The 61542-nt window shown below is 39.8% G+C and overlaps 2 protein-coding genes and 2 long non-coding RNA genes across 4 annotated transcripts; 2 read left to right on the top strand and 2 right to left on the bottom strand.

Annotated features, from left to right (window-relative positions):
* The first annotated feature begins 1220 nt into the window (after positions 1 to 1220).
* Positions 1221 to 49667, top strand: oatx (organic anion transporter X). Its single transcript, XM_082141312.1, has 10 exons — positions 1221 to 1688; positions 17726 to 17829; positions 20171 to 20325; positions 22814 to 22982; positions 34582 to 34705; positions 35209 to 35324; positions 35475 to 35689; positions 38933 to 39041; positions 48647 to 48853; positions 48966 to 49667. The coding sequence occupies exons 1-10, from the start codon at positions 1308 to 1310 to the stop codon at positions 49108 to 49110; spliced, it is 1725 nt and encodes a 574-aa protein (XP_081997438.1). The 5' UTR covers positions 1221 to 1307; the 3' UTR covers positions 49111 to 49667.
* LOC309478050 lies at positions 2352 to 11171 on the bottom strand. The gene is made up of 2 exons (XR_014198787.1): positions 9111 to 11171; positions 2352 to 5135 (listed from the first exon to the last, which is right to left on the bottom strand). It is a non-coding gene; the product is annotated as an uncharacterized lncRNA (long non-coding RNA).
* Positions 29432 to 34308, top strand: LOC309478070. The gene is made up of 2 exons (XR_014198806.1): positions 29432 to 31021; positions 31106 to 34308. It is a non-coding gene; the product is annotated as an uncharacterized lncRNA (long non-coding RNA).
* Positions 49668 to 50798: 1131 nt separating the features above from the next.
* Positions 50799 to 56139, bottom strand: LOC309476827 (uncharacterized protein). The gene is made up of 10 exons (XM_082139966.1): positions 56088 to 56139; positions 55596 to 55772; positions 54094 to 54228; positions 53806 to 53940; positions 53649 to 53717; positions 53060 to 53151; positions 52234 to 52360; positions 51872 to 51992; positions 51584 to 51657; positions 50799 to 51199 (listed from the first exon to the last, which is right to left on the bottom strand). Exons 3-10 carry the CDS (start codon positions 54130 to 54132, stop codon positions 51089 to 51091), a joined length of 768 nt encoding a protein of 255 aa, XP_081996092.1. The 5' UTR covers positions 54133 to 54228; positions 55596 to 55772; positions 56088 to 56139; the 3' UTR covers positions 50799 to 51088.
* Positions 56140 to 61542: the final 5403 nt, after the last annotated feature.

Raw genomic sequence — 61542 nt, 5'->3', positions numbered from 1 at the left:
CAGTTGTATCCTTCCCTCACATCCTAAGTTGAGCTAAGATACGAGAAAAGTAAACAAGGACGCACAAATAAGAAATGTGAAGCACCCACTGATCTTGTCCTGCAGAGGTAGTCTTTTGTCGCACTATGACACAATAATGTGACATAATACGTAATGAGTTGTTTTTTTGAGCTTGGTTTCCATAAAAGCTGTTTTAGTACAATGAATTAAGTCAAAAGATCAAGGAAAATTTGATTTCTCAATTCATGACCCCTTTAAAATGTTTGTGAATACAGGTCTAGTTTAGGATGAACATGATCCTTTCATATTTTGTAAAACGTGAAATCAGAGTTCAGATTCCAAAGGTTAGATTCCCAGCGAACACAAATGTTTAAAATATTTTGCTAACCTTCCAATTAAGTTATGAAAGCGTTATTTCTGAATGTCCTCTGAATGTTTAAAACTTTTAAAGACGTTTAACTTGTGGGAACATTCCATTCTATAATTTTGAAAACTATGGGAATGTTACTTGTGAATGTTCTAAACATTCTGAAAGAAGAGTTAACATTTAAAAAATGTTTGGCGAACATCCAATTAAAACGTTTTAGAAAAAAATAAAAAATTAATCCATTGATGATATTGTCACGCTTTAGCAAAGCATGATGTTGGAAGACGATTAACAGACTTTATTAACAAAAGCAAAACATAAACTCAACATAAACGTTAACAAGAACTGACAGATGAGAACTGAAACAGGCAAATAAATACTAAGTGCAAACAAAGATGATTGAATGAACACGTTTCTGGAACATGTTCATTACTTTGAGAGAAAGTTGTCAAAACCTTGGCCAAATTTCTGAGAACATTCCCTTGTTAGCTTGGTTTAATTTTTTGGTTACCAATTTATATTTGACAAACTTTTTTTTAAAGTGAACTTTACAAAACCATCGTTTTCTTATTCATATAAAAAGACAAAGTAAAGAAAGAGACTTATCTTACTTTCTCAACGGGTTTCCTCAAGGTCACTTGTTCTGCACAAGCTCTTTATGAAAATTCCAGTGCAGGGGATTTTAATCAGATTAAAACTTATTGCACTCTGTGTGTGTCATGGAGGGGGTGACTTTTAATTCACTTCAGCTCTGTGTTTGGAAGAATGCTTTGTGTTCAGAAATCAGAAACTCCTTTGGCAACCATTAACCCCAAAATTAATCATTCATAGCTTTTGTTTTTTGCGTAATTTTCATTGAAGGTAAAGAGTTCAGTCGTGGTGAGTTGTGTCAATCTGCGGAGGGAAACTCTAGAAATATTACGGGGAGTCTCGGATCAGTATGGGCTTTGCAGATCTCCTGGATGAAGTTGGCGGGTTTGGACGCTTTCAGTTGATTCATGTCATGCTTCTGTCCATCCCGGGCCTTCTGATGGCTTGCCAGAATTTACTAAATAACTTTACAGCTGGTGTGCCGGAGCATCACTGTCGCATACCGAATATAACGGCTGCACTGAATGAGAGCACCTCATCCCTCCTGCGCGCGTTTATCCCACTGGATTCATCACTGGCACTGTCCAAATGCACTCGGTACACTGAAACTCAGTGGCATTTAATCACAGACAAACTGAGTCACAGAAACGCGACTGAACTGCAGACAGAGAGTTGTGCTGATGGCTGGACATATGACAAGACTGAATTCAGCTCATCTATAGTATCAGAAGTAAGTTGTTTCATTAGCTCTGACACATAACATGTAGGCCTATTTATCAACATTATAGGTCGAAATTTATACAGTGGTGTACAAATGTTTTAGGATTTTTTAAAAAGCTCTAAATAGGCTAAATATTGCAAATTCTGCACTTCTAGGTTTATGCAAATTAGTGGCAATGAGATATGTCGACAAATTGTAGACATTGAGTCAGGTCAGATTAAAAAAAAAATTCTATCGCAGCACAAGATGCTCTTTTCAAATCATGCTGGATAACATGGATCATGGTTTAGTCCATGCCATCATACAAACGGCTGAAAGCAAAAGAAAACACACCAAATACTGAGACATTTCCAAAATGAACATGAATTCAACTTTTTTAACATTTCAATTGTTACTTACAGCGATAAGCGAATTTGCAATTTTATTAAATATATGAATAAAATAATATTAAATGAGAAAAGTGGGAAAAGTATTACTAGGGTCATTCTGTATCAACTCAACCAGAGGTCACCGGCTCAAATGTTTGACTTTGATTTTTCTTTCTTTTTTTCTGTTGAAAGGCAAACATAAATAGTGATGATAATCAAAATATTAAATGTCACAGATGAATATGTACTTGCGCAATCCACTGTTTTGTAGAGGGCGGTCAAAATTTCAAGATTTGGAGCCAAATTAGAGGGGTTTAAAAATGACTTTAGAAAGATGTCTGCATCATTATTATATTTTTACACAGTGATTGGTAGGTGTATTAGTTAAATCTGTTTACTTTAGAAATCTTTGTTTAATTAAATGCTAACGGTGACCGTTCAAAAATGGAAAAAAGTCTTCTTGTGTTTTTTTTGCCTCAAGTTTGAATGCCTGTAACTCAAGAAGTATTAAAGATATCTTAATATCTTTTTAGATTCCGGTTCTTAACAAACTTTTCACTTAGTATCTTCATTTTAAAGGCCCTCGATGGATCAGTCCCAGAGATATGGAGATATTAATGCAGCGCCATGAGTAAATTGGTCATTTGCACACATTTTCAGTGGTCAAACCCCAAATGTGGGTCACTTTGCATACAGTTTCTTTCTTTTAAAGAGGAATATCTGAAGAACAAATAATGTTGAAACTTGAAATTGTTGTGGCAAAAATTTATTAAACAATCATCAACTGCGTAAGAGACACTCTGAAAATCAAATGATCATTAAAAGCATTTTATTCCTGCAAGAAGGCCCAGTTGAGACACAGAAGTCACAAGTACAGTCTGTGAAACAAGTGCGACGACGAGAGGGAGGGCAGAGGAGCCTTTATACTGCTTTCAAGGTCTTCTGCTTACAGGCCCTTATCTAAACAAGGGAAGGTTTCTCTGCTAGTGATCTAATCCTGCTGAGTTTATTCTTACAAACTCACAAGTTCTAGGGGTCAGAGGTCCCTTTTCAATCTGCCTCCTCCTGACGTCTCACCTGTTTCCCAGTGTTTAAAAACACACACACATTAGTCATATGTTGGCAGACCACGTACAGTCCAGCAAGGATCATTTCAATGTCTTACTGAAATAAATGAAAATCAATACTGTAAATCAATGAAAATCAAAAATTCCCATTACAAAATGTATCTCGTGTTTTTCTATCAAAACCAGTAATTTTTTAACAGGTCCTAACTATGGTCTGCAGATTATTCATAAATAATCTTACATAACTATTCTTAAATTATTGTAAAACCTGCACCGGATCCTGTGAGCAACGATTCAAAGCCACCTCCAACCCTGGAGATTGATGGATCTCCTGCTGATCTTGTCCGGGAGATCCTAGATTCACACAGGAGGGGTAATGGGATGCAGTAGGCCTACCTGGTGGACTGGGAGGGATACGGATCAGAGGAAAGGTCTTGGGTCGCAGCCGTAGACATTATAGATCCATCAGGGCGTGCACCTGAGACCCGCAGTGACGGATTAATTGACAGCTGCTGTCAGACTCTAAAATGGAGAGTGACTGGAGTGACGCAAGTAGCTTTGCAACAGAGCTGTCATTTGAAGTCGAGGACTTTTCTCCCCCACCTTCACCTGAAGTGGAGGAGGGTGAATTGTCTGTGGACACAGGGCCAGAGCCATATCAATTCGAGCCGCTGGCTCAAACTGCGGTCTTAACTCCCGCATCGCGATCGGCATCCGACGATGCTAGCGAAGCAGCCGCGCAAGGGAGAATGGGGCCAGTGTAAAACATTAGCATTATGGTTAAATTAGGCTAATGCTCATAGCAAATGCTAACGGAACTATCAAAAAATTTAAAACCCATGCATTTAGGTTAATTTTGGTATGATTTAGTGTTAGTAATTAAGCGAAAAACATATTTCAAGTTTCCCTCTACAATTACAAATGATTCTGTCTCAACAGGTGCACCTGTGGGCACTGCAGCTCACTGTCCCTGGTAGAGAACATCTGTTGTAGGGAGATACCCAAAGGTATAGCTATGAAATACGACAAGACCAGAGTGTTAAAGGAATAGTTCACTTTAAAATTAAAATTCTGTCATCATATACTCACCCTCATGTTGTTTCAAACCTGTATGAATTTGTTTCTTCTGCTGAACACAAAGGAAGATATTTAGAAGAATGTAATATTTAGTAACCAGGCAGTTTCTGGGTCCCATTGACTTCCATAGTAGGAAAAAAATATACTATGGAAGTCAATGGGACCCAGAAACTGCCTGGTTACTCACATTCTTCTAAATATCTTCCTTTGTGTTCAGCAGAAGAAACAAATTCATACAGGTTTGAAACAACATGAGGGTGAGTATATGATGACAGAATTTTAATTTTAAAGTGAACTATTCCTTTAAGTCCAGTTAATTCATTTAATAAGTAGTACTATACACAAAACCAGGGTTCATACAGATAAATAGGTAAACAAAACGCAAACATAACTTCATGCGCTGTTTCACGATTAGAGATTATCACAGACCTCATGTGTTTTTAAAGAACTTTGACCTGTGTCTGCTCACTGCCTCCTCCTCGTTGGGCCGAATAAACTGAGCACACTGTTTTTCTGGTACAGCCATTTGTCCAGAGAAGTCTAAAAAGTTCCAGCAGTTTATCTTCATAAACAATGTACTTAGTCACTTTGTGGGGTAATACTTCATTGGAAAAGAAGTATTCTATGAAGACTCTATGTAAAAGAAAAAAAAGTTAAAACAAAATTAAATAAAAGCATAAATAATCATAATTTGGTTATGTTGGTTATATTCAAAATCACCTTTGCTTCTCCTCATGGGCTTCATGTTAGCCTGCACACCTGCAGATCTGGAGCTGACTGGTTCAGTCTGGCACCCAATGTCTCTGGTCATTAGCCTGGTTAAAACCAGACCATTCTCAGTAGTAACTGAGTTATGGTCTGGCAAAGCTTCATTAATAACTCATTTCCAAAGGGGCGTCACCAACGGACGTCGCTCAAATGCCTCTGGGCGCAATTGGATGGACCTAAAACTCCGGGAAATCAAATCAAAACTTCTTATTGAATCAAAAACTGCCTCAGCACTTACCTGGACCTTTTTGCCTGCACGTCTCTGCTACCGAGGGACCCGACCCAGTTTGGTCCGGCTGCGTTTTGGGACTACGGACTGTATAGTTGGCAACGCCGCTGGATCGATCGGGTTAACACCCGCGCTTTCGGGCGGCAACGCTAACTTCTCCTGCCCAAGACGACTCAATCTTCCCTCCCGGACGATGCAGTACCTGGTCCTAGTTCTTTTTCTGCTCTCCACTCTGCTTCCTTGGTTGCAAAACTTCACTAACAACGTCATGGCTCTCCGGTACTCAGCTAAACAGCTACTCCAGCTAAACCGCTATCCATCGGCTACTCCGGAGCTGACCGCTGAAATAAAAACCTTTGGACTACTTCAACGCCACCGTTACATCCACAGAGGTTCCCATAGAAACTTAATACACATATCCACCGGGAACGACAGCTTCAGCACAACACTTCCTCATTTCTTCTCTTCCGCGTCCCGGCATCTAAACAGCAACGCACAACGTCATCAGAGCCAACGTCACGTGAACCATTTCAACCTCCGGTCAGTTCCCATTTCCGCTTCATCCCCTTCAAAACAAGAGTCTCTCAAACTTGGACTATTGAACACAAGATCCCTTAACAATAAAAGCACCATTCTCAACGAATTCATCCTGGACTCACAATTAGATTTAATCTGTTTAACTGAAACCTGGCAAATACCCCATGACTATTTCTCCCTCAACCAAGCCACCCCCACTGGATTCTCATACATGGACCAACCTCGTCCTGAAGGCAGGGGTGGTGGTATTGCTGCCATCTACAGATAAACTCTCAAGCTTCGCCCTCTCCCCATCCCATCTGTTCCCTCTTTTGAACACCTCTCCTTTAAACTCTTAGGCCCCACTCCTCTGACTATTTCAACAATTTATCGCCCTCCCAAACCCAATCCTTCCTTTCTGTCAGATTTCTCAGAATTTATAACTCAACTCTGCACAACTTCATCAACCATATTACTCGTAGGTGACTTCAATATCCACATCGATTCTTCCACCTCCAAACCCACCACGGATTTCTTGGACTTTATACACAGTTTTAATTTCATACAACATGTCAATTTCCCTACCCACACCCGTGGACACACTTTGGACTTGGTCTGCTCTACTGGACTTAATATCGACACTCTCTCACACACAGACCTGGCCATATCTGATCATCTCGCCATAACATTTCACATCAACCTCCCCAGCCCTCATTTCAAGCAGACACGCACCATATCTTACCGAAATCTAAAGTCCCTCTGTCTCACCTCCCTTTCCTCCCATATCGCAAACAAAATTTCCATACCCAGCATCCCTGAAAACTCAACCACCGCCGACCTAGTAGTTCACTACAATTGCACACTCTCATCCAGCCTCAATACTCTCGCACCAGTTAAAACTGCAACAGTTACATTCTCCCGCTCTGCTCCCTGGTTTACCCCTGAACTGCACAAACTCAAAAAAGAACGCAGACAACTGGAACGCCTACATAAGAAAACTGGACTCACTGTACACCTACAAGCCTACAAGGATCACAGCCACCATTATAGATCAGCGCTTACATCAGCCCGCACAGCTTTTTATTCTGGTATCATTCACTCTGGATCCTCCAACCCCCGGACCCTGTTTGCCACAGTTAATAAACTACTCAAACCCATTGACAATATCACTCACTTATTCACCATGGACAAATGCAATAATTTCATCGACTTCTTTAAATACAAAATTGACAGCATTCACCAAGAACTTTCTGTGAACATCTCTCCCAGCACAGACCCTCAACCTGTTTCATCCCTTCCATTTCACATCACACTCCCCTCCCTATCAGTCATTACAGAAACCGATCTCACTAACCATTTCAGCAAAATCCACCTCACAACCTGCCCACTGGACCCCATTCCATCTGCACTGGTCAAGCATTGCCTTCCCTGCCTCAGCCCACTCATCATGGTCATCATCAACTCCTCTCTCACCTCTGGAACAGTTCCCTCTTCCCTCAAAGTTGCCGCCATCACACCAATACTTAAAAAACCTGGCCTGGATCCTGACATCCCCAACAACTTCCGCCCCATCTCCAACCTACCTTTCCTGTCTAAACTCCTGGAACGCTCGGTCGCCTCTCAACTAAAACATCACCTCCTCTCCAATCAGCTCTACGAAACCTTTCAGTCCGGATTCCGCACTCATCACTCTACTGAAACTGCACTACTCAAAGTAACAAATGACCTCCTACTCGCCTCTGACTCTGGTTCCCTCTCCATTCTCCTCCTACTTGACCTCTCTGCCGCCTTCGACACCATTGACCACTCCATCCTTCTACAACGACTACAACATCTTGGCATCTCTGGCTCAGCTCTCTCCTGGTTCACCTCTTACCTCACCAACAGATCTCAATTCATATCCATCAACAACTGTACGTCTCACACCACACCTGTCAGTCACGGAGTCCCTCAAGGCTCGGTGATAGGTCCCCTTCTGTTTATCCTGTATATGCTTCCCCTTGGACTTATCATTCAAAATCACGGACTAAAATTCCACAGTTACGCTGACGACACACAACTGTACCTCAGCACCAGATCCATCACTCCTGCCACAGTATTAACCATCACAAACTGCCTCTCTGCAATAAAATCCTGGATGAACGCAAACTTCCTTAAACTCAACTGCAATAAATCGGAAATCATCATCATTGGTCCTAAATCACTCCTCCCCTCCTCCCAAGACTTCACTCTTTCCGTCGATGGCCATACAGTTACCACCTCTCCCCAGATCCGAAATCTTGGTTTCATTTTTGACCCTACACTCACATTTAAGCCCCAAATCCGTCATATCACCAAAACTGCCTTTTTCCATCTACGTAACATTGCTCGCCTACGCCCCACCCTCTCCACATCTGCTGCTGAAACTCTAATCCATGCATTCATTACATCAAGACTCGACTACTGCAATAGCCTCCTATACGGTCTTCCTTCCTCTGTTTTACAAAAACTGCAATACGTTCAAAACTCTGCTGCACGCCTCCTCACCTACACCCGATCCAGAGACCACATCACCCCCGTCCTCCAACAGCTTCACTGGCTCCCTGTACTACAGCGCATCCATTACAAAGTTCTGCTCATCACCTACAAAGCCCTCAATAACTTGGACCCTCCATACCTCACAGACCTCTTACAGCACCACTGCCCCTCCCGACGCCTCCGCTCTGCCGACTTAAACCTTCTCAAACCCATCACCAAATCAACGCACCGAACTTTGGGGGACCGAGCCTTCGCCATCGCTGCCCCCACCCTTTGGAACTCACTCCCCATCCACATCAGAAACTCGGACTCACTGACCACCTACAAAAAACTGCTCAAAACTCACCTGTTTCAGCTCGCCTACAATCTATAATAGCACTCTCGTCTTTGTTTGTTTGTTTTCATTTGTAAAGCGTCTTTGAGTTCCTTGAAAAGCGCTATATAAGACCTATGTATTATTATTATTATTATTATTAAAACCAATTAGAGCGATCGTCATTGTGTAAAGCCATATGCTGCGTCCCAGTTCGACTAAGTTACACTACGCCATAAAAGTATGTACTCTTTTTGTGAAGAAAAGGTATTTACTTTTGAATGTGTAGCAAAAAAGTAGGCAAGCTTTGGGACATACTGCTTCGTCATCTTTATCGGACGGACCTGTCGCGTGCATCCTGTCACGTAAACTGCCCTGTCAATCATCTTGTCACAGTTAAAATCCTCTATTAAATCTAATTTAAGAGAGAAATGTAGTAGCACATTCATCTGCCAGTGGGTCTTTCATGGAGACTGTCCTCATGTGTTTGCAATTTGAATATAATAATGCATTTAAAAGTTGCTGCGCTTCACCAACGGACATCGCTCAAATGCCTCTGGGCGCAATTGGATAGACCTAAAACCAATCAGAGCGATCGTCATTGTGTAAAGCCCGCCTCAATGTTTCTGATTGGTTTCTAGAAATGGGCTTGAATGGGCTCTTTGCCAGACTACTTGCAGAGCAAATCTAAATTTGCCGGAAGTTGTCTGGGTTTTCCCAGGCTATCTGGTCATAGTAGGCTAAAAAAAATAAAAAATTGTGTTATGGTTTACAATTACAGTCTTATATTCAGTCATTTTAGAGATTTTAAAATGTTTATAAATACTATTAATTAATTAACTCACAAACTTCTGAGGTAATTTTCTCCAGGATTATTATTACTATTACGTAATTATTATTCCTCACAGGGTCGCAAGACGACGTAAAGTACATGCATCTGATGAGTTTTATCGAGTTGATGTCAATAGCGCGCGCTCTCTGTAGGCATATTCATATTTTGCCGCTATGTGAAAAAATCCAGCAAAATGCACCGGCGCGTTTGTCGACCCCCGAGGATTAACTTTAGCCTAACCATGAATTGTGATTAAAATATATATGATCACTCACCTCAAGACGCTGCTGCGGTGATGGAGTCCATGCAGGAGGAGCAGCGAAATGCTATGCTAAATAGATGCAAAAATAATCTATCCTGATCGTTTTCAATACTCGCAATTCCAACTCCTGACTCGCTAGTCTCTACAGTGATTTTGATGAAACAAGATGGTTTTTATACCTCCAAGGGCGTGGTGAGCTCGTACCAAGGGTGTGGTGAGCTGGAACCTGCTTACGTCACGTGCCACGGCTTACGTCACGTGCCACCGCAAACATCCAATAGAAAAATTCAACTGCAGTAGCCACCGTTCAACCTGAAGAGGGCAGCACTCAGACGTTTTTACACCATATATTGTAGAATTAAAACACTTTATACCCAAATGTCAAAAAAGTTACTCGAATCAATGAACAGCACTAATAAAGCCCCATTCTTACAGATCATTAACTAAAAAAAAGTTGGTTTAGTTACCCTTTAAAGGCCCCGAGAAATCAAAATGTACGTTTTTTTTTTATATGTCTTACATATCTTTTAATATGGATTTGTTAGCCTTAAGGTTATGAATAAGCTGGTGCTCCAAAACAATGACAAAATTTGCATTTAGGAGAAATAAGCATTCAAACTTACAGTCTCTCACTTCTAAAAATGGATCACGGATTTTTATGACATCACCGCGGACTCCAGCTTCTCATCACATCTTCTGTCCAATCAAATGCTCTCTAGAATCTAAAGCTCCAAACCCTATGCTATAAATCCCACCTGGCCAAAGCCACCGTTGACACGTCACGGAGAAATATGGGTTGGAGATGTGTGTTTGATTGCACAAACACTCCAGTTTTATTCAGCTTTCCAACTGTATGTTGGTTAAGAATGAAATGGCTAGAATTTATTCACCTCTACTATTGAATCCAGCGTATCATCAGCGCTCGGATCCACATCCATGGTGCTCTCAAGTACGACTTGCAGTCTGTGAGGTAAACTAAACGCTATTGGCTATTTGAAAAGAGGGAGGAGCCATTCAATATGTCCCGCCTTAACTTCCTGTTTCAGTGGAAATTACGTCAACGCATCATAGAAAGCTGCGTGATCCAAAGCACTTCAGTGGGACTTTAACCCCTTTATGTTCAAAGATCACCAACAGCTCCAGAGATTATTGTTGTTCAACATTCACTGCATGTTAAAACATCTTACTTGATCTGGACAAACTGAGCATCCTTAGCCCGATACGGTGTTGCCATATTATGTCAACAATTAATTTCTACTAATTTCCTTGTTATTCAGAAAAATGGAAATTAAAAGGGCAGGCCTTAAGGTAGCCAATGATGTGCTTTCTTTAAGTCACATGACATTTGAATGTCCCTTCAAAACTCTCTTTCCTACGGTCACATGGAAGACACAAGTTGAGGAGCTCCAGAAATTGCTCTATTAACCTAATTTCTAAACATCTCTTCTCAAGGGGGAATTTTTTTGCATTATCTTTGATTATATCTTTGATTATTGCATTATCTTTTTATTCACAAATCAACTTTGTCTAACATAGTTTTACTGTAGATAGTAGCGTCAACAATTTGTTCTTTATTTATTTGAAGTGTTTTTGTAGTATAGTTGTATTTATGTATAAATAACTAATTGATTTCTTCATTTCAGAAAATAAATACAGCAAAATTTTACAGAAAGGGCATTAGGAAGATTGCAGAGTTAGCTCTTCCATGTGATGAGAGTGCGGATGAGTTAGCCAAATGATTGGGAATGATAGTGATTAAATGATAGGGATCTACTTATTTTTGGTTTGCATGAGTTCAAAGTATATAAATCTACCAATTTCTAAAAGAAATGTGCAATTAAATAGAAAAGAAAATCATAATTGAATAGGAAAAACTTATTTTATGACCATTTTCCATTGTGGTACAGCGTTGCCATGGCAACATTTCCCTTAGTATCAAAAAAAGTATCTTTTTTTTTTTCAAAAATCTTTTTTGATTTGTATAATTGAACCTATTTAATGTCATAAAAACGTATTTGAAAAAATATTTCATGGTTAGAACATAATGAGAGGGTTAAAAAGATTAAAGATTCCAGCTTTGATATTTGACCACTGTTTATGATAAAACTGGTTTCAGTGACATTCATTTCTTAATTTATGTCAGGAGTGCAAAATAATCTATCTGTAATGTTTGATATTTAGAATTTTGAAATATATTCCATCAATCAGATCTAAAGATATTCCTCATGGCGTTCTAACACAAAAAAATACCACAGACGCACGTCGCCAAGTATATACTCATGAAGCACTCGCGTTTGGTTCTCGCTTATAACTTCATGAAGCATGCACAGACCGTAGAAAATTGAAAAACTCACCAAACTCAGCATAATCCATAACTCAGATCTGAAGATATTCCTAATGGAGTTGTAACACACGAACCCCCACAGGCGCAAACAGAGACTTGTATATAGATGGAGCTATGATGTCGCGTTTTCATTCATAACTCAACGAAGCATGCGTAAATTGTGGAAAATGGCACATCATTATTTACAGCAGATTGTTAAGATTAAAAAGAGCCCAAACTCACCATAATCCATCACTCAGATCTAAAGATATTCCTCATGGACTTCTAACACATGAAGTTGCACAGGCGCACATCCAATGAAGTAGCAGTAGCAGTGATGAGATGTTTTGATGTGACGTTTCAGCTCATATATCCATGAAACATGCATGGATTGTGAAAAATCTTATCTAACAGCAGATTCTCACGATTACAAAGAGCCCAAACACAACATAATCCATTGCATTGATCACGAGATATTCCTCACAAAGTGATGCATACTTGGCTAAAAAACAAGTCTCTCATCTTTCTGGGGTGCAATGTGTTTTCCAATTTTCCCGGAACCGTCTGTGTTTGTTTTCAAACGTGGAATAACAAATATATGTATCATCTTAAAGCTTAGAATCTCAGCTTTTTAAAGCATCTAGCCACTTCGATCAACTCTGAACGAGAGCTGACTAGTCGCTCTAAACAGGAGTGTACCGCCTGCGGGCGCCACCTAGCTGCGTAAATATTAATTATCATATTTTTCAAAATTATTGCCTTGATTAACACAAAATTGATGTCATTTGAAAGCTTAGAGTCTAAACTTTTCAAGTGAATGTAGCCAATTCGAAAAACTCATAAGTATTGGTGAGTTATTGGCTGATAAGTAAAATTTCTTTTTTTCATAATCTATAAAATACTTTTTTGTACTATATACTGCAATGTGTCATCAAACATCATACAGCTCATGAAACATTCACAGATCGTTGAAAATGGCACATCATTTTTTACAGCATATTATTACAGTTAAAATGAGCCCAAAATGAATATAATCTATTGCATTGATGACAAGATATTCCTCATGGAGGAACAATTTTAAAAATGCCCATTAGGGGGCGTCAAGGACTGAACAAAAAGGCTATCTTGGTTCCAAATGCTGTAACTTTTGATTCCTTTATCCAATCACCACACAATTGTGTCCAGATGCAGCTTACACGTAGAGGGACTTCACCAAAAAGAATTTTCCTCTTACCTTATTTCCTTCCTGATATGCAAAATCATGATAAAAATTATATATATATTTTTTTGTCTTTTATCAGCAGTTTCTCGGCAGGAGAATGTCCAAATGTAATGTATATTTATATTTGTTAGTGTTCTATCAAACGATATCTACCTTTTGACTTTCCTTGCTTTAGTTTTGGAGTCATGAGTCTTTAGTTTTGTGTTTGTCACTCAGACAAAACATCTCTAAAAATGCCTTCAGGGCTTAAGGGGATAATTGCTGAATAAAAACAAAAGAATAATGAATATTAAGTCTCATACAGTCAGAAGTGCTAACATTCGTTGAGAGAAGACAATAGAGTTGTGAATGGGCAGTTCTCCGCTCCAGACATTAGAGTGCAAGGGAGTTTTAGGGACCATAAATAATTTCATTAGCATTTTTATTAGCCTTCTCTAAAAACACACATAACATGATCTTATGAAATGATTAATAAAATGCATAGTTTTAGAGATATCATCCTCAGATTTGAAATGAAGCATGACCACACATGAGGCTTCACTGTAATTGTGGTTATAAGTTGTTATACCACATATATATATATAATATTTTTATACATTTAAAAATTATATTCTTAATATTTTTGATTTTATGTTTGAGCTTATATATCTCCATATTAAAGCTGCAGTCCGTAACTTTTGGCACTTTAGCGGTTAATAAACTGCATGCGTCTTGTGGAAAAGCATTGTAGCCGGAGCTACTTCTCTCTGTTTGTGTCTATGACGAGTCACGCATGTACTGGGCTACTCCGCAATGGTACGACCCGACCAGTCTAATATAGTCTGAATATAAACACTTATTATAGGTGTACCGTAGTGATTCAGGATAAGACAAACAAAACAAAAAAACGCTTTGGAAAATGGATTCATGATGTACGCTCTTATTATATACATTTTACAAAAATATGTTACACACTGCAGCTTTAATAAGAGCAGAGTCCTGGACGGGTCCATTTTTGGAGACCCGCCCCCGCCCGTACCCGCAAAGTTCAGCTCCAGATCCGACCCGTCACCCGTGATAATATTAAAATTAAATCCGCACCCGCCCAGCCCCGTTAATATTTGGCCCGTTACCCGACCCGTGCCCGCGATAAATCACACACAAGCTAAAATCATTCCAATTAAAGTGCTTTATTTTTTTATCTCGCACCTCTCTCAACATCACAATAGCCTCATGAATGGGCTAATGAAACAGGCTAAAGTGCGCTTTGTTTGTAACCTGATAACATTAGCCTATACGCAAATAGACCTATTAATGAAAAAAAAAAAGAACAAGAAAAAATACAACCTGAGCCTGTCGCTCACAAACAATAGGCTATAGGCCTATGCCTATGCATTTACTTTCCCTTAAGGTTACTGTGCAGGAAAAGGACATCGTCCACAGTCCCAGGTTTAAGTTGCGTTCTCTGTTCTTGAATTACAAATCCAGCTGTGGAAAAGTCTCTCTCACTCGCAGCGCTCGATGCTGGGATGGTGAGAACATTCCGCGTAATCATTGCCAGGTTGGGAAATGTTTTCGCATGCTCTTTCCACCACAACAAAACATCGAAAGGATCCCCCTTGGGTGGCTTGAACTCGATGTATGCAGAGACCTCGTCCTCGGGCAGCACAGTGTCAGCGCTGGAGTCCTCTACGTCTGACAAACAATCCACTGTTGAAACCAAACAAACTCTCTTCGCAGCTGGACCCGCCGACATGCTGCGGCCTGGTAGCAGATCTTCGCGTTTCTCCTCGAGTTCTATTTAAAAGAAATAGACACATGGATGTATATATTTCACTAAATTATTAATTTGCCCATTAACAATAATTGTTAATTATTAAAGACAAGTAGCATATATTAGTTTGTGATTGAATAGCTTACCTTTCACAAGATGCCGTGCTTCGCTATGAACTCCCATAATTTCACCATGGTCTGCCAGCAGCTTCAGGCTTTTCAACTTTGGATGCAAGAACATTGCCAGCTTGTGCAAGAGATGCAGCTCAAATTTCTCAGTTAAAATCTTGAGGTATTTTTCTTTAAGCGATGACAATGTCAGACTGTCGGTAGAAGACAGCTGAAGGGGACGTCTGAGGCGCTCCAACCACACAGCTGTCAAGTGAATGGTCGGAGTTTTGGATGCTTTCAGGGCTTTGGTGGCTTCTTTGAATCGTGCCAAAAAATTCACAATGTCATGCAAAGTCTCCTTGCTCATGCAGTTTAAACGGTGTTCTTCGTCACGTTCCTCCAGAAGAGCACGGATGGCCTCGTACTGGCTGCTAATGGAGTCCAGCATCGTGTGAAGCGAGTTCCATCGCGTCTCCACGGATGCTTTCAGTGTTTTTTGCAGACGATTCTGGAGATGTGACTGCTTAAAGTAAGCCACAAGCGACTTAGCGGACTCAATGACACCAGATACCTCTTTGCCAAACAAATCGTCCCCAGCAGGTTTCCCAAGTGTGGTATGCAATACTGTGTTCAGGATATGTGCTGCGCAACTCAATCTCGTGGCTGTGCGGAGGGTCGCAACAATGTTTGCACCTCTGTCAGTTACGTACACTAGTTTGGGAAAGAACTCATCCAGTCCAAATTTGCGGAGTGCTTGGACGATGGCTGGCCTGAGGTTGTCAGCTGTTTTACGTAAATTGCTGTCCCATTCAGCTGTGCAGAGCACTCGCTCCTGCAGTTCCCAATTGCTTTTAATGTAATGTATTGTCACACAGAGATATCCAATTTTTCGGAAATCATCCGTCCACAAATCCAGCGTCACAGCCCCGTTGCTCTCGATCAATTGTTCCCTCAGCTCCGGAATTATGCCTTGTCTGTTATCCTCGGCATATTTAGTGATCCTACGGGAGACAGTAGTTGGATCGGGCAGAAGCTGACACGTGTCCACAAGGCCAGCTCGTGCCCCAGTGTCAATTAAGCCCTGTGCCAGTTCCAAAAATCCATCGCCGCACACAGTCTCAAATGATCTAATGTCTCGGCACACAAATTGCACAGCCAATTGTGTCATCGCCTCCTTGTCTTCCCCTCTTGGAGGTTTGTAGCCTTTGGCAAAGTACCTGTCAGTTGTCGCACTGGCAACCCCTGTGCTCCTGCAAGTCTCGACATGCTTACTAAGAGAAGACGTGCCCAGCTTCCGGCTATCAAACGGCAAAACTTTATGGCATGTTTTGCAAGCCGCAAAGCCGCTTATGATGTTATTTTCCTGATCTTGTATTACACCACACTTTCTCCACACATCCGATTTTGCCTTTAAAGACTCGTTGTCAACAATTTTATTTACTCCACTCGCCAACTTTACTTTTACTTCATCCATAGCTACTCCTGCAACGCTCCAACTAGGCTACGAGAAGCATCAACGAAAGTCGCACTGTTGCAGTGGTGACATGATGGGTCAAAAGGTCATATCTAAAACACATATTTGCCAATGTGTAATGGTAATTTAGACATACAAATATTGCACATATTTTTCATCCGCTACCCACCCGCAAGGAGTTCATTATCCGCCCACATCCCCGCCCGCGAATTTTAGGAATGTCACAATCCACCCGTTTTAGACACTTTTATGTGGGTACCCGACACGTTGCAGGACTCTGAATAAGAGTCTTGAACTGTAAACTCTCAAGTGTCAGCTTATATATGTTGATTATGTCTATTATTTTAGAGTGTTTCCTGGGGTGCACTTATAATATTAGTATAATTTTTACATCAAAACTTGTCATAATTTAGAAATAAAAGGCATTTTTCCTAACCTGATTTTAGCCTCTGATTTGAACTCTCGGTTTGAAGTCTCTGTGAGACTTCAGTGTAAACGCCCACTGCTGTGATTGGCTGTGGTGAGACTTCAGTGTAAACGCCCACTGCTGTGATTGGCTGTGGTGAGACTTCAGTGTTAACGCCCACTGCTGTGATTGGCTGCGGTGAGACTTCAGTGTAAACGCCTACTGCTGTGATTGGCTGTGGTGAGACTTCAGTGTAAACGCCCACTGCTGTGATTGGCTGTGGTGAGACTTCAGTGTAAACGCCCACTGCTGTGATTGGCTGACATCTTTGCATATGAAATAGCTACGTTTTACTTGTGGAATTCTCTCGAAAACTTTTAGCACGTTTTTACTATTACAGTTCTCTTATCGTGAAAAGTGTTGATTATAGCATATTTAGATGAAAGTTTGCAGTGATGAGCATTGTAGCCGATCACAGACATGTCTGCAGCGACCTCTTCATTGTAACTCTATTTCTGCACACTAATGCTTTCATCATAACTAACAGTGCAAACACAATGTAAATAAGAGATTCGTTGATTCTAACGGGAGTTTTGGCGAGAGTCCAGAACACTCGTGCGGTTTGATTGACAGTTCCAGCGATTGTAAAGGGACTATCTTAGATGATCATTTAGTCAACAAAATTAGTTACACTTGATGCCCCATATAGGAATCAAGTGAGGGAGTCAGGACCACCATTTTTGTCAAGCACAAAGAGTAAAAAGCATGTGTAATGTTTTGCAGTAACTCTTTTCTCTCATTTGTCACAGTGGGATTTAGTTTGTACACTTCGTCCACTCAAACAGATGAGCCAGACCATTTACATGGGAGGAGTACTAACAGGTGCCATTGTATTTGGAGGGTTATCAGACAGGTAAAGCATCCATAACTTTCTGTGTACACGGTCACGTCTTAGGACAAAACATATTCACATATGATGCCTTTTTTGAAAGTTAAAAGATTCAATAAATAGTACATATTATAGTATACATGATGTGCAAGTGCATTTAAACCTCTATATCAGCAGGGTTTTTTTTTTTTTTTTTTTACAAGAAATCAACACCACAATCTTTAGCTGCATAAGAACAAAAATGATCTTGAAGAAGATTGGTAATAATAAGACTGCTTGATAAAATATGTATAACATGCAGAAAGTAAAATGAGAACTGAAAGGTAGCCACCATGGATGAGATAAATATGATGCATACGTCATGAGCTCATATGCAGGATTGCCACCTTTTTCAGATCTTCTAAACACAGCATTGGATTAAATGAAAATATAAAATAACATTGCGACAACTCACCTCTCCCCGCAAGCTGAATCGCAAACAATTTCAGATATCTCAATGTTTTTTCAAACTCATTTGACCAGTTAGATAGAAAATAACTGATTCAAAACAGCTGATAGAAGACACACACAACAGTGATTCTCACGTCGGTATACAATAATTTCCCAATATCACAGAAATTTGAATATAGAACTAAATTAAATATTTTTAACAATTAACTTATGGACTAGAAATTAATTAAAAAATGTACAGGCCCCATGAGACAAGTCTAAAATGTAAGTTTTTTGGCTTTCATTATGAATATAAATATAAACATTGAGGTTAACTAGAAGCTTGTGTGCTCCAAAACATTGAAAAAACACATTTAGGACCCTATTTTAACTATCTGAAACGCAAGTATCAAGCGCGAAACGCAAGTAACTTTGTGGACGGATCTCGGCGCTGTTGCTATTATACTGGCGGGATAAATGACTCTTGCGCCCGACGCAAATCTTAAATGGGTTGGTCTGAAGTAGCTTCATTACTCATAGGTGTGGTTTGGGCGTAACGTGAAATAAACCAATCAGAGCGTCATCTCATATTCCCTTTAAGAGCAGGCGCGCTTGTTCCATGGCGGATTGCTATTATAACGGCGGATTTGCCAGGCGCACGCCAGGAGCGGTTCACAGCCGAGGAGACCGACGTTCTCGTCAGGGCCGTAAAACACAGAGAAGTGACATTGGGGATGGAGAAACACACCCAAATTAGCTTCAGTTAAACAGGCGTATAATAATTTGGGTAAATGTGTAAGCTAGATTTATGCCTATTTTTCACATCTTCATGGACACCACAATGATTTCCCTCATGTGGAATATTTTTCCTTGTAACAATGTATGATTTGCAAAAATGAAAACTGCTGCTTCTGTGTAGATGAGAGAATCAAAGTGTATGCGCGTTGTGCACACGCTACATTATGGCCAAGCATGCGCCCTTAAAATAGCATATGAATAACATGCGCAACGCGCCACTGACTTTAGACTAGGTTTTTCCTGGTCTGTGTCGGAATTGTTTTCTTAATCCTGCAAAATAGCACCAGGGAACGTTTGCACCGGAACACGCCTCCTCTTTTCACTGAACCGCCCCCGGGAGCGCAAGTTCATTCCCTAATTTACCGACGTGCGTCTGTGGAGGGAAAAGTCCGCTGTGCGTCGGGTGCAAAATAGGAATGATACATGCGTCGGTGTTCAAAGTCAATTGTGCTGGGTGCAAGATAGGGCCCTTACTGTTTTCCTTATGGTGAATGGCACATAATCCACTATATAGGGTATAGGGAGTGATTCAGAGCGCATAAATATGCGTCCAATTGGGGCAAATTTAGGCAGCTTGTAACGGTGAAATGACTGTCTGTACTGTAACAATATTTTAAAAAATCTTCTCAATACAGTCTCAATCAGTGAGTGTCTCGCTTCACTGTCATCCAACATACAATATACAAACATTATTTACAAATAAAAAATCCAATGAAAGTAATCTCTCAAAATAAACAAGTACTTCTCTAAATGTGTATACATAAGTTATTTCTAACAAGAAGTTGGTATTACTAACAAGTACATGGCATGAAGCAACATGCACTTGGAGTGAATTGAGGTAGCAGTGGCATTCCTTAATTTGATGTGGGTCCTCTTTGGATAATTGAAGAAAAGACATGCTGCCTTGATTCACTTCTCACGAGAGAGACGGCGCATTACACTTCTCTTCTGAAGATTAAGAGATCATTTAGAAAATTATTGTTATATTACATTACAGCATGTAATATTATGTATGCTTATCTGCACAACATCCCAAAATTGTTAACAATTTTATGGACTACAAAAAATACTACAGAACCATTTTAAACTGGTGAATTTCAGATTCAACTCTTTACTGTGTGTTTATATTCTCGTGTAGGTTTGGACGAAAGCCTATTCTGATTTGGTCATATTTTCAGCTCGCTGTCTTAGGCACATTTACAGCTCTCTCTCCGTCGTACTTGGTGTACTGCATCCTCAGATTCCTGACAGGAATGTCTGTGTCCGGAGTCATTCTCAATGGCGTCTCACTCAGTGAGTGTCTCTCTTCACTGTCATACAACATACACCATATACAACAATTGAATGAAAATAATCTCTCAATAAATTAAATAAGTCAATTACTTTAAGTCAATTAGCAAAAGAAAAACTATAAAGGTAAATGTTTAAAGCAGTCGTTCCTTTTCAAGGGAACTTGGCGCTGCGTCATGGTGTTGACGCTATGGGAAAGCCTCCAGCATTAAATGTTGAATAGGCATCTGACTCAGAGCAGTTAGATGTTCAGTATGTGATATGTTCATTGTTTCCACACACTTAATTTTATTCATTTCATTTATTCATTAATATTGGTTGTATAGCTACACTACATTGCAAACGTTACGGTTCTGCAAGTGTACCGTACTGATCTCCTGAAAGAGATATACTTCCTTTCTGGGGGTTCTTGGATGCAAATGTTGTTTGGGTATTGAGGGATGTGTCCAATTCTAGCTGAATATTGTGTCCCAATTTAAGGAATGGTGTGTCACAATTGATCAAGGCAAAAGGGTACATATTTCTCTGCCTGAAAATGGGAAGGTCCTCAGGCTGCTTCACAAGTAAAGCATGCTTATGTTGATTCTTCCGTCAATCTAGCCTGAGGGTGCCCAACGGGTGAATAATATTTGATGTAACAGGTGGAAAAATACTAATGTTGTCATTTGTGATGCAGGTCAGGAATCAATAGGCACGGGCGGACTGTGGGTCCAATAGTCAAGACTATTTTGACTCAATTCGGTAACCACTGATTGATAATTGGTTGTGTGTTATATTAAGGACTGCAGGTGCGGGTTTACCAAACACAACCAGTGCAGGACTCAACCGTATCTATATGGACAGACCCCGGCTTCATCCCTGTACACCCCACTTGAGTCGTATTGCCATCAATGTTGCGATGGACACGTCCTTCATAGCAGTCCTAGATGACTGGGTCCTACCGACTAGGAAAAAGGAAAGTATAAAGATATCTGAGGGCTCAAGGCTTTAAGTTGACAACAACCTTTGGTGCTTCCGCCCAATGGCCCCACTTTCCTCAAGCCCCAAGATGGTGTGACTTATTGTCTCTAATTCTGAGAAAACTTTCTGGGCGCAGGGCTTGGTTCTGCCACCCCGGCTGGGGATGCGAACAGTTCTGCCCCCAAAGGGGGAACCATCTTATGGGTCTGGTTTATTGAAAGCACTTTAAAGAGAGATCAGTTGTTACCTGGTCTATTGACTGACTCTATTAGACACTCAGATTATGAGCTCTCCCTGTCAGTGATTCAGTGCTGTGTCAGGCAAGGCCTTTCTGCACAATTCTGAAAAACCATTCTCAGGCATGGTGTCAACCTTAGGATTAGATATTTTTGGGTTAACTTTTGTTCAGCCAGTCTGTGATTGCTTTTCACAACTTGGTTGAAAAAGCTTTTTAAGAGTCTTTCAGCCATGGTCTGCTCAATTGACTGAGGTCATTAGATCGTTCAGCTCTTTTCAGTGTTGTAATAGAATAGACCTGTCTGCACGCTTCTAAGTTCTTATGCTTTCACCTTCTGGGTTAGTAACTCATGTTCACTAAGTCTGTCATAGCCTTTCATAGCTTAGGTGGGCAGGTAGTTATAGGCAATGCAAGCGAAGGGCCAAGGCATTCATTTTCAAGACCCATGATGGTTTTGTAATCAATATCTCTTTTTTTGAGCAAATCTTCATGTAGCATGGGGCTTGGCTCTGATATGATATGATATGATATGATATGATATGATATGATATGATATGATATGATTGCCTTTATGGTGGTGTTGGTATTAATATTCCCATAGCGTCAACACCAGGACACAGCATTGAGTTCCCTTATCTCAGGCTACATTTAACCCAGTTCCCTAAGAAGGGAACTAGATGCTGCGTCACATTGCCATACTTCTGGCATGTCTACATCATCGGATCTCCGTTAACCAATAGAATTGGCGTTTTCACACGTGCATCAGACATCAGTCAGGCTGGAGGTGTTCCCATAGCATCAACACTGTGATACAGCATCTCATTATGTATGTAACAAGGGTGTTACATACGTAACCTGAGATGTTTCCAGTCCCGGTGATTGGAGACCTACCGCTCTGCACACTTTGCACATATCCCCTATTTAACACACCTGAATCAGATCATCAGCTGATTAGTTGAGAGCTCCATGAACTGAACTGAGTGTGTCAGATTGAAAATTCACAGAGCGGTGTGTCCTGAAAACTGCTGGGTTAAAAGACATTTAAAATCAGTATTGAGCTGACTGCACTATTGGATGAAAATAAAACTGAATTGAGCTAAGTAATTACACTATCGTTGTTTCATAATGAATGAGTTTTGCTTTTTGTTACCATCAAGCTGCTTTTAAACATTATATATTGTATAAAGCTCTATATAAATAAATGTGACTTGACTTGAAATGTTTGGATATATTTTATAAAGCTCTATATAAGTAAATGTTTCTCGACTTGACTTGAAATGTTTGTGTTCTCAGAGGTGGAGTGGATTCCCACTAAGACTCGAACTCTGGTGGGCACCTTATCATCTTTCTTCTTCACGTTTGGTCAGATGGTTCTTGCTGGAATTGCATACAGTTTGAAAGACTGGCGTAAAATACAATTGGCCGTGTGTCTCCCTTTCTTCATCTTCTTTTTGTACAGCTGGTGAGAGATTATTCAAATAACTTTTTGGTACTGAATAACTTCATAAATAATGACATTCTATATTACTGATGTTTGTGACTGACTGGAATTATTCGAACAACCCATGCTCACTGAAAATGTTTTGCTTGTGGTGACATTTCTGCAAAATGATATTACATTTCTTTTTGCATGTTGAATGTTAAAAATCAATAAACAAATTTACTGTCGCTGACACACCAACTCTGAAAATGTAGGGTTTAAATATGACATTGTGGTGCCATTCATGTGCATTCAACTCATTTGATCTTTTCAACATCATTTGAATGCACCATGAATCAGCAGAACCAGGACTGAAATCCGTAATAAACACTGGTGCTGAATTACTACAAATAAATATAATTAAATGTCAAGAGGTACACGGTAAAAATAAATCCTGTGCAAATACACAGTAAACTACTGGAAGCAGTAGTTACCAGCATTTTACTGTAAAAGGATGATTTGTTACTATTATTGAAATTAACAGCACAATACTGTTTTGTCACAGATACTCGAGACATGAGATGAACTCAAAAGCAGGGATTTATTTACCACAAAAAAAGAGAAAAGAAATCAATAAACAAAACCAACAAAGTTCAGGCAAGGAGGAGATGGGAACTGTCAGACGTAAACTTTAATGTGAAAATAAAAAGTAAACAATAAAACAAAATGAAACGGCAGCCACCTCACAACCGACTGCCATACATAAAACCTTCTTACATCCTTCTGGAGCTCCTTTGTGGGACTCAAGAAAAAGACTTTAGACTTTGTTCAAGACTGGTGGGTTGCACAGGTGTCACTCATTAGCATTCGTTCAAATTTCCTTTGCAACATCTCCGGGCAGCTATTTTGGGCATCCAAGACCAAGGGCCTCATTTATTAAGGCTACGTTTACACGTGGATGGCTATTTTCATAAACGGACTTTTCACGTCTCTTCGTTTTCAAAAATAACATCGTGCACATGAACCCGTATGCTGTCAAGAGCATGCCAAACTTGTAGGTGGCAGTCAGTGATGCGCGGGTCAATGTATAAACAACCCGGACCCGACCGACGTTTTCAACTAACCCGCCCGCAACTCGGACCGCAAAAAAAAAGAAAGAAAATATTGTACCCGACCCGCTTCCTGACCCGCATTTTTTAAAAGTAGGCTAGTAAATGCATAGCAAGAAATACACATGACAAAGCCAGCACTTTGGTCATTATCTTTCATTATTTCGGCAACTTTGCTCTTTCTGTTTGTGTATTTGCGGAGCTTCCACTCCCCAGTCTTCACCTTTTCTCTTGCCGCCTCCATCTCTACCTGCAGACTGAGCTCGTGCGTCATCTTCGCGTCAGTTATTCAGCCAATAAAGTGTAGGCCTATGTATTTCATAGAAAATTGCATGTGAGCGGAGTGGAGCGGGAGCAAGCGGGCGGATCTTGGACAGAACGCAGAGCGGCATTTTTAAAAGGATGGAGCGTCGCCCTATTTCCCGCTCCAATTTCGCTCCGCACACACCAAGATTCTGAAGCATGCTCAGTCAAGCCTGACTCAGTCTACTGTTGATGACTGCAAGATGGATTCTATTTTCAGTCAAAACTCGGCTCAATAATGGAGTTCAAAAAGTAGGCTACTTCAAAAAGGAAAATAAGAAGTCATACAGGTGTAAAACTAACTATTATGTGGTAGAAGAAAACGACATCGTTTCAGTCAGTAGGCCTAAAGATTAATTTTGGAATCTAAAAAGACACATCTCTCGAAAACATGCAGTGTGATATGTGAACACGCTGGGAAGAAAGCAAAAGGTTAGCAAATTGAATACGGTAACTTAAAGTGTAGCCTAAATTAAATACAGCGTAAAATGCAAACAATTGATACAAGCCCATTTAAATTTTAATCCTGCGCGCTGCGCACAAGTTCAGTTAGGCTATAAGAATGTTGTCCTAATAGTTAATTTAGCCTAGGCCTACTTTTAAAACGTTTATGTATATTTATTTTATATTTTTGTTTATATAAATTTTATTTATATTATTAGGCCCATTTATTCGTTTTATTTTACAGCAGTTTGTGTGTAGCCTACAATGGATATAAGCCCATTTAAATTTTAATCGTGCGCGTTGCACAAAAGTTAACATCAAAATTCTGGCCTAATAGTAAATTTACTTTTAAAATTTTTATGTAGGCTATATTTTTGTTTATATAATTGTTATTCATATTATTAGGCCCATTTATTCGTTTAATTTTACAGGACTTTGTGTAGGCTATATTCCTTCTTACATAGGCCTAATTTGTCATTTGAAATAAAACATTTCTATTTGAAAAATGTTGTTGTTGCTCATTAGTTCTTTAGGAGGTAAGGCTGTGGTCTAAGCTACAGTGATATAGGCTACATGTAGATTTTTTTTCCCCTTTTTGGAGCGAGCGGGGGGCGATTTGAGTGGAGCGCGGATCAAACTGCGTTGAGCGCTGATCGAGCGATAATGAGCGGAGCGGCCTGATGTAGCTTTGAGCGGGGGAGCGGAGGGGTGGACAGTTCCGTGAGCGATGAGCGAAGATTCTCACCGCTCCACTCCGCTTATGCTCTCTATACTACTATATAAATTACAAAGGTTTAATTGGCATCTTTATTTCAAACGACCCGACCGACCGCGACCCGAATATCATTAAAAATATTTTTGGATGACTCGTAACCGCGGGTAACCGCGGGTGACCGCAGGCACCCGCTCATTTCGGATCAACCCGCGCATCACTGGTGGCAGTGTAATGCTGCGTTCACACCGGACGCGAATAGCGCGTCAAATTCGCGCCTGCCGCGTCTAGTTTGACGCTTGACCACTTTGTGTTAATTCGCGTGTCTAACGCGCGTAAAAACAAAAGTTTGAAGCGAAATTTACGCGCGTCAGAGGTGAAAGTTTTGGCGGCCATCTTTTTTAGATGTTTATCGAGCATTAGCATTAGCATTAATCGAGAGAGTCACCGCTCGTATATGCTCTGGAGAGCAGAAACAGCTGCGTAGGGGACATCGTCGATGTACTCGGGTCCACCAGACCCTCCGGAGGGTTTCAGGAGTTTCACAATTTGCTCCAGGAGCTAGGTCTGATGGACCTAACGGTGAGGACGCTGACGAGGACAGCGTAGGCTGTTAGGCCTCGGCCTCGAGTGGTCTATGCCTGTCGAGCCCGCGCTCTACAGCCCGGCGCGAGGTTCACCCTCGCCCCCACCCACCTAAACATTTATTTTTGTTTTGATAATAAATGGAGCCAGCCTCCAAAAGTGAAACCTGTCCTGTGATTTTTAACAAAGTTTTTATACACTAAATTGTGTTTGTTGTCTTTACATTAGAATAATAATGTTTCATATAATCTAGAATAGATATGGAATAAATAGCATTCAAAACAAAATGAGTATCTCTCATATATTGAAATCGAGTTTTTATGTGAAAGATTTGCTTTGCACACCAAGCATTTTAGTCATATTACAAAATAATTTATTGAGGCCAAACATAAAATAACATTATAAACTGTCACTTCACCACGTGACAGCAGCAAGCAGGCTCCTGATTGGTTAACGTGGCGCGAATTGACGCAGAAGTTCAGATTTTTCAACTCGGGCGGCAGACGCGAATTCGCGTCAAACACGAGAATGCACAAATAGCACTACATAAAACATTCGCGCGTAACGCGCTTAACGCGCCAGACGCTCAATTCGCGCCATTCGCGCGAACGAGGCGTATTCGCGTCTACCGCGCCGCGCTCTACGCCTCATTCGCGCCGCAGGAATTTTTTACGCGCGTAACGCGTCTTTGCATTGACTTAACATTGAAATCACTCGCGCCTGACGCGCTATTCGCGTCCGGTGTGAACGCACCATAACGAGAAGCTCAAGCCCACGTTAGCCAATCAGAATCCCGAAAATATTCACATTCTGTGACGTCGCTGCCTAAAACTCAGTTTTTCTCAGTTTACATGCAAACGTGCAAACGCAGTTTTCCCCTATCTCCACTCTGGCCGGAGTTTTTAGAAAGAATCGTTTTCAGAGGCGAATTCTCCGTTTGCGTGTAAACGAAGGGCACAAACGAAGGAAAATGTCTCCGTTTTTCAAAATAGCCATGTACATGTAAACGGGGCCTAAATATTGAGTAGAAACCATCCTAAATTTGATCTTAAGATCATTTCTCAAATGTGCATATGTGTGCACAAAAAACTTTCATACGCCTCTGTTCCAGAAGTGAAGTTTATAAATCTGAAATTATCTTGAAATTGTGCGCAGCTGAATTGGTTCCGATCTCCGCTTTGTAAAAGCAGCCTAATTAATATCATTGACATATAACAGGCAAAATAATGAACAAAATAGACTTATGAATAAAACATGTATAAATTACCTTATCAGGGAATAAACAAAATTACAAAGAAACTTCCCTAACTCCCTTTAAATAAACAAATCACAAACAAAGTCAAAGTAAATGGCAGGACACCCCTATGCTCCTAAAACATAAGAAAGAACCAAATTAAATCATCACAAACAAACGAACATGATCAAAAGAAGGTTTTAGGATCTTTTGACAGGAGGAGGAATCCTCACATCTTCGATAAGCGCCACCCTTTTAAAGCATGCATCAGTAGAGTAAGAAATAAATTTTCTTGGCAATGATTTTTCCATGGTAGATCGCCAGGTCTTTCCCCAATCAACTGCAATGATTGGGTAACAGTTTTGCATAATTAAAATAATTCTCAACGTCCCAGCAATTACGAATATGAAATTGTTTTGAAAACTTCCAGTGTTGAAAAATATCTTGTTACATTAGTTAGTTTGCCAACAAAGTGAAACATTTATGTGTATTAAACATGCTTTATATGTCTTGGTTGTGACTTGGAGTTATCACAGTTATAATTGACAGGATAACTTACGGTGAATTTACATGTTCTTATAGGCTAGTCATTGTTCATCCGGTCTGGTCTGGTCTGGTCTGTTTATTTCATTTTGTTTGTATGTCAAGTTAATCTCTCGCTATCTCTTTGTCGTCTTTCCTCAATTGTTATTTGTGTATCTTTCAAAGCAATATTTTTCTTGTCTGTCTCTCTTATTTTTTTAGGTGGAAGAATCAGTCTGTCTCTTTGACTTGAGTGCAGCAAATCTGTTGATTACTCTTCCTAGCTCAACTGAGTTAACAGATTCCTTTTCAATTGAAAGAACATCAAGGTTGTGACCCATAGTTCGCCTCAACCATGTGTACAGGTGTCTCAGGGCTCTGAATGATTGTTCACATGTACAACTGCTGACAAGTAGTGTTAGTACAATCTGAAAAAGTTTTTTGAGAAAGGGGAACCTGTCACAGTCCAGCAGGCGGTATAGAGTGAGTATATCTGGAATGCTACCTTTTTCCTTCTTCCAGATTTACTCTTTGCAGATATTTGTGCTACCCATCTGTGATGGACAACAGACACTCAAACATTACCATCATGTAAACCACAGGAAAACTTGCACAACTTCACCCTGAGGGATACTGCAACAGGTGTTACTAAGTGCATTTGTCAGTGCCACACTCGTACTGACTCTTATTCTGCCTGACAGAAAGAAAAGCTTGTAGCCTACTGAAGGCGGAGCGTTTTGACCAATCAGATGAAAGGGCCGTTTCAGCGCCGCCCACGTGTGCAAATGAAATATCGGACCCATAAACCGATTTGTAAACCACAAACGAAAAATGAAAAATCGAGCCCAAATCCCCATTTTTCTTTTTTTTTAAACTAAACTAAAAAACGAATAAACGAGCTGGTTTTCATTTCTCGTTATTCTTTTCCAAACAGGAAATTTAATTATCAAAAGTACACTGACCAAGGGCCAGTAAACGTTCCATCACTTTACCATCTGAGGTCACATATTGTCATGACTTCGGTCTGATCCGCTGTGTTTTTGTCTTTTCTCTGTGTGCCTTGTTGTCTTTTGAGCACATGTGCTTTGTTTTGACAGCTCGCCATGTGCTCCGCTGTCATTGTGGCGTCTCCCCTCCCACTCGTTATCCTTAACTATCCTTGTTCTCTTCACACCTGTTGTCAATTAATCCCTCATTATCTCCCCTATTTTAGATCCTCTTGTGTTCAGTCTTTTGTCAGACTAATGTTGTGAGTAAAGCTTTTCCTGTGATCAACTTTGCTTTGTCTTGTCTTGCTTTGTCTTGCTTTGTCTTGCTTTGTCTTGCTTTGTCTTGCTTTGTCTCTTCAAGTGTAGTTTTGTTTTTGCGTTTTGATTTTTTTTGTCCTGCTTCCACTGTCTCCCTCTCATCCTGCCAGGCCTGGTTTCCTAGACTGCCTGACCAGGTGTTATCTTCTGTTGGGACTCTGATGTACCACCCCAGACCCTCTCTGTGTGCTCATCACCTTCTTCAGGGAATTCAGTGTGACTTGGACACTGCGTCTGGTGACGCTATAATTGGTTTCTTTTGAGAAGTGCTCGACGTTATGTTACGGAAGAGTCCCAGGTGGCCTTTATCACACTCCTGAAAGGAAGGGCCCGCGACTGGGCAATGGTTGTGTGGGATGCTCATGCCCCATTCTGTTCCACATTCGAGGACTTCAGAGCGGAGATGATTAAGCTGTTTGACCGCTCTGCTCAAGGTGATGAGTCGGCCTCCCAGCTGGTGCGGTTAAGTCAGGGTGGCCGTTCTGTTACAAAATACTCCATCCAGTTCAGAACTCTGGCAGCCACCTGTGACTGTAATGCGGCGGCATTAAGTGTTAGGTTTCGGGAGGGGCTAGCACGCTTGTGGAACTGGCTCATGTGTGGACGGGCGTCTTCAACGTTGATGCCAGAGGTGGACAGCTCGATCCTCCTGGGTGCTGGATGAAGGTGCCTCCAGTGCTGTTCCTACCTCCTCGTCTCCTTCAGCAGACCCTGAGCCCATGCAAGTGGGGCGTGTTCGTCTCACCCATAAGGAGAAGCAGGATCGTTTGATTTGGGGCCTTTGCCTTTACTGCGGGAAGCCAGGGCATCGGGCTATCCGGTGTCCTTTAAAAGCCAGAGCCCATCAGTAATCCGGGGGATCCTGGTGGGCGCTACTCCTTGTCTCAACTCCCCTATCTCACGTACCCTGCTAAATGTTTCTATTCAATATCAAGACACTGTTCACTCCTGTTCAGCCCTGATTGACTCGGGTGCTGAGGGCAACTTCCTGGATGTCTCCGTTGCTATGCTGTGGGGAATTCCTGCCATTCCTCTCCCTTCTCCTATCTCTGTCCGCTCCCTTAATGGTCTCCTTATCACCTCCATCACCCATTCCACTCCTTCCGTAAGTCTTCTAGTCTCCGGCAATCACCGTGAGATGACTGAGCTGTACCTTCTAGATTCCCTGACTGCCCCCGTTGTCCTTGGGTATCCGTGGCTGGTGCAGCACAACCCTCACGTGGATTGGTCAGACAATTCTGTGTTCTCTTGGAGTCAGTCTTGTCTTGCGTCATGTTTAGGTTCTGGCTTGTCTCCTGGCTCTGTGTCTTCTGTTATTCAGGTTGAGGATGCTGATCTCGCCGGAGTCCCGGTGGAGTACCGCAATCTCTGTCAGGTCTTCCTTAAGTCCCGGGCCAAATCCTTGCCTCCTCATCGGCCGTATGACTGCGCCATCGATCTCCTCCCAGGCACTTAATCCGCCCAAGGGTCGTCTGTATACCCTTTCTGGTCCGGAGAGAGAGGCCATGGACAAGTATATTCAGGAATTCTTAAATTCTGGCCTCATCCGTTCCTCTTCCTTGCCCGCTGGGGCTGGGTTCTTCTTCGTTAAGAAGGATGGCTCCCTGCGACCCTGCATTGACTATCGGGGTCTAAATGACATCAATATAAAGAACAGATATACTCTACCTCTGATGTCATCAGCTTTTGAGTTGTTACAGGGAGCCAGGGTCTTTACCAAGCTAGACCTCCGTAATGCCTACCATTTGATCCGGATACGTGAGGGGGATGAGTGGAAGACAGCCTTCAACACCCCAACGGGGCACTTTGAATACCGGGTCTTACCATTTGGGCTCACCAACGCCCCAGCTGTCTTCCAGGCCCTGGTGAATGATGTGTTGAGGGACACGGTAAACAGATTTGTCTTTGTGTAACTAGATGATATTCTCATCTTTTCTCCCTCCTTGCAGGTACACACTCAACACATCCGTCAGGTGCTACAACGGTTGCTGGAGAACCAGCTTTACGTCAAGGCGGAGAAGTGCGTGTTGCATGCATATATCTCCATACTCTTCTGTACTCTTAAAGCCTTGCCATGAGGCCATGCTGGCACTGTGAACTGTGGGTTTTTTTCATGTTCTCTGAATGAACTGAGGGATTTCTTCCAAATATTGTAGCCCTGACTCTGCAGTTTGTCACTGTTGATTCGAATTTGTGACAGCAATAGCAAAATGCTAAATTTTTGTCTATTGAGTACTTAAGCCAGACAAAACTGTCATACCATTTTGAATTGAATGCTTTCATTTGAAACTTAAATTAGCTCATTAGATATTGGGCAAACTTCACTTATTTAGGGCCTTTCTCAGTCCCCTAGGTCATCCTTGTCTTTTCTGGCTCTCCCTAAGTCATCTCCTGTTCTTTCAGCAGTCTCATGCTCTTCCCTTCTGGATAATACTGGATAAAAAAAAAGAGATTCTGGGGAAATATTTTATGTTTAAGTTAAAAAGTTCAGATTCAACCCTATATAAATAACACAGCTGTTGTTGGGGTTATCTAGCTCTTCCTCTGATTCACTACAAACCCTAGAGCTTTTAAATGTGCTACTACTGTCATTGTTCCTCCCCGATCTCCCTTGTCCTGGCACAAATTAAAGAATCATCAAGTTAGGCTAGTATTATAATGCCCTGTTGCCTTAATGATATAAATGCTGCCTCCGCATGTTTTGTAAATATGTGGAGTGCTAGAGAAAGGCCAAATGGAACACCTTTGAATTTGTATATTGTTTCCCCAAAGGCAATCCTTAGAAATTTTCTTTGTTGGAGATGGATCTGGATGTGATAATAAGCATCCTTTAGGTTGATTGAAATGAACCAGTCTCCCCTCTGTACAGAATGAAGCAGGGATTTGTGTGTCAACATTCTGAATCTGTATTTCCTCTTGTACTGTATTTGTTCAAAGATCTGAGGTCCAAGATATGGTGGATTTAATTGTTGTCACAATTATAATAATAATAATAATAATTTGTTACATTTATATAGCGCTTTTTCTGAGACCTCAAAGCGCTTTTACATAGAAGTGGGGAATCTCCTCAACCACCACCAATGTGCAGCATCCACTTGGATGATGCGACGGCAGCCATATTGCGCCAGAACGCCCACCACACACCAGCTTACTGGTGGAGAGGAGACGGTGATGAAGCCAATCAGTATATGAGGATGATTAGGAGGCCATGATGGACAGAGGCCACTGGACAAATTTGGCCAGGATGCCGGGGTTACACCCCTACTCTTTTTCGAAGGACATCCTGGGATTTTTAATGACCACAGAGAGTCAGGACCTCGGTTTAACGTCTCATCCGAAGGACGGTGCTCTTTTGGCAGTATAGTGTCCCCGTCACTATACTGGGGTGTTAGGACCCACACAGACCACAGGGTGAGCACCCCCTGCTGGCCTCACTAACACCTCTTCCAGCAGCAACCTGGTTTTCTCAGGAGGTCTCCCATCCAGGTACTAACCAGGCTCAGCCCTGCTTAGCTTCAGTGGGCAACCAGTCTTGGGCTACAGGGTGACATGGCTGCTGAATAACAATTGCATGGCTCCTGACAATTGACAGGACACAGGTAGGTAGTCGTATTTCAAAGTAATCTTCAACAATACGAAAAGGGCACATGATCCAGTGAGAGCCAAGTCCTAGTCCCAAAATGATGACACGCTGTAAAGCTGGCTAAGATGATGTGGCGAAGACAGCTCTCCTGAGAAAAGTGTAGTTTGGTTCAACAGCAAATGTCTCTAATAATACGGTTATTTGGTAACACGTTATTTTGATGGTCTCTTTTGAACATTCTACTGACTATAAGTAACTTTGCAACTACATGTCAACTTATTATAACCCTACCAGCCTACTAATACTCTACTAAAAATCGAATGAGAGTTAGTTGACTCTTGAGAGTTAGTTGTTAGTTGATGTAGGTGCAACGCTACTTATAGTCATCATAATGTGTTAAAGGGACCATCAAAATGAAGTCAAACCAGTTTTTTTAATGTATTAAAAAATACAGCATGACCAATGTAACTGTGCAATGTGACCAACTGGCTAAGCTATGTGTTTTTGAGTACTAGCTCATGAGAGTCAGTGTGATGAGCAGGACGAGGCAGAGGGCCGTAAGAGAACGGCGCGAGGCTTGTGGCGTGATTGCTGATGAGCATCACCTGCGCGACGCACCGGTCTCGCCATTCTCCCACGGCCCTCGGCCTCGTCTCATGAGCTAGTACTCAAAAACACATAGCTTAGCCAGTGTATTATTCTCCAACCAATCACACTTATGAGCTGGTGAATTTATGGCATTTGACAAATGCTTTTATCCAAAGTGACTTTTTAATGCATTGAAGGTGCAGAACAAGTTTCATCAGGTCATTCCCTGGTAATCAAAACCATGAGCTTTAATTGCTGGTGTACTGCACAACTGTTTGGTTCTAGGTTCATGTTTTTAATTTACTAATAAGAACTGGGAGTGATTTTTAGTCCTGGTCCTGGGCATCCTTTGCTCTGCACATTTCCTATAGCTGTGTCCTGCATCCTTTGAAGCCTGCATTTGAGAGCCGAAAGCTTCACAGTGGCGTGACGTTCAAATGCAGCCTACAAATGTGTCGTCCTTTCCCTGGGCCACGAAGGATAGAATGAGTGGCTATGCTTTCACAGTCCGCGAAGGTCTAACCGAGCATTGTTAAATGAGACGGTCTGGCCTACTGAGAATTACTTTTGTGACAGCTGCCGTTGACGAGCAGCATTAATGTTTGTGCTGGACTTTTTTGAAAGTTAGATTAAACTTGTTGCATGGGCATGACGTCACCGTCTTCAGAGATTCATGTTTTTGTTGTTTACAGGGAGACTGTTTTCAAAAACTTGCACTTTGAAACACATTTTCAAAAGTTTGCGTTTTCAGGTTCCCAAAACGGCAAAATGAACGGGCAAAACGCATAAAAAGTTTTACGTTTTTTTTAGTTTAAAACGGTGTCGTGTAAAGAGACCCTAAATATGTTCCCCTTGGTCCATTTATGTATATTATAAAGATTATGAACTATCTATAAAATCACATCTTAGTAAGATATGTCAGCATTTGAACTGCTTTAAAGTTGTTGTTGTTGTTGTTTTTATATATATAATTTTTTTTTTGTAACGTTAGATATTTAAGGTAAATTGAGTCCCAATACTTACATTTAAAATTATAATCTGTCACTTTCTCTCCAAAAAATCACGAGTCTTTTTACATTTTTCAGCCTGTACAGAAAATTACAGTGTGATTCTTTTGATTCTGAATATGATTCTGAAAAGGTCACCCGTGTGTTTAAAATGTATGTAGACTAATTAGAACTCTAGAAATTCTGCACACAGTAAAAAAGAATGTTGCATGCATTAACTAACTGAAAAAATGTCTCCATGTCAAAGGTGGTTCTCTGAATCTGCTCGCTGGCTGGTGCTGAATGGCCGTTCTGAGGAGGCACTGAAGCGTCTCCAGCACGTAGCTAAAATCAACGGCAAGCCCGAGATGGCAGAAAAGATCACTTTAGAGGTTTCACATCAGCCTTTCATGTCTGTGTCATAATTAAACACTATACTTAGCGAAAGTTTAGGGTTGTTTTTTAAATGATATTTATTCATGTGATGGCAAAGCTGAATTTTCAGCATTACTCCAGTCTTGAGTGTCAAAATATCCTCCAGAAATCATTCTAATATGCTGGTTTGGTGCTTTTATTATTTTCTATTATTATTATTATAATTATTGTTATTTCAGTTGAAAGAGGTTGTGCTGCTGAGAATTTGTTTGGAAACCGTGATACATTTTATTTTCAGAATTCTTCGATGAATATAAAGTTCAAAAGTTTGATGAATATAGGGTTAATATTTATTTATTAGAATATTTGTAACAATGTGCTTATCAACTGTCATCTTTGATAAATGTAATGCATCCTTGTTGAAGATGTTTAATTTTGTAAAAAAAAAAAAAAAAGAAAGAAATTAAACCCAAACTTTTGACCAGCAGTGTGTGTGTTTTATGGATGTGCTGATGTTTAGGTGCTGGAGTCACACATGCAAAAAGAAATCCAGTCTAGTAAGAAAATGTATACTGCGCTTGATCTCATGAAAACACCAACCATGAGGAAGATATCCATGTGCCTTATGTTCGTCTGGTAAGAATCAATTTGAACATGTCAATGTTTCAATGTCTGTATGCAAGAAACCTTGGATGGTGGTTACGCCTCTTCTTTTATGTATATGTATAAATATAAATACATAAATTAAAAATCAATAATAAAAATGACTACTGTTCTTCCTAACAGGTTTTCGACTAGCTTTGCATATTATGGACTGGCCATGGACCTGCAGAAGTTTGGGGTGAACATCTATCTAATGCAGGTCATCTTTGGGGCGGTAGATTTTCCTGCTAAACTGATTGCTCTTCTGATGTTGAGCTTTCTGGGCCGACGTTTGACACAAGGCTTGTGTCTCCTTGTGTCAGCATCTGTAATATTTGCCAACATTTTTGTTCCTAAAGGTAAGACAATAGCTCTCTTTCTATTATGATGCCAATTGACGCTACAATCATTCACCTAATGCAATGGCTAATCACCTAATGTGATGACACGGATTTTATAAATAATAATTATAAAATTATTTTTAAAAATCAAAAAAAATCTTGGACGTGATTCGAAAAGGTTAAATGGTCCCGGAGAAAAAAAATTGTCACGCTTGTATTCCTTGTGGTAAAAAATGACCAGATTGGAAATAAATGTGAGGTGAATTTCATCTAGTGAAAATTTTTGGTAATGCACCCAAACATAATCTTACTGAAAGCTACATTTTTGAGATATCAAACTCAAATTTGGAACACAACTAAATCTGGCCTTAGTTTTAGAGTAAAACATGTTTTGAAAAATATATTTCATATAAAAATTGAAAACAGTATTTTTGTAAATGTTTCATAACCATAAACATAAACTTCTATAACTTTTTTAACCCCTTAACTGTACGGGACGCCTAAGTTTACGTCACTATATTACAATTAAATCCTAATTTAATCATGACAAACTATATATTGTTGGAAAGGTCTAAGACTCCTTAATGGATATTTCATCACTGTTTTTTGTTACAATTTATGCAGGAACAGTAATAGATGAATTTATGACAAGAGCGCACCTCAAAAAATCGACATCATAACAGGAGTTCTGGCGTTTGTCACAAAAAGTCGACACACACACTTTTAATAATTGAAACTTTGGTTTTCATGCTAAAAGTTCATAATAAAACATTTAATCTAGTATTTGTGAATAAAAAAATATAAAATAATATTATCTTCTAAAAAGTATAACATATATATTATCCTCTAAAATATTATATTATATTTTTTTATCGCCTTTTTTTATTACATTACATATTTTAGTAGTTATCATAAATTAGGTATCATTTGAAAGCTTACGATCTCAGAATTCATCCTGTGAAAACTGTTTTGAAATTGGACATTGTGTTACCATAGAAACGGTACTCTAAATTATTTTATCAGGCTCCTCCCCTTTTGGGCATAATTATGTTTCATAATTTATGATAAAAATATTTTCTAATCTTGACAAAACACATATTGTCAGAAAGGTCTGAGTCTCAAGGTTCCATATTTAGTGACAGAAGTGATATTTGGACAGAAATTTATTAATTTGTTATGTTAGAATGCATACAGTTAAATTCAATGGAATTCAATGACACCCGGTGGCTATTTTTGGTATTACGCCTAAACAAAATCTCATGGGAACTTCAATTTTTGTGATATCAACTTCAAATTTGGAACACAACTTGGTTAGATATATGGCTTTCATTTTATAGTAATTTTTTTGTAAAACATATTTTGTAAAATATATATTTTATATAAAAGAAAAATATTAAATAAATTATATTTGATATATTTGCTTTCACTTCAGCAATAATCTGCTATTTTTCCCCTTTAAAACAAGACCAAACTTAGGTCTATACTCCAAAGCATTCTTGAATTACAACCATTTAAGCTTGAATAGTGCATTTTAATGTACATTCTCAAAAAGGGGGGTGACAGCTAAGTTCACTTATTTCATTTCAGCAATATTATGCCAAGTGTCTTCAAAAAGAGACCAAACTTTAGAGACAATTTTATCACAAGATTTATGACAGTTTAAGTTGTTACTGACTACAAAAACTGGTTACTGGCAATAAGTGGATTATAACTAGAGCATAAATATAATTTAGTACCACACAATCCCCTAAAATACAAAATATGAAATAAAATAAAACATTATAGAACTAAAATATAGTACATTTATTTAATTGAAATCTGAAATTTGACCGCCATGCGAGGAGCACCAGATGGTTAATTAGGTGGTTCAGGTGTGTCTGATTATGGTTGTAGCTAAACTCTGCAGGGTGTCATTATTATAATGGATTTTTATTCTAATGTTTCTTGATTATTAATAAAAGTTGTCATACAGGGATATCTACACCTGTCAGTCACAACATTACAACCACTGACAGGTGAAGTGAATTACATTGATTATATTGTTACAATGCTACCTTGTCAAGGAGTGGAATATATTAGGCAGCAAGTGAACAGTCAGTTCTTGAATTGTGTTGGAAGCAGGGAAAATGCTATAGCAAAAATATCTGAGTTGCTTTGACAAGGACAAAATAGTGATGCTTAGACAACTGGGTCAGAGCATTTCTAAGAAGTCTTATGGGATGTTCCCAGTATTCACATGCGGTATGAAAGCTAGTCCGTCTGGTCTGATCAGATCATACAGCTAGAGTTACTGTAGCTCAGATTGCAGAAAAACGTAATGCTGCCCATGATAGAAAGGTGTAACAACACACAGTATATAGCAGTTAGCATCAGAACTGGGCCATGGAGCAGTGGAAAAAGTTTGCCTGATCAGATGAATCACGTTTTCCTTTAGATCAGGTGGATGGTCATGTGCGTGTGTGGTGAAGAGATGGCAGAAAATCATGGGAAATCTATGGGAAAAAGGCAGGCTGGCGGACACAGTGTTTTGCTGTTCGGCTGGGAGACCTTGGGTCCTGACATTCAAGTGGATGTTACTTCAACACAAACATTCCATTCGGCTGCTAACTCGACAAAAAGTGTTCAGGAATGGATTGAGGAACATGACAAAGAGTTAAAGGTGTTGCCTTGGCCTCCAAATTCCCCAGATCTCAATCTCATTGAGCATTTATGGGATGTGCTGGACTAACAAATCTGATCCATGAAGTGCCCACTTCAAAACTTGTAAGAGTTATAGGATCCGCTGCTAATGTCTTGGTGCCAGAGACCACAGTATATAGTATAGTATATAAATAAATGCACTAATTATTTTTGATCAATAGACAAATTCAGCCTTATACTCTTTAGTCTTGATCAGAGGTGTAACTGGTTGTTGAGTACATTTGAATGTACAGTACACATGCTGTCTGTTCTGCTTTAGCTCCCTATTCACTAAAAAAATAAGCTGATCAGGCAATGGCGCAAATATGCCCCCACAAAATCTATGCTGAATCCATGCAAATGCCAAACAAAAATTCAGAACGTGCAAATCCAGATAAAAATGTATGCAAATAATGCAAAAAATACAAAATTGTATTATTTCCCAAGAAACAAGATTTAGCTAAAAGTTTTGTTATATGTCTTATGTCATGTGAAAACACAAGCTACAATATCACACACACACAGGTGTGTCTAATCTTAATAATTCATACTGACTGGTAATTAAGCTGTTTGTCATTGCAGATATGCAGTTTACAAGGACAGCGCTTGCCGTTATTGGGAAGGGCTTCACGTCATCGTCCTTTACTTGTGTCTACCTATTTACTGGAGAGCTTTACCCTACTGTCATCAGGTCAGAATAAACATAAACTATAGAATCTGTCTGAAGCATCCAAATGTTATAGTTTTGTTTAAACCATTAAGCTCTTATGCAATAATGTACAATATAGTCCCGTGGAATCTTGCAACATAATACCATTGTATATGAATATAGTGGGCTATTCATTCAGTATCATGGTATTGTTATCTTATACCATCATTGTTAAATGGACTGTACAGAACATGGATATTATAGTCCTAAATATAAGTGCCACAGTATAGTAAAATCATCTCGGTTACAAATGTAACCCTGGTTGCCTGAGAAAGGGAATGAGATACAGCATCCTAGGGAGATTTGGGGAACACTCTCAGCGCGACCGGAGTCTGAAGCATGCGTCTAATTGTGACAATAACATTGGCCGGCGACAGTCTTTGACATCACCACTGGTGTGACCAGAGTATAAAAGGGGTGCCTGTAGTACGTCAACAACTTCTTTTGAGACCTGGGCAGGCATACCCAAAGCATGGCAACGAGACGCAGTGTCTCGTTCCCCTTCTCAAGGAACCAGGGTTACATTTTTAACTGAGACGGTCCCTTTTAAATGTGAAAACTCACACTGCATCCTAAGACACTTTCGGGAACAAAGACCGACATCGCAATGCTGTAGGAATGAATGCTGTAACCGCTGACATAACTTCTGTGATTCCACGGAGCTAGGTCCGGAGTCACCTTTCCCCGTCTTAGATGGTACGCACCGGTGGCTGTCGTGAATAATCCCTAGGGCCAGAAACCCCGTCTACATACTCCGTGGGCAGAGCTCAGGGCCTTCGGGGTATTCTTATAAATACCTTCAAGGTAATATGGCCAAGGATAAAGAATATCCTGCTTGTCACTTCAAGGGACACTATACCCCTGATGAGTGGAGGTCTCAGGAAAACCACTCTCACACGAGAGGAGACCTAGCAACACAAGGAGGCTCGCAGAGAGCCAACGACCTGATAGTATCCGAGGGGAGCTCTTCGAATGGAGACCTCAGCAAGCGACTCTCTAAATGAGATCTACGCTAAGGTCTGCTTACCAAGAAGGCTAACAAAAAAGCCTACAACCCAGTCTACTGCCTCCACAAAGCTCTCAGTTCGGAGGCTTCTGCAACCTAACTACGATCTATGTTAAAGATAACCTCACCAAGGAGGCTCGCAGAGAGCCATACAACTTGAACATGTTATGCGGAGCTCTGGGGAGCGGAGGTCTCAGCACGACGACTCTATAAATTGAGAGGAAATCTAACAAAGCTTCCCTAAGGGTGGTTCCACCAAGGAGGCTCACAGAGAGACATGCGGCCCAGCATAGCCTGACCGAGCCTGACCTGACCATGTGAAACCTTGTCATCTGACCTGACCTGACCAGCCTGACCGAGCTCTAAGCTCTAAGACGACTCTTTAAAGCGAGAGGAGACCTAGCTACGTTCTACGCTAAGGACTGCTTACCATGGAGGCTCAAAAAAGAGCCTGACAACTCGATACTGCTATCCAGGGGTGCGTTTTCCGTACAACAACATAACTCACTGCTATACTACCATAGTACGACTGTTTCCTGAAACTGCATTATCGCAAATTGGTCATTCAACCACATTGGTTAATGATTTCACGCAGGTGGTGGAGTAATAAATATTTTTAATGAATCTGTTTGAGATCAATAATGATAGATGTTTTGCTATAAATTACAGACATGGGATCTGAGGCTATTTCTCATTTTTCTCAGTAATTTTGCTTTATTTCCAGATTCAACCATAGGCTCGTTCTTACATACTAGAGCACGTTCGCACATGGGCACTCTTCAAAAACGGTGCTTTACATCTCTTGACAAACTAAAAGACGTAAATTACATTTGGATGTATCCTAAATAAAATATATAGATTGTACTGAATGTCAGCTTGCTTATTTGGCTCAAGATAAGGATTTATTAAGTCCACATGTCATGCAAACAGGTCGAGATCTGTCGTTCCAGCCACACAACTTTGCGATGCTGTTTGCGAATGTTCGTAAGAACCATGGTTTCGAGAAACACTGACAGTTTTCAGTAGCTCTCTATCACCCCGTCTCCTCACACTCGCCTGTTTACTTTCCTAACCAGAAATATGGGGGGAGTACTCTGGGCTCGGGCCAAAATACAGAGCTTGGAGCCCACTCCTCGGACAGCACGCCAAATACGCATACTACTTTACTCTATTTGTAAGTGTGAACTCGTGAATGTAATGAATAGAACTTTATTATTGTATAGTGGTACCAGAAGGAGAGCATAAACACTGCTCAGGTACAATGAGCTGAATGAGAGAAAGCAAGACATGGAAAAGAAAAACACAAAAATCACAAGTTCCCTGTCACGGGTTTGCCAGGCTCTCTCTCCTCCACCACTCAGCGATCCCTCTCACCTGAGTACTAACCACACACACCTGTCACCAATCACTCTCCTCGTCGGCACCGCATAAAAGCACACACATCAGTTCACTCATTGTCTGGCCTTTAACTATATCAATGACGGGGAATTTCCACCAACTGCGGAGCGGCTCCGGAACGGCGGCAGAGTCAATAGGTTTCCATTAAAGTCAATGTGTGTATTTTCACTGACTGCGTTCTGACTCCGTCCCAGCTCCGGAGATCTGCAGCCCTCCGGAGCAGATACGCAGAGCTTCTACTTTTGCCGGATGCCGGAGAGCAATTCAGCACAGGGCAGATTGTGCGGGACAGGAAGTCAAGCACAGAAACAAAATAAAACATCCGGTTAATTTTTTTAATAAAATACACCATAGTTGGCTAACAATGCTTTTAGGAAACGCACCACAAGCAGAGCTCTGGGGGCGGAGTCCTCAGCTGGATGACTCTCTAAAGCGAGAGGAAGCCTAGCAACGCTCACCTTGAAGACATTTACCAAAAAAGATCCTACAACCCAGCTTCAGCATAACAACCCTCTATAGCAAGAGGAAGCCAAACTACGCTCTACGCTAAGGTCTGCCTTAAAGGAGTTTAACACAGTTCGTTGTTATGGGAAGAAGGAGGTCAATGTGACCATTAAAGAGGCCAATGTGACACCGTGCTCACGGCGGATCATATTAACCTGAACTACACCTTAAAAAACATAATAATGAGCAGAGACAGGCCTGAAGTGTTACTCCTCTGGATGGAAACAAACTGTTGCTGGTTTTGTGGTCCTGTTTATAGAAACTACATCACGAGATCTCGTGGGTCCTTGTGACTTCAGCTGTCAGTCATGACCGCTGCCATTCCACAACAAATGCGGACCTGGTGGGTATTGAAGGACTGCGGAGCACAGAGCCGACACGCAGCGGAGCTGATCCACAGCCGTTACGCAGTTGGTGGAAATCCGGGGTCATTCCTGTTCTGCCACCACGATTGATATCCTTGTGTATTCTCCTCATGTTTCCCTGTGTTTGTGGTTTATTACCTGTGATGCTCACCTGCTCCAGCCCAGCTTCACTGAGGGTCCGTTTACACGACACCATTTTCAACTAAAAACAGAATACTTTTTATGCATTTATGTGTCATTTACACGACAATGGTATTTTGGTGGCTTGAAAACACAAACTTTTGAAAAAGGGGTTTAAAGTGCAAGTTTTTGAATATGACACCCTTATCATCACTGTGTAAACTACAAAAACGACAACATATGTGAAAACGGTGACGTAATGAACCTGCGTAGGCCATGGAGTGGTGCAGGTATGACTTCACTTTGTTGGGCAAAACGCGGACACAAGTTTGCATTTTAGCACGTCCGGTTCCATCGTCCCGAAGTCAATGGGTTTTTGGTTAAATGGCTGAAATAAGGTATGTGGTGAACACAAGCTTAAGACACTTTCACGTTTTATTCTACGACATAAAATACATCAATATTACCCCACTAATGATTTTTTTGAAGCTGTTGCGTGTCTTGAAAAAGGCAGATGCTTACAAGTGGCTAAATGTGACGACAGAGGCTGTCGAGGAGATTAAACATCATTAAGGTAAACTCAGCACACTTATAACCATAACGATGCTGTAAAAGTGGACTCTTATAAACTATTCTAACGCAAACATTCTGGGAAAATGTTTTTAAGTAACATCTGAAAGAGTTGTCGGAATCTAAGTGATGGTGACGTTGAATTCATGGTACCATGGTGTAGTTCGTTTATACCCTACCTTTAGCTTTTTACTTCTGGCGGCTGCATTTAGGCTTAAAATTTTATAAAAGTTGTGTTCATCTGTCATTGTAAAGTGCCGGAGAAAGCAGGCGGAAGCGAGGATCTAAACGCAAGGTTTTAATGAAATAGACATAGAACAAATAATAAAGAATTTCAGGGATAAAGAAACAAAACCACGATCATGACAAGACTAGAAGCAACCCTTACATGTACAACAACTGACAAAGTAACAAGTGAAACACAAGGGCTATAAATACACAGGGACCAACAAGCTAAACAAGATAACAAGGGGGTGTGGCTAATTAGAAACACCTGGGGATACTAATAAACTAGAAAAACTACAAAGGACTACAAAACATGACACAGAACAGGAAATAACTAAAGTCCACACAAGACGAGGGAAACACAAGACAGGAATCATTACATAGCCCCCCACTTAAGGAGTGGATTCCAGACACTCCTCAGAAAAACAATAGTCCAGGAGGGTGGTGGATCGGAGGCGGATCCGGGGGCGGGATGGAGGGCCAGGCCCATGGAACGGAAGAGGGCCTGGAGACTGCGACAGGACGAGAGGCCAGGGAGGAGCAGCCAGTGCAGGCGACCAGGGCGGAGCAGGCTGTGCAAGCAACCAGGGCAGAGCAGGCTGTGCAAGCAACCAGGGCAGAGCAGGCTGTGCAAGCAACCAGGGCAGAGCAGGCCGTGCAGGCAACCAGGGCGGAGACGACCCTTCAGGCGGCCAGGGCGGAGACGACCCTTCAGGCGGCCAGGGCGGAGACGACCCTTCAGGCGGCCAGGGCGGAGACGACCCTTCAGGCGGCCAGGGCGGAGACGACCCTTCAGGCGGCCAGGGCGGAGACGACCCTTCAGGCGGCCAGGGCGGAGACGACCCTTCAGGCGGCAGGGCGGAGACGACCCTTCAGGCGGCCAGGGCGGAAACGACCCTTCAGGCGGCCAGGGCGGAGACGACCCTTCAGGCGGCCAGGGCGGGGACGACCCTTCAGGCGGCCAGGGCGGGGACGACCCTTCAGGCGGCCAGGGCGGGGACGACCCTTCAGGCGGCCAGGGCGGGGACGACCCTTCAGGCGGCCAGGGCGGAGACGACCCTTCAGGCGGCCAGGGCGGAGACGACCCCTCAGGCGGCCATGGCAGAGATGATCGACCCTCGGACGTCCAGGGCGGAACAGGAGACCACCCCTCTGGCGGTCCTGGCGGATCACACTGGTCCGGAGGTGTATTGCCCCCCCCCCCCCCAAAATTTTCTTGGGGAGGCTCCCCGGTAAAGAGTCCTGGACCAGCGATGAAGAGGGCCTTGAGCTGGGCAGGACCAGCGGCGAAGAGGGCTTTGAGCTGGGCAGGACCAGCGGCGAAGAGGGCTTTGAGCTGGGCAGGACCAGCGGTGAAGGCTCTGTGCTGGACGGGACCAACGGTGAAGAGGACTCTGAGCTGGACAGGACCAGCGGTGAACAGGGCGTTAAGCTGGACAGAACCAGCGGTGAAGAGGACTCTGAGCTGGGCGGGACCAGCGGTGAAGGCTCTGGGCTGGACGGGACCAGCGGCGAAGAGGACTCTGAGCTGGGCAGGACCAGCGGTGAAGGCTCTGTATCGGCAGAAGCGACGTGAACAGTCTCTGGATCAGAAGAAGCGACGTGAGCGGTCTCTGGATCAGAAGAAGCGACGTGAACGGTCTCTGGATCAGCAGAAGCGACGTGAACGGTCTCTGGATCAGCAGAAGCGACGTGAACAGTCTCTGGATCAGCAGAAGCGACGTGAACAGTCTCTGGATCAGCAGAAGCGACGTGAACAGTCTCTGGATCAGCAGAAGCGACGTGAACAGTCTCTGGATCAGCAGAAGCGACGTGAACAGTCTCTGGATCAGCAGAAGCGACGTGAACAGTCTCTGGATCAGCAGAAGCGACGTGAACAGTCTCTGGATCAGCAGAAGCGACGTGAACAGTCTCTGGATCAGCAGAAGCGACGTGAACAGTCTCTGGATCAGCAGAAGCGACGTGAACAGTCTCTGTGGCGGCCATCTTGTCCGAAGACACAGGCTCGGCAGACGTGACGTGAACAGGCTCGGCGTCGGCCATCTTGTCTGAAGACACAGGCTCGGCAGACGTGACGTGAACAGTCTCTGTGGCGGCCATCTTGTCCGAAGACACAGGCTCGGCAGACGTGACGTGAACAGGCTCGGCGTCGGCCATCTTGTCTGAAGACACAGGCTCGTGAAGTTTCTCCACCTCCCCTACAGTGAAGGGGGAACCACAAAACTGCAGGACAAAGTCAATGTACTGTACCAGGGTCCAGCTGGGGTCTTCCTCTGGTAAATTTAAGCCAATGTCCTGTTCTAGTCCACTCCAGAAACAGTCCTTCAGCCTAGTCTCGTTCCCAGGAACGAGATGACTATAAAAAAGGAACTCCTCCACATAACTTTCGATGCTGCGATCATCTTGAAAAATAGAAAAAATTTTGCTCAGTGGGTCCCAGCTAGTACTTGCTAGATCCATAGTCGGTCAGTTGTTCTGTAAAGTGCCGGAGAAAGCAGGCGGAAGCGAGGATCTAAACGCAAGGTTTTAATGAAATAGACATAGAACAAATAATAAAGAATTTCAGGGATAAAGAAACAAAACCACGATCATGACAAGACTAGAAGCAACCCTTACATGTACAACAACTGACAAAGTAACAAGTGAAACACAAGGGCTATAAATACACAGGGACCAACAAGCTAAACAAGATAACAAGGGGGTGTGGCTAATTAGAAACACCTGGGGATACTAATAAACTAGAAAAACTACAAAGGACTACAAAACATGACACAGAACAGGAAATAACTAAAGTCCACACAAGACGAGGGAAACACAAGACAGGAATCATTACAGTCATCATTATCTTGATAGACAAAACTTGAGAGTATCATAAACTTTTGTAGATCACAGAGCTTGTTTTTTTAGCGATAATCCAAAAGCCTATGGGAAAATCCTATTGGGTTTTTGTCGAGGGAACCAGTGTGATGCGAACTACCGGTTGGCCTACAAAGTGACGTCATGCCTGTAAACTTTAGTCTAGAGCCAATTTTTTTATTTATTTTTTTAAATGAAAGGATACAGATATTAACAGTAAGAAATAAGGGGGGCATACAGACATCATCACAAGTGGATATAAGAATTACACCAATTAACCCAATTTAACCTTTTGTCATCATGAAAAATTAAAGGTTCCTTACAACAGACTCCAGGATGATACATGTTTTCGAAGCCTTTGTGTTCAAAGGTTTTTACATTTTCTTAAAAGAAGTAAAACGGGACTTTATATCAAAGGAGAACATTATAAACTTTAGATTACAGTGAATGTTTCTGGCTTTGAAAGACAAAGTAATAATGCAGTATTATCAAGATCAACATCATTAGAATGAAAATCGGACAAAAAAAAAAGATATAAATTAAGTAATTTGTGTCTATAGGCATATGTGCTTCCGGCTCGAGTTTACTGTAGCGTATGTACATCACCAATTACTTGTCTGGCATGAATAATACAGCGTTATTAGTTACGTTTTCATAACATTGTCATCTGTACAAAGAAAAAACTTTTCCGTTTTTATCTCATTGTTGTACATACCCTGAGGTGTGTGTCCTGTCAGCCAGCATCATTATCAGCATATCAGCCATTATTCATCATATCATTCCCTATCATCGTCTGTTTGCTGCTGTTTACCGTGTGTCTGCTGTGTGACCACAATAAAGTGTTTGTCTGGATTCACTTAATACCTTCTCAGTGTGTATTTACTGACAAAGTGAAAATAGCATACTTTCTTAGCGATGGATGCTAATTAACACAGTGCAAATAGAGAGATATTCTATGTACACTATGTAAAAATAGCAGCATTTTATTTGCAACAACTATAAATAGTAGTTAGATACTATTTGCACCTCTGTATTTTAGTACATTATAAAACAGTATGCAATAATAACATATTGAGTGTAAATTATTATATTTATTGAAATAAATGGCGCCTTATTAGGACAATAAATCCCTCCCTACACCTACCAATAGACACTTTATTGTTAAACCGGTAGGCACTTTAATTCACATATTTCTTCATATTTCTTGAAAATAAATGCCTTTCCGAGCTGATATGCGATGGGAAAAGGACGCAGAACGAGTTCGGCAAAAGGCGGATTTGAATTCTGGTTCAAACTCGCGTCAGAAGTATCTTACCTTATAGTCCAGTCATTTTAAGCCAAAATGGGGGTCAACCTTGAACAAATTGCAACAGAAGCAAATTCAACTGATTTTGTATCCTCAATATGTCCTGAGTAAGAAAAAAAAGCCCCAAAGAATCCCATTAGGGGAAAGTTTTGAAAAAGACCCAAATATTCATACGCCTATTCATTCTTTTTCTTACATGATTAGGGTAATTTTTTTAACCTTTAGATATCACCATGAAAATTACTGAGTTGATTACTTACATCAAGACAAACAAAAAATGTATTACAAGTTTTTTTTAATTGTTTGTTAACATGGACAAACGGTGCAGCCTTTATTAATTATTATTGTAGAGATGGGGTTTGGGGCTGGGTCCGTCGGACTGTTTCTGGGGGTTCACTTTTTATTTTACCTACCTTTTTGTCTTCTGCACTCATCCCCCAGAAACAGTCCCACGGACCCAGCCCCAAACCCCATCTCTGCAATAATAATGAATAAAGGCTGGTTTCTAAAGCACTTCTTCCTGCCTCTATGTATTAATGCTCATGGGTAGCCGTAACGGGTTCAATTCAGACCTTAACATTAAGTATTTTACTGTTATATGTCAACAAGATTCAACAAGACATTTTCACCTGGCTATACACAATGTTTAGATCTGTTGTGGTATTTATGCAAATTAGCACGTACGTAATTAGATTATGCACCGTTTGTCCATGTTAACAAACAATTAAAAAAAACTTGTAATATATTTTTTTGTTTGTCTTAATATAAGTAATCAACTCAGTAATTTTCATGGTGATATCTAAATTATTTTTTTTTGTTTTCTATTCACGTGAGAAAAAGAATGAATAGGCTATATTTGGGTCTTTTTCAAAAAATTTCCCTGATGGGATTCTTCTGTTTGTTTGTTTTTCCTTACTCAGGACATATTGAGGATACAAAATCAGTTGATTTTGCTTCTGTTGCAATTTGTTCAACCTTTTTTCATAAAATGACTGGACTATTACTCCCTACGCCACTGCCTCTGATAAATTACAGGCTTTTTTTGTACTTTTGTGTAGCCCAACCAGACATTGGTGGGTGGAGTAAGAGTAAATAGCTTCTAGCAACAAAGAGGACTATTTGCACTTGGTGTAAATAAACACTCTGAAATTTTATTCCATAGTGTAAGTTGAGCAACAACCACCAAAGCTCATGCAGCCTCTTCATTGTTACTCCAGTTTTCATGTTTGCTCCACAGGCAGACTGGCATGGGCTTTGTCTCCACCATGTCCAGAATAGGATCCATGGCCGCCCCTGCTGTCCTGATCTTGGATGAGATTATGCCGGCTCTGCCTAGCATTATATACGGGGGATCCGCTGTAATTGCTGGTTTAATAGCCTTTTTGCTTCCAGAAACCCTCAACATTCCTCTGCCTGAAACCATTGAGGATGTGGAGGAGAAATGGTAACGTCATCTGTTCACATGATCAGTCTCGATAATAAATCAGATCACGTGATTACTAAGTATCGGTTTCACGACTTCGTGTAACACTGTACTGTACATTTCACTCATACAGGGAAAAGAAAAAGCAAAGTCTTCAGGAACAGACACAGAGTGAATCGCTGACCTTGCAGGACTTCAAACAAGATGGAGGAAAATATGAAGAGAACAAGTCTCACCTCCATCCACTGTCAGAGAATCCAGTTCAAATAAAGGAATAGTTATTACACACTGAGACTGTTGATGTTGGCCGTCTCAATCTAGACCAATAAAACTGGACTACAGCTTTTTTATATTATTATTCTTAAAGGAAAATGAGAATGAATTTCTGATTGAAAGCAGTTGATTGCTTTAAAAGTGAAGTGACGTATACATTACATAACGCACTCATTGTTATTCTCCAAAAGTGCATAGGTAATTTATGCGACACTAGCATGATAAACAGACTGAAATTTGAGTCATTATTCACCTGATAATCTTTAATTGTTTTCTTTTTTCCCCCTTTCATGACGTTGAAAAATCATGAGAAGTTGAAGTTAATGCGTAATCGCAGGGATTGATTTTGTTCAGATTTTAAAAGGCACAGATAAGTGAGAAGTCTGATGTTATTATACAGTAAAGTATGCAATGATGCTCAGAAATACCTTCTGGATGATTATTTAAAATGTGAGTAATGAAGGATCTGCAGTCATTTAATTGTGTGAAACTTATGATGCAGAATGATTCTGCTTTTATTGTAATAACTAAATGTTGGTTTACAATAAAGCTCAGTTCATTAGCTAATGCATTATCATGAACTAAAATCGAGCAACACTTTTTTACAGCATTTAATGCTGTAGGTTTGAGCTAATTTATATATATATACCACAAAATTAAGTTTTTATCATGTATGGAAAGTACATACTCTCTCTCTCTCTCTCTCTCTTAAACACGCAAACACGTACAGTTCATTATTTTTCTAATAATTCAACAGCCCGTCGTCATTCCTTACATACTTTATGTTAAAAATGTATTAGAAAAAAATTTTTTTTAATGCTTTAAAAGTTAAAAGCTCATTGTTAAGGTTTTCTCAACATTCAGAGCCTTAAATTACAACTCATTTATCTCCAGTGTTCTGTTAAGTAGGCCTAAATATTGTTAATTTACAAGAAATATTAATATTTCTTGAATCAGTCTTCACTTTGAGTCAGTGCAACTGTGATGGGTGAAAGACATAGCCAATGTTGTTTCCTATCTTTACAATGCTTAATCATAAAACAGATGTACAATAACATTACGATGTCCAGCAATCGAATAGTACATTAATTGGGTTTAAGTGGTCGTTCAATGAGGGCTATTATATGTTGATCCGACTACTTTAAGCATGTATTTAAAGGCATGAAGTTGGTTTGACGTTGGACGTTCGATATTCGCATATTTAGGGACCGTCTCAAAATTACATGCGACATTGGTTTAAACGTTTCTAACTTCAATAGCATTTGAAGACAATGACTTACAGTCATAAAACCAACTGTACATTGTTCACCCAGGTCTCAGGTATGATGCACACCTTTTAGATTTTTGATATTTATGACAATAAACTGCTAAATCATATGCAAATATTGTTATGTATTTCACTACTGTATGGGATCATACACAAAATATGACAATATTTAAAGCTCAATAGCATTTGAAGACAATGACTTACAGTCATAAAACCAACTGTACATTGTTCACCCAGGTCTCAGGTATGATGCACACCTTTTAGATTTTTGATATTTATGACAATAAACTGCTAAATCATAAACAAATATTGTTATGTATTTCACTACTGTATGGGATCATACACAAAATATGACAATATTTAAAGCTCAATAGCATTTGAAGACAATGACTTACAGTCATAAAACCAACTGTACATTGTTCACCCAGGTCTCAGGTATGATGCACACCTTTTAGATTTTTGATATTTATGACAATAAACTGCTAAATCATATACAAATATTGTTATGTATTTCACTACTGTATGGGGTCATACACAAAATATGACAATATTTAAAGTGCAATTAAAAAATGATGATACAAAATATCTTAATATATCAAACATGTTTATTTGTATTCATTTTATTTCCGTCGGCAGCCAACAAGACTCTTTTTTGGCCTTTGACTCTTTTTTGGTACTTGTAGGGAACTGTACAAATACCAGTGACCAATCCACAACTATTTGCATAGGCAGCACTTCCACTCAACCTTCTGAACTCTCTTGAACTTCTTTGGTGACATAGAAAGGCATGCCCCATGGAACCACCTCTTGCAGCGGTGACATTCAATCTGTTAAAAGATAATAATAACTTTATAATAATGCTCAGTAATCAATTACTTCATCACTCAATTCCAATTCAATTTTCTAATGTTCCTAATGTTCCTAATCTAAAGTGAGAATAATTTACTCATTACCAATTTTTTTTTTTTTTACTATGAGCTGATTAAACAATAATAATTGTTACAGTGACAATGAATCAAAAACTTACTATTTTGTATATAGCTTATTAAATATTAACAATGTAGAGACTACAATGTATAAACTATGAATTGACTATACATAATAAATAAATAAATAAATAACAAAAATTGTTGTTAATATGTATGTACTTTATTACTGTATACTTATTATAAAGTGTTACCAAATTGTATAATCAGTGCTACATTACCCACCCAAAATGTTTCAGCACCACCACTGGGGGGTTTTGAGGCAGCACATAATGAGCAACAATGTCCCCTCTTGAATACTGAAAACACAGAGTTATATGTTAGCTGTGTTGACAAATGGTGCATACTGTAAATAGCATAACATACATTACCATATGTTTACTACTTAATTTTTACAGATCTTGTATTCCTCATGTAAAAAAAGAATAGTATTGTGTAACAAAGTGTGTGGTTTAATGTGATAAAACAAATCTACACTTTATGACAGGCGTTTTTGTACAAGAAATAAAAAACCTGAGCCTTTCAGAAGTTCCTCTGCCATCGTCAGTCGCATATGTTTCATTTGCTCCCTGGCTGAGTGTATTGCAAAATGGCAAGGGATACTTGGGAAAGCACCAACAACTTCTTTTGCCATCTACATAATTCAAGATAAGTTAAGGGTTTTTTTTATTTTCCAGGGGAGATTGTTTCACCACATCAGCAACACATACAAAAAAATACATACAAGTCCATAAATCATATTCAGTAGACTATTTGGATCATCTTCATGTACAGTGACTAAATTACTAAATGTAAAAATCAACATTTTGCACCAAATTTATACAAAACTGTTTATTATAAGAATTTGTTTTCACAGTTTATTGAGGAAAACCAACCTGCATTACAAACACTCCACAGCTGTACCCGTCTCGTTGTTTGGAATGGCTAATTAGTCCTTCATTCCATTTTATGTCCACCCAGTCATTTTTATTGAGACAGATTCGTCTCATCTTGAAGAACTCTCTAATGTAAATAAAGACAATCATTAACATACACATTAAATGTAAACAATCTTTGTGTTTGTTACCACTTTGTCGAGTCTAAACCACAGGTGTCAAACTCAGTTCCTGGAGGGCCACAGCCCTACAGAGTTTAGTTCCAACCCTGCTTCAACACACACACACACACACACACACACACACACACACACACACACACACACACACACACACACACACACACACACACACACACACACACACACACACACACACACACACACACACACACACACACACACACACACACACAGTTTTCAAATAAGCCTGAAGGACTTGATTAGCTGATCAGGTGTGTTTAATTAGGGTTGAAGCTAAACTCTTCAGGGATGTGCCCCTCCAGGAACTGAGTTTGACATCCCTCATCTAAATGTAGAGAAAGGTGCCAAATCAGTGACAAATCAGTTTCTGTTGTTCTACACTACAGGGGATGGGGGGGATGTGTCCTGGATCATAGAGTATTTTCCTGATCAAATCCCCACTCTTCTACCCTATATTGTTTTGTCAATTCTCCATTATCCCTACCCCAAAAAAACCACAACAAAAAATACAATTTTTTGTTGTTATTTTGATGTCCTGCACCTGAGCCCAATCTGGGTGTTTGGGCTGTGCATACCAGTTTTGGATTTTTCATTCTACGGTATATAACAAGCAAAAATCTAACCGAAATTTACTGGCTGCATGCATGGATTTTTCTTGTTCATCATGTCCCTTTGGGTCTATGACAAACACCTGGCTGGATGCTGCATGGAGATACTGTGCAAGATAAAAAAAAAGGATTAAACTAAATAGATAATAGATAATTAACAGATAATAGATAACTAAATAGTTAACTAAATTTCATACATGAAACTGTGAAACTAAACATTCATTCATTCATTCATTCATTCATTCTACCTTTGATAGAATGTTTCTCCGTACTTTTTCTCTTTCGTCATTAATTATCACATTTGCTGTGTAGTGATCTAGTACATAAATTTCATACATGAAACTGTGAAACTAAACATTCATTCATTCATTCAACCATTCATTCATTCAACTAATCCAGACTCTTGTGTGTGGTGTAGACACATCCTTTGTTTGTTTATATTTGAATTATGATGGCTGGTATTTGAAGTCTTGGCTCATCTGAATTAATCTAAATTATGAACATCCTCTGAGCCAAGACTTCAAATACCAGCCATCATAATTCGAATAGAGTAACTATGTCTAATCATATAATGTATTAAAAAAGGACCATAAAATGTATTCACCAAAAACATCCAATGATTCTCGTCGACATTCAGGAAACTTATAATTCCCTCGTAGTCATAAAAGTCCACCTGAAATTTCATTGATACATTTCATTGTTTTATAACTGTCTTAATTTTTTTATTATTTTAGAAAATAAAAGATAAAGATTATGTTTACCTTTGATAGAATGTTTCTCCGTACTTTTTCTCTTTCGTCATTAATTATCACATTTGCTGTGTAGTGATCTAGTACATAAATTCTATGTCCCTGGTCACTGTTGTTCACTAACACATGCAGATAGCATTGGATTGTCTAAGATCAAAAGAGAAAAAAATAAAGGATAGTTGCTTCATTCAGTGATTAATTGATATTGATAACATTGTCATCTTTAAATTTCTATATCCTGTTCACAGATTATTTTTCAGTTGCAAAGCATTTCCCAAAGATATGATTTTTTTTTCTTACCTCCCCCATCAGCCATCTGTGTGGCTGGAGTGTTTTCATTTCTGAATGATGGAGGATGTAAGACCTTTTTTTGTCTTTTGACTGTATGATGGCAACAACTATCTCACATGCTTTCTTAGACCACAGAGCTTTGACCTGAAATGGAATATTTGTATATAAAATAAATACTGAGTTACTGTAGTGTAAGCAAGTTTTATTTTCAAATTAAAAATTAAAGATCCACACTTGCGTGTGTCTTTTTAATAAATTACAAACGAGTATGAACAAATTTTTCGTTCTTAATTTATTTCTAAATTTCGATCTTTAATTGCAATTTAAAAAAATTACAATTGCAAAAAAATGTTTCACTGATCTTTTCATCTGATGATAGATCAATGTTTTGAGTTACAGTTTTTCTCAGTCGCTTTGGTGCATTTCTCACATCACTATTTACATTTGCACAACAGTTAGTTCAACCTCCACAACATTTAGTCATTTGTGCACATCATAGTAGCAGTTTCTCATTCCTTCCAACAAATTGCAAATGCTTTTGGACATGCATCAGTTGCTTTCATACAACTCTCTGCTGTTTTATAACATTATCATTTGCTTATGTCATGTCAGTCAAAATTAACTATACTTGTGAATGCTGAATAGTCATTCCATATAAAACTAATAGTCCTCATTTCATTGCTTGAGTCATTACATACAAAAATGTTGAACTAGTTGTCAAAATCTGTCAAGCAAATTTTACACATTTTAAAAAATATATATATATATTTTTTTCTGAAAATGTCTCCTAAACTGAACAATTTCTCTCAGGTGAATCTCAGCTCGTCTGGATGTGCATGAATGATTACAGTACTATGTATGTTGTATGTTCAGTTCCAATATGTACTGCAATATTGTTTCCAGTTGTGCACAGCTCTACCCAAAGGGTGTTTATGTTTGTTGTAAATAAGGGTGTATTCTTTATTTTGCACAATGCTGTGAACAAATTAGAATTGCAAAGAGCATATGCAGTAAAAATGTGAAACATACATATTCAGTGTCTTTTACTCAGTTTCCTCACTAAATACAGTAATGTGTAACTTTACTGTATTTTTCAAATGGCTGTGCAAATAGTATATAGTGCTGTCTTGAGCATTTTCAGGTAGTGTCACCAAGATCGGACTTTTTTGCATTGGAAAACATTTACAGAGTAAACTGTCATAATGAAAACATGACAAAGCCATTTGACTATCTTGTTCATAGACAATGGTGTCAGGACTTTTCATCTTGATGACACTGACACTTTCATTGACATGAATACTTGCTTCTGAGGAATGAGCTATCTCCATTTTGAGCAAGTGACACGCTTTTGCAGGTTATCAACTAGGTTTTGCAGTTTGTAATAATTGTTTTGAGAACTGCATTAACTGTTGTGCAAATGTAAATAGTGATGTGAGAAATGCACCAAAACGACTGAGAAAAACTGTAATATGAACAAAAGCTTTATGGTATGATTGAGAATTTCATAATACCTGGGCTGATGTGACCTCTGACTGACCCTCAGAAGTTTGCTTAGTTTTGCTTCTTTTTGATTTTGGCACTATGTCTGGTGGATCAAAATCAGATTTTTCAGATAGGGGCCCCTTAGCCAATTTCTCCTTTAGTTTGTCAATGGTCTGTTGCTCTTGAGATGCAAGATTATGCACAATCTGATGATAGATAGATAGATAGATAGATAGATAGATAGATAGATAGATAGATAGATAGATAGATAGATAGATAGATAGATAGATAGATAGATAGATAGATAGATAGATAGATAGATAGATAGATAGATAGATAGACAGATAGACAGACAGACAGATAGACAGACAGACAGACAGACAGACAGACAGAGAGACAGACAGACAGACAGACAGAGAGACAGACAGACAGACAGACAGACAGACAGACAGACAATATTAAATGTGTTTTGAGTTAATATGAACAAAAGCTTTATGGTATGATTGAGAATTTCATAATACCTGGGCTGATGTGACCTCTGACTGACCCTCAGAAGTTTGCTTAGTTTTGCATCTTTTTGATTTTGGCACTATGTCTGGTGGATCAAAATCAGATTTTTCAGATAGGGGCCCCTTAGCCAATTTCTCCTTTAGTTTGTCAATGGTCTGTTGCTCTTGAGATGCAAGATTATGCACAATCTGATGATAGATAGATAGATAGATAGATAGATAGATAAATAGATAGATAGATAGATAGATAGATAGATAGATAGATAGATAGATAGATAGATAGATAGATAGATGATAGATAGATAGATAGATAGATAGATAGATAGATAGATAGATAGATAGATAGATAGATAGATAGATAGATAGATAGACAGACAGACAGACAGACAGACAGACAGACAGACAGACAGACAGACAGACAATATTAAATGTGTTTTGAGTTAATATGAACAAAAGCTTTATGGTATGATTGAGAATTTCATAATACCTGGGCTGATGTGACCTCTGACTGACCCTCAGAAGTTTGCTTTGTTTTTCTTCTTTTTGGTTGTGGCACTACTTCTGGTGGATCAAAATACTTTGAATGATGTTTCGCTGATCTTTCAGATAGGGATCTTTTGGCCCATTGCTCCTCTTGTTGGTCAATGGTCTGATGCTTTGGAGATGCAACTTGGGACAGACTACCAAGATTATGCATCATCTGATGTTGTGTATATCTTCCTTGCAGAGAGTTAAACATCTTTGTAATGAAATCAGCTGGACGCAGGAACCTCTTTCGGTGTAATATGTGATTCTTCACAATTGAGAACCACTGCTCCACATGGCAATTTGTCTCCCTTGTTTTTATTTCTTTATTACTCTCTTTGGAGAATCTGCTCAGGTCCCCAAGCAACATGCCACTCCAAAGGGGAAAAATGCCCATGTAGTTGCTCATGAGGAAATTGATTATCCCTGGGCAGTAGAATTCATTATTTGTTCCACTCTCTGTCTGTGTGCACCTGGTCTTCTCTAGAACATCATTGAATAAATGTGTGAAGGGAGATTTGCCACATATTGTCTTGATGTTGCTGCTCCTCTCCATGTCTTCTACGTATGGCGGAAGTGTTTCATCCATAGTAGTAGGTTTGGACTTCAGGATTTTTTGGTCCAGTGTGTTCTTTGCTGCCATAACTGCATTGGACTTGTTTGCTGACATGAACAACATAGCCATATCCTGAAAGTGGTTAAGTGCTTCTTGTAGGGTGGTGCTGTTAAGAAGAAGGCCAAAACAATAGGTGGCATATTCCTTTACAGCATACTCGCCAGTTTTCTTAGCAAATCCTTGAGTTACAGCCTTTATTATATGAGAAGAACAAAGATGGAGCACTGTGAAATTGAAAGCATCTGCACTTTTCACTTTTTGGCTGACAATTAAATGTGCTCTGTTTAAGTAGGATGAGACACTTTCTTTATTGAAGGCCAGGAGGACACTACCAATGAGTGCCCAGCTAAAATCGGTCTCAACCTGGTGGACCTTCCGTGTCGTTATCTGGCCCAGTTGTCTCAGTGTTTCCATCTGCCAAAACGTGAGAGTCGGTATGGAGTGCTCATTTGATATGAACTCAGACACAGGAAGGGGTGGCTTATCTTTTCCCTTTCCAGGGAGAACAAGAGCATAATAGAGAATCCTTTTGGTTTGGTTGGGGATGCGTGACATGACACTGCCTGTAGCATCTAGATGCAATGTGACTGGGGGTGAGTTTTTTAAATGATCTGCCAGTATTCGTAGACCACAATCTGTGTACAAGTGGACACCAAATGGGTCCACTTGTAAGTGTTGGATATAACCTGCCACTTGAGAGGCAGTACCACTGCACTCCTTCATTATCTTCTGACAGAGCATCATCTCCATGATAACATCATCGTGGAGTCTGGTGCTTTTCCTGACTTCGCTAGAGATTACCCTTAAGACGTCCATAGAAAGGCATCTGGAGATGTTGCCAGCCAAGATCTCGTCTGGTGGTGTGTTTCTCAGTGATTTATAGTAGTGCTGGCTTACTCCTTTTTCTAATTCTGCAGCAATTTTTCCTCTTTTGGTGAATTTGGCATTTCTGAATTTTAAATCTTTTTCTTTGTGGGTCACTTCACCAATTCGTAAAACATGGATATCAATATGCTTCTGGCATGGTTTGGGCTTTGTTTGAATGGTAAATTTGTATTTTGCTGAGCAATCTTCAAAAATACAGATGGCAAGTGCCTTGAAATAAGGTGCTCTTTTTTTACGACTCTTCCTGCATTTTACATGCTGATACTTAAATGCCAGTACACAGCAGGGATTTACTTTTGTGAATGCTTCATACAAGACATCTGTCCAGGGCTGTTGTAACTGAGTTAGGCCTGCATGTGGCTTTATTTTTTTCCAGGTTTTTGTTTTTATGGCCACTACAAAACTCTTTGGACCTGGTCTTGTTTTCCTCCATTTTCCCATGTCTGTCTCATCATCATCCTCATCTTCATCTGCAGTTTTGTTCCTGTCTCCAGCCTCATCTTTCCTGTCACAATCATTGTCCCTTCTTTTCTCTGTACCGATCATCTGACTGTTCCCTGGACTTGTATCATCATTATCCTCATCTTCATCTGCAGTTTTGTTCCTGTCTCTAGCCTCATCTTTCCTGTCACAATCATTGTCCCTTCTTTTCTCTGTACCGATCATCTGACTGTTCCCTGGACTTGTATCATCATTATCCTCATCTTCATCTGCAGTTTTGTTCCTGTCTCCAGCCTCATCTTTCCTGTCACAAGTATTATCCTCGTCCCTCCTTTCCTTTGTCCCTTCACTTGCCTCATCAACTTCATAATTTTTCTCAACATTTTCCCTATCTTTAAATAAAAAAATTTAAAAAATATTTGGGTCAATCCCTAACTGCATTTTCTCTAATTGCTTAATAGCTTGCATATTAATATTACTATTATAAAGCACACATTGATACCTTATTCTGCATGACCATATTCTAACCCTAACCTCCCTTAATCCTAAACTTAACAACTACCTTACTATTAATAAGCATTCAATGCTTGTGTAATAAGACATTAGTTACAAGCTAATGAATAAGATGGCAATATGCTATAAAGTAGTTTATTAACTAGTTGCTTATTAGCATGCATATTTAGAATGTTGTCTTTTTATTATTACTTGGTCTGCATGACTATATTCTAACCCTAACATCAAATGTACCAACAACCTGACTAGGAGGTAATCGGGACAAAAGTCATAGTCGCATATACATTAAAACTAAAGATACAATATGTTCAGTTATTTAACTTTAATTACAATGAAAATGACTTATTAATTGCCATTTAAGTGGAATTACTGAACATAAATATAAAAGCTTGATAAAAAATGCAAATTTTAGAAGAAAAATTCAGATGGCACTTAGACACTTTTGCATCTGAAGTCTTGTGTACCATTTTACATAGCTTATTATAGCAGACTTTTATAGCATATTACCATCATAAATATTAGTGTGTAACTAATGTCTTACTAAACACACACATACTGTACTTAAACACACTTACTTCCACTATATATATATATATATATATATATATATATATATATATATATATATGTACTTATTATATACTTATTAAACACACCATCAAAATCAATATAATATAATATATATAGCATTTACACAGGATTGATGCTTGTCATTTGGTAGTGGCAGTAAGTGTTTGTGTAATAAGACATTAATTACAATGTAATAACAAGGTAATAACTATGATGGTAATATGCTATTATGGCACATGGCTCAGATACTGCCAGGCTACTTGGAAAAAAAATAGTTAAGCTAACTACTTAGCAATATATTTGTATTTAGCTACCCCCTAAAACTGAGAAACACTAAATACTCAAATAAATATGATATTTACCAGAACTGCCTGTTTGAAGCACCTGTTCTCGAACACCTTTCCTGTCCTCGGTCCAAACAGTTTGCAGCCATTTAGCCAGTTTTCTGTCCGGTGAGTGGGAGTCGAAAACGGCTACAGCAAGGGTGGACCACTTTACCTGTCCTTTTCCCACGCCATGTCTGAAAAATGTCTGAATTATTTTTTTTCTGCCACCAGCCTTTGCCCAAAGATCATTTTCTTTTTTGTGTTTCCCTTTTTTATATCTGGCCATGTTAACTGTGACTGCAGTATGCTAACAGCATGCAAATCTTAATTGATTCTTGACCCTTCCCCCGTTGCTATACAACGGAGAGGAGCCCCTCCCCCGTTAGAGGAGGGGCTCAGAGTCAATCAAGACAGTTCCTAGAACTTAGAAGTCCCTCCACCAGGTCATATGCCATTTGTTGTGCCACCTGACACCTGGGTGAACAATGTACAGTTGGTTTTATGACTGTAAGTCATTGTCTTCAAATGCTATTGAGCTTTAAATATTGTCATATTTTGTGTATGATCCCATACAGTAGTGAAATACGTAACAATATTTGTATATGATTTAGCAGTTTATTGTCATAAATATCAAAAATCTAAAAGGTGTGCATCATACCTGAGACCTGGGTGAACAATGTACAGTTGGTTTTATGACTGTAAGTCATTGTCTTCAAATGCTATTGAGCTTTAAATATTGTCATATTTTGTGTATGACCCCATACAGTAGTGAAATACATAACAATATTTGCATATGATTTAGCAGTTTATTGTCATAAATATCAAAAATCTAAAAGGTGTGCATCATACCTGAGACCTGGGTGAACAATGTACAGTTGGTTTTATGACTGTAAGTCATTGTCTTCAAATGCTATTGAGCTTTAAATATTGTCATATTTTGTGTATGACCCCATACAGTAGTGAAATACATAACAATATTTGCATATGATTTAGCAGTTTATTGTCATAAATATCAAAAATCTAAAAGGTGTGCATCATACCTGAGACCTGGGTGAACAATGTACAGTTGGTTTTATGACTGTAAGTCATTGTCTTCAAATGCTATTGAGCTTTAAATATTGTCATATTTTGTGTATGACCCCATACAGTAGTGAAATACATAACAATATTTGTATATGATTTAGCAGTTTATTGTCATAAATATCAAAAATCTAAAAGGTGTGCATCATACCTGAGACCTGGGTGAACAATGTACAATTGGTTTTATGACTGTAAGTCATTGTCTTCAAATGCTATTGAGCTTTAAATATTGTCATATTTTGTGTATGACCCCATACAGTAGTGAAATACATAACAATATTTGCATATGATTTAGCAGTTTATTGTCATAAATATCAAAAATCTAAAAGGTGTGCATCATACCTGAGACCTGGGTGAACAATGTACAGTTGGTTTTATGACTGTAAGTCATTGTCTTCAAATGCTATTGAGCTTTAAATATTGTCATATTTTGTGTATGACCCCATACAGTAGTGAAATACATAACAATATTTGCATATGATTTAGCAGTTTATTGTCATAAATATCAAAA

The sequence above is a fragment of the Leuciscus leuciscus genome (assembly GCF_965113295.1).
Source record: "Leuciscus leuciscus genome assembly, chromosome: 16".
In the NCBI taxonomy this organism is placed as follows: domain Eukaryota; kingdom Metazoa; phylum Chordata; class Actinopteri; order Cypriniformes; family Leuciscidae; genus Leuciscus; species Leuciscus leuciscus.
Note: the sequence above shows the minus strand (reverse complement) of the source record. Positions and strands in the feature narration are given on the sequence as shown.

What these genes read in the sequence shown, in the direction of transcription:
- oatx (XM_082141312.1), top strand. Translation starts at nt 1,308, where the DNA reads ATGGGCTTTGCAGATCTCCTGGATGAAGTTGGCGGGTTTGGACGCTTT. An exon ending in GCTCATCTATAGTATCAGAA is followed by an intron (nt 1,689 to 17,725) that starts GTAAGTTGTTTC and finishes CATTTGTCACAG; the next exon opens with TGGGATTTAGTTTGTACACT. An exon ending in CAACATTTTTGTTCCTAAAG is followed by an intron (nt 35,690 to 38,932) that starts GTAAGACAATAG and finishes TTGTCATTGCAG; the next exon opens with ATATGCAGTTTACAAGGACA.
- LOC309476827 (XM_082139966.1), bottom strand. Translation starts at nt 54,132, where the DNA reads ATGAAAACACTCCAGCCACACAGATGGCTGATGGGGGAG. An exon ending in CATGCAGCCAGTAAATTTCG is followed by an intron (nt 52,361 to 53,059) that starts GTTAGATTTTTG and finishes TATTTACATTAG; the next exon opens with AGAGTTCTTCAAGATGAGAC. An exon ending in GTGGAGTGTTTGTAATGCAG is followed by an intron (nt 51,993 to 52,233) that starts GTTGGTTTTCCT and finishes TGAATTATGTAG; the next exon opens with ATGGCAAAAGAAGTTGTTGG.